General features: G+C 54.0%; 2 protein-coding genes across 5 annotated transcripts; one reads left to right on the forward strand and one right to left on the reverse strand.

Annotated features, from left to right (window-relative positions):
• Nucleotides 1–5,375: 5,375 nt before the first annotated feature.
• Nucleotides 5,376–32,003, forward strand: BCL9L (BCL9 like). Of its 4 annotated transcripts, XM_072729573.1 has the most exons (10): nt 5,400–5,697; nt 12,050–12,107; nt 21,216–21,317; nt 22,588–22,973; nt 23,659–23,778; nt 26,274–26,484; nt 26,657–26,741; nt 26,844–29,133; nt 29,596–29,877; nt 30,299–32,003. In XM_072729573.1, the coding sequence occupies exons 3-10, from the start codon at nt 21,292–21,294 to the stop codon at nt 31,390–31,392; spliced, it is 4,494 nt and encodes a 1,497-aa protein (XP_072585674.1). In that variant the 5' UTR covers nt 5,400–5,697; nt 12,050–12,107; nt 21,216–21,291; the 3' UTR covers nt 31,393–32,003. The 4 variants fall into 4 exon arrangements, with proteins under 4 accessions (XP_072585677.1, XP_072585674.1, XP_072585676.1 ...); XM_072729575.1 differs by lacking the exon at nt 21,216–21,317 and having other exon boundaries at nt 5,447–5,697; XM_072729574.1 differs by lacking the exon at nt 12,050–12,107 and having other exon boundaries at nt 5,570–5,697.
• Nucleotides 32,004–33,573: 1,570 nt separating this feature from the next.
• Nucleotides 33,574–45,218, reverse strand: CXCR5 (C-X-C motif chemokine receptor 5). The gene is made up of 2 exons (XM_025998867.2): nt 45,094–45,218; nt 33,574–36,280 (listed from the first exon to the last, which is right to left on the reverse strand). The coding sequence occupies exons 1-2, from the start codon at nt 45,148–45,150 to the stop codon at nt 35,213–35,215; spliced, it is 1,125 nt and encodes a 374-aa protein (XP_025854652.1). The 5' UTR covers nt 45,151–45,218; the 3' UTR covers nt 33,574–35,212.
• Nucleotides 45,219–69,535: the final 24,317 nt, after the last annotated feature.

The raw sequence follows: 69,535 nt of genomic DNA on the forward strand, positions 1-69,535 counted from the left end.
TGTGAATGAATAAGTAGAGGGGGTTGGTCAGAGAAGGATTCCGGGAGGAAAAGGCAAATGTTGAGTCTGGTATCACAGCCCGAAAGGAAGGAGGACAGAATCTTTTCCCTGTTTGGGTGAACCGCCCCTAGAAGAAGGAAGTCTTAGACCGTAATGGGAAATAGGGAGAGGGAGGGAAATAAGGCAACTGAAAGGAAAACTTAAGAAGGAGGAAGGAAGCTTGCAAGAGCATGACCTCCAATAACCTGGGAGGGCTTCTTGGTGGAGGGGATGAAGGGTCTCAGCCCTGAGCAGGACAAAGCTTCCCTCCCCTCCAGCCAAGCGCCCCCTGGGTTTCTCCCCCTACAGGAACTCCTCTCGAGGGATTCTAGGCGCTCACAAGCACTTCCCTTTCTCCCCCTCCCCGCTCCCCATCTCAGCCTCCTTCCAGGCGCCTTCTCAGAGGCTTCTTTACCTCCGGAAGTGCTATTCCTCCGGGAGGAGCACTCCAGCTGTCTCCGAAGCCCTCCTTCCACCCAACCCCACCTGAGCACAGCCCGTGCCAGCACCTGCTAGGCCACATCTAGCCACCAGGGGGCACACAAAAAGCAGCCCTTAGGTCAGGGTCCCTGCCCCTCCCCACCCACACACACCTGGAGGCCAAGAGGGGCGGTGCCTCACCTGGCTCCCACACGGAGCCGGGGAGCCCCGTTAACCCCTTCCTGCCCAGCCTGGGCGGCTTCCCTCAGGCAGAGTCATTCATAGAATCGGAAGGCCGATCTGATGGCGGAGGGGGTGGTGCCCAAGCAAGGGGCGCCAGGGTGGAGGCGACGTCAGGGTTTCCAGATCCTCGGGCCCTCGTCCCGGCCGGAGCTGTTGGAGGCTGGCACTCCCTCCTCCGTGGGGGACGGTCTCCGCGGAAGGTGAAGGAGCCCCCCGGAGGCGAGGGGCACCGGGGCTGCGGTCACCTGCGCTGGGCCTCGCGGGCGGTACGGAGAAGGTGGGGCAGCCGCGGAAGCCAGGCTTCCGGGTTCTCCGCAGCCTTCGGTCTCTGGCAGAGGCCGTGTAGCGACCAGTGGGGCCGGGCGGCGGGGGCACGGGGATCAAAGAGTGGAGGGAGGGACGCGGGGGACTGCGGTGGCGGGAGGGGAGACAATTAAGATCTGGCAGCAGGATGGACCGGATCACGCAGCTCTCAGGTGCCAGGTTTTGTGGCGTCAGTCCTCCAGCACCCGGCAGCCTCCCGGGGCTCCGAGCAGCCCCGATCCCGAGACTGCGTTCCGGGCCACAAGGTGTTAAACCGTGGTGGGAGTGGGGTCCGGAGTCCCTCCCTCCCTCCCTCCCTCCGTCCCGGCGTCCCCAGCTCAGAGTCTACCCGGCTGGCGCGCAAGGAGTTAAGTCTGCCCGCAATCTGCAAGACTGGAGCCGGGGAGGGGGAGGAGGGGGGAGAGGAGGAGGGGGGGAGAGAAGAAGGGGGAAGCAGACTGCAGGGAGACAGCGCCAGGAACCCCCTCCCCAGGGACCTGGCCCCTGGGCCCCCAGCCCCAAAAGAGGCCCTGCCCTCCCCGGGGTCGTGCTCCCTTCCCCCGCCCAGCCTCCGCCCTCCAGCTTTGTGTCCCCAGGAGGGTGGGCTGCAGGATTTCCAGCCAAGCCTTGGCTGCCTGCTCAGTTTTTCCAAACCCTCCAGTCGGGGAAGGCGGGAGCCCTGTCAGGATAAGAGTCCCTCCCCCACTGCCCCCGCCGGTCCCCTCTCCCAGCCTCCTTGTTCCTGCCCCCCCACCCCCCGCACCTCTCCCAAACTTCTTTCCCTTTCCGATCCTGGCCCCTGCGCCCCCTAGCCCCACCTCTATTGGCTCCCAAGTTCCAAGTTCAGGTTGGAGGGGCCAGGTGGGTCCCCGATTCCCGGCGAGGCGCTGGGAAAGGCAAACTCCGCAGGCCGACACTGAGACCTGCTGGGCGCCCGCCCGACTCCCAGCCTGGCGCCCGCCCCATCGCAAGACGTGGCCCCAGGTCCACCCGGAAAGGTGGCTCAGGGGGCTCTCCCGCCCCGGGAGGGAGCTGGTGCCGGGCGCGCCGGCAGAGCCGGGCAGCCGACTCTGGGCGGCCGGTGCCAGGCCTCGGGGCACGCTTCGAGGAGGGGGCAAAGTGTTCCGAGCGCTGGCACGGTTCTGTCCAGCAGGTCTATTATATAATAATCACCATCTATCAGGAAGCCAGGCAGCTGGAGTGAGTGCAGAAGCCAGGATGCCCGCATCCGCTCCTCCTCCAGGCCCAGGAAGGGGTCTCCACCAAGATGGGGGTGTGGGCGCAGCCCAGGAGTGAAATGATGTGGGGGTCGAGGGGCAAGTGAGGGGCCCTGGGCTGTCCGAAGGCGGCCCCGAAAACCCCGCCCCCAGGACGCTGACTGACGGTGCTCTGAGCCAATGACTGAAGTCACTGTAGGGCTCGAAGTTAACCCTTTCTTGGGTCCTTCGTCGCTTTAGGGGATTAGAGTCCCTTCCTGAACCCCTCCCACCTGCGGGAGTTTAGTGAGGAGTCCCAGCTGGAGGATCCTTTTGTCCCGATCACCTCGCGAAGTAATCTCAGTAATCAGCGGCCCCAGCGCCGCGCCCCTCCACCCCGCACCCCCCTGCCTCCAGCCCCGAAGTAAATTGTATTACATGATGTGGTTGTGTGTGCACACTCTGTGGCTCCAGAGACAGGCCCGCGTGGCGCCGGCACCCTCACACACCCACACCCACGCCGGTACTTCCACTGACACTCGCTGACACACCTGTGACACTCCTCGTGACACAGTGACACACAGATACACGGGAACACCCGGCGATTCCTCGAGTTCGCCAGTAGAGGGAGCCGCTCGATTCCAGCACTGGGCCGCCGGCCCCTCTCCGGCTCTCCTCGCTCGCTCCAGGGTTCCACCCAGAACTCGTGGCTGCCCGGAGCCCAGCTCCGCATCCCAACCTGGAACCTACGCTGGGGGAATGAGTCACAGCCCCACCCAGGGGAGCGCTCTACATGGCTGCTCCACGGGACATGCCAAGTACGCTTGAACTTAACTGCGTTCCACATTTAACAGACCTTTTGCAACACAGCCATCACTCATCTCCTGCAAACGTTGTTTTCTGGATCTCCTGTGAACCGGGGGTTGTGCCAAAGGATCATAACATGCCCATGTGATTTGTCATGTATGTAGCGGGAGACTGATCCACATATATGGGGTGGACCCTTCTCCTAACAAGCATCCTGTTTGAGAAATGGCCCTTTCTGCCTTCTGGCTGGTTGTATTATAGCCGCTGGACCCTGGAGAGAAAGAGAAAATTAAACCCTACTTGCCATGGGTCAGATACTAGGCTCTAGGATCTTTCACACCAGCACTCAGCTTCTCTGGGCTTCAGTTTTCCTTTAAGTGAGAATCCCTACTTCATGAGGTTGTGATGGTTCAACCCCTACCGGGGCTTGGTGTTTGGCACCACAATTAGTAGGCATTGGGGGGAAGTTTTGCTGACTGGATCAAAACATGATCTAGATACAATATATATGAAGATGCTTTGTGAACTGATACTAGACACACACACAGGGGTTATCATGTGATCTTTTTTTCAGGGTTTGTCCTGCATCTCCCCCTGTACCTGCTCAGACCTTGTCCAGTGTCCAGCTGCTGCTGGCATTATTAACCCATCAAGTGAGGGTTTGTTTTGTTTTTGTGTTTTTTGTTGCCGTTGTTGTTTTCCCCCAGCAAGTGAGTATTTACAGAAGCCCTACTATGAACCCAGCACTTGAATGCTGTGGAGAATAGAGAGGCATAGGAAGCATGGGCTGGGCCCTCAGGAACCGTTTGGGACAACCAAATATATATATATATGTATATATATATATGTATATATATATATATATATATATGAAACCAAACATATATATATATATATATGAGAATGTATATATATATGAAACAAAACATACAAGTAGGTCCTCTGTTGGTTGGCAGAGGCATAATAGGTAGTCAGAAGAGAGGGTGAGGACTATCCGGGGACCCAGGAGGGGCAGGGAAGAGGGCAGTGGAACCAAATATCAGGAGCAAACAGGCTTGTTAGTCCTCCGGAAGCCGTCTTGATACTTGTCAGCATTAATTTGGGGTGGAAGCAGTGGATTATAGGGAAAGTGTCCTGGCATAAGGAGTTCCAAATTCTCCTGGGCTTACCACTTTCTAGCCATGTAACCCTGAGGAGGTCCTTCACTACTGTAAGGCTCAGTTTCCCACCAGTGTAATGGGGCCATATCATTTTTCCCACAGGTTTGTGGTAAACACTGAAATAACATTTGTGACACGATTTTTGAAAGTGCTTTACAGTATCTTTTTCGTTGCATCTATCCCCCTATAGGTCTTGGCTGTGTGTGTGTATGTGTGCACGTGTGCGCGTGCAGCACTTTGAGGTTAGGAGTTCTTTTGAGAAGACAAAGGTTTTACTTCTACATTTTCTTAGCATCCAGTTTGTGCTAAGGATTGAGGTGAAAAAATTCAGTGTATGCCCTCAAGGGCCTCCTGGTCCACTAGGAAAGAGAGATGGATAAAGAGATGCTCAGTGCATCATGAATGTGGGTGGGCACAGTGAAAAGGGGACCCAGTAGTGTGTGTGTGTGTGTGTGTGTGTGTGTGTGTGTGTTGGGGGTGGAGGGGAGTCTGGGTTACCCCCACCCCTTCCAATCGGTGTAGACCGGAGGGTGGTTTGAGAAACCTCTCTGTAGCCTGGATGCTGCCGGCGCGCCTCTCGCCCGGCCCTCCCGAGCGGGGAGGAGAGCGGCAGAAGCCCCCTCCCCGCCCGCGGGCCAACCTGCCTCCCGCTAGCCGGCCGGCGCCTTACCGAGTCAGACCACTGGGAGGCTGGGGGAGCCGGGTTGGGCGAGGAGGCGAGCGAGATGGGGGAGCTCTTATTTTGACAGGGGCCTCTCCGGGCTCTGGTATGAAGGCAGAAGGAGGCAGCCAGAGAGCCCCGATGCTTATTCAGGCTGGGGAGCGGAGCCGAGTGGAGGGGCGAGCGAGGCTCCGGCAGCGCAGGGGAGCCCGGGGAGGCGGCGGCGCGCGGCAGAGCCAGTGGCCGGACATGCCCCGGAGCCGGGGCCGCTGCACCACCGCCGCCGCCCGGAGCCAGCCGGCCGGACGCCCGCACGCCTGGGTCCCCCGGCGCCGCGCCGCCCGGGGGCTGCGACCCGGACCCTCGGCGTCCGACCAACAATAAGCGCCCAGACAGCCCCCTCCCCGCCCCGCGCCCGCCGTCCCCGCGGGCCTCGGGGAAAGTGAAAGGAGGAGGCGAAGGAAGGGAGGAAGGAAGGAAGGAAGCGAGGAAGGAAGGAAGGAAGGAAGGGAGGAGGAGCAGGAGCCGGAGCCGTGAGGTGCGGGGCCGAGCCCCCAGCCCCGAGCCCCCAGCCCCGAGCCCCGAGCCCCGGGCCGGGCGGCGTGCACGCTCTCCCGCCGCTGCCGGGCGCCCACGACCATGCTCGGCGGTTGGGAGGCAGGAACCCAGGCGCCCAGCGACCCCCGGATACCCTCTCCCGGGCCGGGCTGGTGTTGAGATCGAGGCGTCCAGGATCAAAAGATCACCGCCTGCCCGCCCCCCTCCGCACCCCCACTGGCAAGCCGGAGGACCCCCATCCAGTCACCGACCCTGACCCGGTCATGGCGTCCAGCTCCGGCCTGGCGTGAGGACCCCCGACCCGCGCGAGGTGAGGGGTGGGCTGGGGCGAGGGCGAAAGTCATGCCAGGCAGGCAGCGGCGCGAGGAGGGAGATCCAGTTGGAACTGGGGAGGGGGGAACCCAGTCTAATTGTCTGTTGCCCCCTGGCACGCGCCCCCAGGCTGTTTGAGGGGTGGGGGACGCCCCCAGGGTGAGTGGTGGCTGCTCTCGGGGCCGCGATCAGGTTGGCAGCCCCAGGGCTCAGGGGGGAGGGCTTAGGGGCAGCCGGGGGACCCTGCCACCCTAGCGCAGAGAACAAGGCCGGCCTTGGGCCAGCTGGAGCAGCAACCTTGCCCTGGGGGCTTCTGGGAGATGTAGTCCCCCTCCCAGGCTCACCAGCCCCTTGGGTCTCAGCACCCTGGCACTCCTCCCCTGGCTACTGGGAGCCTCCAGGAGGAGGTGCATGAGGAGGGGGGCTTGCTGGGGTTACCCTCTGGCCCCAGGCAGTGCCTGGGAGCAGCAGGGGCTGCGACTGGAAGAGTCTCCCCGGGCCAAGGATTCTCAGTGGTGTGGGCTTGGCTGGGGGGTGGGGCAGTCACACAGTTCCTTGAAGGTGTCCCTGCACTGCTAAGGGGAGGCTCCCCCTGCCTCGGTTTGGGGGAGCCCTTGGGGGAGGAATATGGGGAAGAGAAGTGAGGCTTCAGGCTTCTTGCTTGCCTGGGGAATGTCCTGTCCCTGGGCTGCTGGAATTTGGTTTCAGGAGACACTGAAGTCTACTCTCCCCTTCTCCCTCTGGGTTGCGGAGAAGGAGTGTGTCCCTCACAGACTGGGAGTCTGGAGGGTGTCTCTCTGGAGCAGTGAAGCCAGGATCTGCTTCTGTCTGTCTGTCCAGCCTCCTTCCTTCCGGGTTTTTCTGACACCCCCCTCCTCCCTCCTCCTTGAGTCTGTCTGCTGCTTGGGGTGTGTGTCTGTGTCTGGGGTGGGGGGGGTGCGTGCTCTGCAGCAGGGAGGGCAAGTGTCGCTCTGAGAGAGGTGAGCTGGGCTTGTGGCTGAGCCTTGGGATAGGGGCTTGAGGCCAGCTTGATCTTTGGCCTTGGTTTTCTGTTTTACCTAGGAAAGCTGTCTTCACACTGTGTCTGCTGGAATCCTACTGATGCCTCTAGGCAGCTCTCTGAGTACAGGCTCCAGGGTGGTTGGGCTTCCACTCCTCAGTCTCTCCAGAGAGCAGCCACTTCTGGGGGGCCTGGCTTTTCTGCTGCTCCCCAGCAAGGTCTTGCTCTCTCTGGTCAGAGCCACGACTTCATGGCCCCAGGGGAAGAGCATGATCAGGCCCTGTTTTTCTGGTGTCATCCTGTGAGGCGCCTGCAGATAGAAGCCTCAGGACTCAGGAAGCAGTGAGAATGGGCCAGGAAGGTGAGGGGTAAGGAAAGCCTGGTAGGGAGGGAAGGTGCTGCTTCCCCTAGGTGATCAGGCTCCTTGGCCTTGGAGAACCAGGCATGGAAGGCCAGGTTCTAGCCACCTCCTTCTAGAGGTTCTCTGCTTACCTGTGTTGCTCCTGATTAGGGGTGGATCAGGGGTGGGGGGGGCGAGGTTTAATGTTTGAAAGGGTGCTGGTTAGGGGTAGAATGCCTATAATCATCCATCCAGGGCAACTCTTGTGCTTGGGATAGCAGGGGCCCCGTGGCTGGAGATGGGTTCTGGAGGTCCATGTGGAGGTTCAAAATGAGTCTCTAATTACCGGGGTTGAGGGTCAAGGCGGGAAGAGATTATAGAGTCCTGGAGAAGGGATTGGTGGTCCACAGAAATCTGGGACTAGCACAGCAGTGGTAATGAGGGGCCTCGTGAACTTGCTTATTGAACCTGTGCTGGGCACCCCGTGCCTCTGTCTGGGTAGTTCCTGCCCCCAGCTTCTAGGTACCCGGGTTAAACAGGAGCCATGGGCTGGGGACTCAACTTCCTTGAACAAGCAGGGCAGTAGCCTTCTGGGCAGAGGCCTAGTGGGTGGCAGTGTCAACTCAGCAAGGGCTGGAATGCCTGGCACCTGCTTTAGATGAAAGGAGATGCCTGCAAAGGGGGGATGCCTGCCTGCCTGCCTGCGGGGGAGCAGCTGGGATGGAGCTCTGAGTGGCCCGGGAGTGAGGTGGCAGGAAAGGGCCAGGGCTGCAGGTAGCAGCAGCTCTGGCAAGAGTGGAAGGAGCCAGCCCTCCCCCAGCTCTATAGCCCCTCCTCCGGGGAGTCTAAGAACCAGAGCTGGGGGCACCCCCACACTGCCTCTGGCGCCACAGGCTGAACGTCCGCCCCAGTCCCAGGGGACAGGGCAGCTGCGGGGAGCCAGGGTGTCTGAGTGTCCAGTCTTCCCGGGACGGGGAAAAGCCTGCAAGGACATGGGGAGCACTTTGGGGTTATTGTCCTGATGCCATATTTATTCTTCCTGGGGTTCTTTGGTTGCTGGTAGTGAGGCACCCCAAGAGCCTGGGGACCCAAGGGTGATAGGGAAATGACATCCCTTCCTTGTGCCAGAAGCCCTGGGCACTGCCCGGGTGCTGACCCGGGGGGAGGGGGCAGGGGGGGATGGCACCGTGGGAAAGTGGGCAGCCGTGGGAGCCAAGCGGGTACAGGCTGGGTGCCGCGGGCAGGGAGCCTCTGCCAGGCCCGCTCTCCCTGGGGTGGGGCCGGCTGTTCCAGGGACTGGCTCAACCTGTTGAGCGCCTGGCTGCTGGAGCTTGGCATCTGTGCCCCTGCCTGCCAGCCCTGGCAGCTGCCCACCATAGCCACCCTGTTGGGGCTGCCCCCGGGGATCTGGGAGAAGGCAGCTCCCTGTGGCCGTGGCCGAGGGGCCAGGATGGGTCTGGTAGAGGCTCATCCAGAAAGTGCTAAGTTTCCCCAGGTCCTGTCCCCTGACTCCCAGAGCTGGGCTGGGGCCAGCTGGAGGGCTGGGTAGCCAGTGGCTAGGAGCTGAGGGGCATGGTGAGGAGGCCCGTACTAGGGCTCCTGAGGTGCTCAGATGGGCGGCCCTAAAGGCAGCCTGGAGTTACAGCCTGGAATTTCCTCTGCTGGGTGCCAGGGCCTGGCCTCCAGAGCCCCACCCCCAGCCTGGCCTGACCTCCCCTCCCTGGGAGAGAACCGCCGACTTTCCCTGGAGGTCGGGGGAGGGGCAGTAAGGCTGTTCTGCTGCCCTGGGAGCCCTGGGGGGGAGGGGGCGACTTCCTGGGTGTTGGAGTATGCTGCCCTGCCTCAGTCTCCCCAAAGGCCCCCCTCCCCATGAAGAAGAGGGAAGCTCCTGGTTCCCGGGGTGCTGTCTCCCACCCTGCTCGGAGTTTGGCCAGTCTTGAGTCCTATGGAGGATCTCTGAGCCCTGCAGACCCTAGTCTCTTAGCTCTGGGCCCCTGGGGCTCTGCTAGCCGGGGTGCTGCTCTGTAGAGAAGGTGTTGACCACCGCCCACTAATGGGGGAAGCGGGCGCAGGCTGCTTCCTTCTTCCTCTCACTCCTGCGGGGAAGGGCGGCCTCCCCTCCCTTGTCATTTTTTCAGAAGTCTGTGGCCAAAGCCGAGTCTTCTCCTTCTTTGCCTCCTTTCCACCCGGGGCCCTTCCCACTTGGCCCCAGACTACCTGCCCCCTCCTAACCTTGGTGTCCCTTCTAGGCTCCCCTCTCTGGGGGGCTGGGATTCCCACTGGCCAACTCCTCCTCCAAAGGGCTGCTGGCCCGTCTTCCCCTCCCCCTTCCTCTCCACCCCCAGCCTCAACTGGGAATGGCCCTGAATCCAGCATTTCCAGCATTTCGAAACCAAGATTGTTTTGAAATCCCTGAGTTCTTCTCCACCCCACTCAGCCTCCCCTCCTCCCCACCAGCCCAGAACTTAGTCCTCTAATCTGACCTCACGCTGTGCCTTGCCAGGGTCCGTGTGTGAGTTTGAGTGCTAGCGCTTAGCCACGTGCATACTACTCTGTGTATATGTGTGTCTGTGTGTGTGCGCGCGCGTGTGTGCGTGCAAGCGCGGGCGCGCGCGAGCCAGTGTGTGTGCTTATCCCAGTGTGGGTGGATCTGTCTGTCAGCAGTTCTGTGTGACTGGCCGATGTCTTTGTGGATCTTGAGCTCTCTTCCTTCTCTAGGACTATGACAGCCTCTATGTGTCTTGAACCATTTTCAGGGAGTTTGGGGTTATTTGGGGGAGATAGATATCTTGGATGTGTATCTTTAGGAATCGTGTCTGTGTCTCAGGTGCACGGCCCAGGAGTGTCTCTGAGGAGTGTGTATGCCTAGGGTCGTGTCTCTTGGATGAGTTTATGTGGGTGTGTGCGTGTGTGTGTGTATGTGTATGTGTACATGTGTGCGCTCTACTTCTGTTCCTACTTCTCTCTTCCTCCCCTTGAACATGTCTGGGGTGTGTAGTCACAGGTCTCCCCACAGCAACCTGGGACATGGAATCCTCTGTCCCTTGATAGGGAGGTTTCCTGGAGTGGGGCCAAGGCTTCTGGCAGTTCCATGGTCCTTGGAGAGAAAGCAGTGGAGTGGAAAGACTTTGGGATAAACTGTCCCTGGGGCTGGGCTCTCTTCCTCTGCCCCTCATGGACACCCAGCACCTTTGAGGGGTCCTAATACCCTCTTCTTGACCTCCTGATACTGTGGTGGCCAACCACTGGGAGGCCTAGTGCCCTAAGGGAAAGGGCTAGGAGAGGGAGTTCACCCTTCCCCCAGTGACTTGCCTCACTGGGGATGAGGAACAGCTAGCCACATCAGACCAGGGAGCTTGGTGGCTAATTGAAGATTCAGGAAAGTTGACTTCTCTAGCTGGGGGCAGACAGCGAAAGAAGGCAAAACATTCATTTCCAACCTTCACAGAAGACAGAGGGGGCCAGTATCCTAAGGGGGTGATGTCCTACCCCAGAAATATGGGCATTTGGGGTGGGGCCAGCTGCTGTTGTAGCCTGGATCCTGGGAAGTCCTTCATGTTTAATTTCACTCTGCAGTTAGTGTTCTACAGTGGGGGACAATGTCAAGGGTGGGGGCTTTTTTTTTTTTTTGTCAGAGTAAGGGTGGTGATAGAGTTAACATTAGCACGGGACTCTGGCACTGGAACCCCTGATAATCTCACTATGACTCAGTTTCCCATCCTAGGATCTCAGGCTATAGTTGAATGCTTTCCTCTAGAAGCCCTTATGTCAGATCAGTGAGGAGGAAGAGGGCCAGAGCAGGGGCTGTTTGTAGGAGTTGGGGGCCTATGCAGACAGCAGCAGGAGGTAGGCAGAGGATAAGCTGTCCCTTCCCCCCACCCCCAGTCATAGCCTCTGGTCCCAGGACACAGTGGGAGGAGGGGAGGGGTAGAGGCACAGGTTGGTACAGTGCTCAGTGACCCAGCAAGGGGAGGGCTTTGGCAAGGAATTTTCAGTTTGTTTCTCAATCTCTGTCTCTGAGACAGGCACACACACGTCACTGCAGACACCTTCAGGAGATGAGCCCAGAAGTCACCTAGGTGGTGGTAGGGCAGGGCGCTACCAGAGGGGGCTCTGGGGACCAGCTTCATTCTGGCAGACGCCCTGTACTTGCCCCCTTGAACTGGAAGTTAAGCCCAGCTGGAGGTCTCCTACCCAACTCCCCCCCCCCCATCCTGGGCCAGGGAGCAACACAGGCTGGACAGGGTTAAGTCTGGTTGGCAGGGACAGCCCCCCCTGCCCCCAGTGCAGTGAGAGAGAGAGGGAGGGGTGGTTAGCAGCTTGCTCTAGTTGGCGTCTCTCCCAGAATTCTTCGGAAAAGAACTCCCCTTTGACCCCCAGTACAAACTGAGCCCAGCCACCAGACTCCCTCCCGCCTGCTTGTGGGAGCTTCACCCAGCCCCCCTCCTACTGAACTGCTTAGCCAGACTCTCTTGCCCCTGGCCCTCCCAACCAGGCTGGTGGGGACCTTGTGTCTTCAGGGGACAAGGGGTGTAGCCAAAGGGACCACACAGGCACCATTCTTTTCCCTGACGTAGGATAACCCTGGGGTTGGCTGGCCCTGAAAACCAGGGTCCTCAGGTCTCCCCATCCAACCCTTCCCCCAGGACCTCAGGCCAGGTCATGGGAGTCATCGGCCCCGCCTCTCTCAAAGGCATCTTCCAGTGCCTTCTCCTTTCCTGCTTCCAGGAGAGGGAGGGGGAGCTGTGTGGTGCAGCAGCTGGGTCAGGCCTGGCTCCCAGCCAATCCACAGAAGTCCTGGAGTGGTGGTGGTGGTGGTGGGGGGCGGTGGTGTCCGAGTAGCTCAGAGACTTCCTGGAGCTGCAGGCTGTGTGTGTGTGTGTGTGTGTGTGTGTGTGTGTGTGTACACGTGTATGTGGTATACATGTTGGGGGAGGGGCTGGGGTTCTGGGAGGAGCAGGGGCCTAGATTGCTGGCTTGGGGCTTCCAGCTGTGACCCTCTCTCCACAGGGAGCCCCCTTCCCAGACCACACCCTTGAGCCTGAGCCCGGCACACGTTCCTCCTGAGGTGAGAGCTCCGTGTGCTTGTGTGTGCCCCCCACAGCCTCCTTGCTGCTTTCTTGTCTGCCAGTGTCCTGCTTGGCTTTTTGTCCGGGGCGCCCTCCTCCTGGCTTTGTGCCCCCACTTCTCCTTTCATCCTCCTGCCTCCCCCCAGCCCCAGAGGACCAAACACAGCCTCACAACCTGAGGCCTGGGAGGTGGGGGTGGGCAAGAAGGGTTAAAGTGCCACCCCAGTGAAAGCCCCAGGCCTTCTCTTAGCTGGATCCTTTCCTGGTGGGGAGGTGGGGAGTTCCTGCCCAATCACCCCTGGAGGGCAAGGTACGGTTTCCTGGTCATCCCAAGTACTTGCCCTGCTCTGTCCTGGCTTCGGCCTCAGCCTGGCTGAGTCAAAGCCAGGGTGGCTACCAGCCACGGTGATGTGGTTTCGGCCCTGGCCTCTAGACACACACACACACACACACACACACACACACACACACACACGGAGGCTCTCTCCCTCCTGCCACCCCCCTCTTTCCCTCCCTCCCCTCCTTCCTTACTTAGCAACAACTCCCTGAATTCACAACAAACACGCCTGTAGGCTCCTGGGCTGACTAGAAAGGCTGCAGAAGGCTGGGGACAGGGAGGAGGCACGTCTCTTACAGGGTCCTCAGGAGGGAGGGGTTTCTAATCCCCTCCCCACCAACTCCTTCCCTGGCTGGAGGCCACCACCCCTCCGGGACTGGGAGGAAGTGGTCCTGCTTCCAGCACAGGCAATGAAAAAAGTGGGGAGCAGTGACAGGTGTGGCCACACAGGTGTGGGGACAAGGCTTGGACTCCACCCTTGGTGATTGAGTCCCACTTGACCTTTGACCCCCACCTGGAGAGCAAGCGGCGACTCCTCTCCAGCCTACCGGCCTCTCTCAGCAGGGGCCCTCTGTTGTTGTCATGGTAACTTGCTTGGCTCCCTTCTGACTATTAGGGACCAGGATGGGTGAGGACGTAGTGGATTAGGGGTGGGTAGGACTGGGGGCCCTGGAGAACTTTGCTCTCTGGGCACCTGTGCTGAAGGCGTGGGGAATGGTGCCCTCTCTTTAATCTCTTCCCCGGGGCAGGAACTAAGGCCTCGGCCTGGCCAGGACCTGGGGCATGTGGGGCCTGGAGGGAGCGTGTGTAGAATGAATGAGGGGCGCCCATCCTCTCGTCAGAGCACAGAGGGCTGATACAGGGTGAACTGGTCTTGCAAAAATGGTTAAGAACCCGATTGCTGGCATGTCTGGGTTCAAATCCCAATTCTTCTAATTCTGGACTGTGTACCTTAGGCAAGTTCCTTAACTCCCTGTGCCTTAAAGTGGGGATCATAAAAGTACTTCTGGGTAGAGCCATTTGAGGATTAAATTAGATCGTGCGTGTGTAGCATTCAGGACAGCCTGGGGTTCTGGAGTAAATGCTCAGTACGCGTTAGAGATCCTCCTCTTGTTCCTGGTCATCGCTTTCTGCAGGAACTCCTGACCACCCCTCCACTCTCCCCTGCTTCCCCCCCACCCCCACCGCTTTGGCAGGGAAGAACTGATGGTGGGGGGAGGACTATATGGTGGGGGGATAACCTTCCCAGTCCTCTAAACTAGATTCTAAGACCCTTCCAGACTCTCTTTCTTACTGCCTCAGTCTCCCCACTGTTGGAGCTGGCCGACCTCACAGTTGCAAGGTCACCAAATAACCACAGGCCCACAGAGGGGCCTGGGGGCCTTAGGACATGTCCCTCCCAGTTTGCTAGCACTTCTCAGGCTCAGCTCTCCCTCCCCCAGGCTGCTGGCTCAGATCAACTTTAGCACCCCTCCCACCATTCCATCCCTGCTGCTCTGTTCTTTCACCAGGCTGAACGCAACATTCTGTCCTTAAATGGCTTAACTGGCTGCCTCCTCTCCTTCCTGGCCTCAGGGGTCAGGGACCTTCCTTGGGGAGAACAGTGGCAGTATGGAGCTGTGACATGGATGGCAGCTGTTAGGCCTGCCCCAGGGTTCAGGGTCCCCTGGATTCCCTGTATGCCCTGCCTGGACATTTTTCCTGAGTGTGGCAGAGCAGGGCCCAGGCAGGCCTGTGATATGTATAGAAGCCCAGATGGGCATGCCTGGCACCTGCCGCACACAAACGGGCAGGGAGGAGGCATCCTGAGGCCCAGAGGAGGGGTGGGGTCAGATCAGCATCCACAGTGGCCAGAAGACTCTTTTTGTGGGCTGCATGGTAAGTGTGGGCAGCGCTAGGGAGAGTTCTGCGTGCCCTGTGTGCCCTGGGGCAGCATCTGCGTGCCCTGTGTGCCCTGGGGTAGAGTGAATGCAGAGTGACACCCGGTGAGCAGGGCTCCTGAAGGCCCTAGGGGTGGGGGTAGGGGATAGTGGATGGGCTGATGGTTGGGAACTTTTGAATGAGGCACCCAGGAGTGGACAGCAGGGGTAGGGTGCCCACAACTGGGGGAGCTCTACAGACAGGTGGTTTGGATCTTCTGGGGAGTGAGTATCAAAATCTCAGGAGAAAGTGGATTATACAATACGGCAGAGGTGCCTGGGATCTCAGGGCTCCTGGGTCTGAGACCTGGGCTTGGCCAGCAGGTACTTTCTCTGGTCTGCTACCCAGAGGGGTGGGCTAGAGCCCCTGGCTCTATCCCCTCCTTCTGGAACAGAGAAGACACTCCCCTTCCATGGGCCTGAAAGTGAGGGCTCGGAGTTGGCCTGGGCCATGCCTCACTGCTGGGCTGGCCATGCTGCCTATGCCCGGCCCCTGGGGCCTGTTCCTTGGGCAGGCTGGGGCTATTTTTGGGATCGGGCTGGGGCTCTGGGGCTGGTTTCAGATGTTCCAATGTGAACAGGAGAAAATGGGAACAGATGGCTGGAGGGTCCTGCTGGGAGCAGGTTATTTTTAGGGCCTTGTTAACCCTTTTGGGGCTTGCAGAGCCACCCCGAGAGGGATAGCCCTCTGCAGTCGAGAAGAGGACAGGTCTTCTCCCCGGACCCCTGCTTTCTAGAACTTCCTGTGCCAGTTGCTCCTCTTGACCTCTCAGACCCTTCACTCTGGAAGGACGTGCATGGCAAGAAAGTAGACTCCAGCTTCTTCTAGCCCAGGGGTCAGACAGGGAGAGGGCGGCCTGGCTGGGGGGAACCTGCTTTTCCTTGCCTCCTGAGGTTCTGAGACACACACCTGAGGCTAAGAGAGGGGATAACCACTTTCTGGGTTCACACTCTGGGTTCCAGTGTATGTCAGTAAACCTAGTGATGCCCAGGGGAGTGCTAGCTGAGGGAGCTGACCTCTTCCAGGAGCGCAGAGGAAGAGCCAAGCCTTTGTACTTGGTACCACTTACATGACATCTGTGGGCCCCATTCCCTTGGATATTCCTTTTTTAAACATTTTTTTTAAAAATCTTTATTTATTTATGATAGTCACAGAGAGAGAGAGAGAGAGGCAGAGACACAGGCAGAGGGAGAAGCAGGCTCCATGCACCGGGAGCCCGATGTGGGATTCGATCCCGGGTCTCCAGGATTGCGCCCTGGGCCAAAGGCAGGCGCCAAACCGCTGCGCCACCCAGGGATCCCTCCCTTGGATATTCCAAGGGCAAATGCCCACATATCTGTGTGCCTTGCAGGGGGTGAAGAAGGGGACATCATGGCCAGAGATGGTTTCATTCTATTTTTATTTTTATTTTTTTTAAAGATTTTATTTATTTATTCATAGACAGAGAGAGAGAGAGAGAGAGAGAGAGAGAGAGAGAGAGAGGCAGAGACACAGGCAGAGGGAAAAGTAGGCTCCATGCAGGGAACCCGATGTGGGAATTGATCCCAGGCCTCCAGGATCACACCCCAGGCTGCAGGCGGCGCCAAACCGCTGCGCCACCAGGGCTGCCCTCTTTTTTTCTTTTTTTTTAAATAAATTTTTAAAAGATTTATTTATGTGACAGAGAGACAGAATGTGAGCAGCAGGGAGGGGCAGAGGGAGAGAGAGAGAGAATCCTCAAGCAGACTCCCCGCTGAGTGCAGAGCCCCAGGGGGGTAGGGCTCAATGCCAGGACCCTGAGATCATGACCTAAGTTGAAATCAAGAGTCGGCCACTTCACCGACTGAGCCACCCAGGCGTCCCCAGAAGCAGTTTCTTGAGGGCTGATTATGTCATAGGCATTCTGTTTTAGATAGTTTCACTAGTAGTATCTCGCCCTGTACCCTGTACGTTTATCCTCACTTTGAAGATGAGGAGACAGGCTCAGAGGAACAAGTCCCATAGCTCAGACAGGGAGGGATGTGATTGGCACCTTGTCTGCCTGACTGCAAACCCAGCCCTCCTGCACTGCATCACTCACACCGCCCGCCCTGGTGTCCCACCCCCAGAAGGCGAGGCTGCTGGGGCAGGAGCTCCTCAGGGAGCAGGTTTATGGAATGAGCGTGGGAAAGGAGGCCTGGGGGCAGGGGACCCTGCATGTCACTGGTCTCACAATCCCCTAAGCCCTTCTTGCTGGAGGGTGCCAGGACTGACACCAGAAACCCCGTTTGGCCTTCCTGTCTTCCCTGCAGGAGGATCACAGGCATACATCCTGTCTCGGCAGTCCCCACCCCCACCCCCACCCCGTCCTGGCCCACATGCTCCTGCTTCCTGTAGGGTCATGGCAGTCTGGATGTCGACGTGGGCAGAGCTTGAGGGCCCTCCAGGTGCCTCTGGTGCCAGGGTTGGGCTGGGCAGGCGAGAGGAGGGGGCCGGGGGCGATGTCTCTGCCGCTGGCAGTACCTGGGGGAGAGAGCAGAGCGGCAGGCGTTGGGTGAGGTCCCGCCCCGCGGTGGTGCGCTGGCTGGCTGTGCCAGCGGTCTGCCCGCACTCCAGTCCTCCCACAATGGCCCCATTGTTCCCAGCCGCCAGGCAGTTTGGAGGAGGTTCCTAGGCCACCCCTACCCACCCCCCCAAACAGGGGCCAGATTAACCCCTTGGAGGACAGGCCAGGTGAGGGCCCATGGGGAGCTACCCTGTCCATTCCTCTCTTTGGGAAGCCCAGGCTTTGGGAAGTCACCTTCCACCCACGTGAACTCAGGGACAAGGCAACTCCAGAAGTTGGGGTCTCCCACTGGGTAGGGTGTAGCACCTAGACCCTCTCCCACCCCCACCGGGGTGCAGGTGCCAGGGGGCAGGAAGTGCCAGTGGGGTGGCAGGCGGAGACCAGATATATTTGGGCCGGTGGGGCTAATTCCAGCCACCACCGCCTGCCCTACTGGCTCCTGAGCTCCTTTCCTTCCTGTGAAACCAGAGCTGGGTTGGGCCTAGCTCAGGATTTCGGTGGATTTAAAGAGGCAGCACCATCCCTGCCAGCCTGGCTTCCTCTCCCCCTCCCCAGGTAGGGTCGGGGCAGAGAGAGGACTGAAGAACTCCTGGCTCTTGCCTTGCCCTGGGCTAACCCTGGGCCCTTGCCCCAGTTGGGGGTACCAGGCTCTTGGCAGCTCCTCTCTCCCAGAGCTTTGGGCGGGTGGGGTGGGCGGGGGTGGGCTGTGGTTTCCTGTGTTGGCTGTTTGTGCCTGGCCCAGAGTGCCCGCCGCCTGCCTGGGCTTCCTGCCCTGTCTTGTTTCCTTGTGCCCCCCACCCTCTCTTCCCCCCTCCCCCCTGAGGGAGGGAGCAGCCAGGGATTGGGCAGCAGCATTTGGGGGCACCCCACTGCCAAGGCATGACTGCGTCCCAAGGCCTGGCCACATTGGCACTGGCTGAAGGAGCCAAGTGAGGTGACTTCAAGCTTGTCTAGGCAATGGCACTTGTCCTGCAGCCTCCAGGAGGGACAGTGGGCACCATAATGGGCAGAATGCCCCTCCCCCTGAGCACTCTGTTCAGAGACCTCAGACTAGAGTAGTCTGGGATTAGGAGTTCCCACATCCCTATAGGACTGGGTTGCCTGGCTACCCTGGGGCTGCAGGTGGGGTGAGGTGGTTTGTCAACCAGACAAAAGTTGTTGATTTGCGTGGTCTCCTTTGGCAAGAGGTGGGGGGGTGGGGGTGGGGAGAGCTGCTAGGAACCAGGGGGAGGGGGAGGCCTCTGAGCCCTTAAGTCCCAACATAAAGGGTCTCAGAGCAATACCTTGGTCCTTGAGCAAATTTCCTGCTGTGCTATGAATCCTTGACCTCCCCTCTGGGCTGAGTCACCACCTCAGGAAGAGGAAGTGACCCGGGTGGTAGAGGGGAGCTTCTAGGGACCAAGCAGTCCTGACACCCAGGAGAAAAGGGACCTGGGCCTTGTCTTAGGAGCTGCATGTCCCTGAGCCAAGGGACCATAATCCAAGCCCCATGGCTCCAAGAGGGCCCGAGTAACCCATTTCCTCTCCAGAGGTGTCTGCCCACTCTATGGGGGAGCATGGAACCTCCAAACCGTTTTCTCACTGCCTCTCTTGGGTGGTTTTGAGCTGGGCAATGAGACTGGTGGGCTGGCTGGCGAACCAAGCAGGGGCTCCCAGGGTGGGGGCGGCTGGTGTGTGAATACCCGTTACACCTGTGGCAGTTCTGTGTTTAGCATCCGTTGAAGGCTTCCATGGGAGCCTTCCTGATCTCCCTCCCCCAGCCCAGGTCAGGTTCATGGGCTCCCCCCAACCCCCCGGGGAAGCAGCTGATCTCAGGCTCTTTGTCACAACAGCCTCCTGGGCTCTGTTCTCAGGGTGTGCTCCTGGCCATTTGCTCAGGTGACTCTCTGGCCTGTTTGTGAGCACATGTCACCACTTCCCACCTTAGTCTCTAAGAGAGAGCCACAGCACTGTTCCCAGAATCCCATGCCTTTCCTTTCACTCATCCCAGGGACTCCTGCTGCCGTCCTGGGGGAAGCCCTCTTCACTCACTGGTGAAAAACTGCACCCACCAGGAATTAGCACCCCCCCACCCTCAATCCCCAGGTCCTCCAGGTCTCTTTGGGCCCTGAGGGTGCTGAGGAGGAGGGGTCTTTGGGAGCTGGGGCAGACTCCTGAGGGGTAGGGGGAGGTGTGAGATGGGAAAGTCCTGACTCATCTGTGCTTGACTCAGCTCGCCCTGTGGCCTGGTGGGAGCGAGGGGGTGGAGTCCGAGAGGGGAGAGCCACTCCAAGATTGTTCTGGGGAGGAGCCTTGGTCAGACTGAGGACACCGGAGAGGACTAATTTTCTAACAGCCCCTTCCCCAATTATTACAGGTCCCAACATTTGAAGCTGTAAACACAGGAGGTGGTGGGTGGCCCTTGCCCTGCCCGTCTGCCCCACAGGGGGCGGGCCCAGTGGCTGGAAGCCCACCTATCTGCAGGCTCAGAGGAGGAGTCCTGACTCCACGGGGTGGGGGGACGGGACACTGCTGGGCGGGCGGGCGGGGGGGGGGGGGGGGCGGACATCCTAGGAATGGGGTCCGGGCGCTGCCGCGTACTGGTCACGTGATGACCCAGGCGCATGCCCCTTCCTTTTCCCACGCCTCAGTTTCTTCATGGAGAAATGGGGATCATAATACTGTCCCTTTAGGTGGTAGGTGATTTCGTGGATGCGCGCGGCGGTGAAGGTGAGAGCTGGAGACACGTCAGCCGCAGGCCTGTCCCTAAGCCCAGGTCCCTCTCCAGACCCGCGCTTAACTGCTTCTGCTCTAACCTGTTGCAGGAGGTGGGGGCCGGCGGAGGGAGGCTTCCCAGCCGGGCCCTGGACTTTGGAACCTTCCCCTGAGGAGCCTCTCTTCCCAGAGGCAGAGCTGGGGCAGGCAATGCCAGTATCCCTGGGGTTAATTTAGAGTTAGGCTCCCACAGGGTCACGGGTGGGGGGGGCCGCTTCCAGGTCCAGCCCAGCTTCCAGCAGCCCTGCAGGCAGAGTGCGCACCGGTGTCTGGCCCGACCGATCACGAGGGCCAAGCGGGGCCCAAGATTCCTCCCCTCCCCCACCCGGATCGGTTGGGCGGGGGAGGGCAGGGCAGGGGGCGGTGGGGTGAGGCTTGTGTGTTTGTGCGAGTCTGTTTGTTGGTGCATCTACGGCCCCGCGTGTGTGTGCGCGTGTGTGTTTCTCTTGTCACTACCAGGCTCAACTTTCTGCGGCCCCCTTGGGGCCGGGCCTCAGTCTTCTCATCCGTTCAATGAGCCGGCGCGCTCCCTCTGCGCCGGCCGGCAGCCAGGGCGTGTGCGGGTGCCCCGGGCTGGTCGGGTGCTCCTCCTGGGGCCCGCGCCCCCCAGCACCCCTCCGCGGGTCGGCGTGGGCGCGCCTCTAGTTTCCTGGGCTCCGTGCGTGTCTTTGTCTCCCCGTCCACGTGTGAGCTGTGAGTGTGTGTGAGTCAGAGTTCGGGTGCTTGTGGGTCTCGGAGCCCCTGGCAGGCGGCGCCCAGCGCCAGGCCGAGCCCCAGCCCGCCGCCGCCGCCGCCGCCCGCGCCCCGCCCTTCGCCGCACTTGGCCGGTGTCTGTCCGTGCGGCGCGTGCGGGGCCGGCGAGGCGCGCTGCAGCCCTGTCCGCCTCCCGCTCCCTCGCTCGCTCGCTGGCTCCCTCGCTCGCTCTGCCTCTCCGCTCGGGCTCTGCCGAAGGGGGCGGGGTGGGGTGCAAGGGCGGGGGGAGGGGAGGCTCCTGCATTCTTGCGGTCGGGGAGGAATCTGAGCCAGCGTTACTGGTCTCCAGAAGAGCCCAGCTGCAGCCCCGGGGCCCCGCCAGGCCTCTCGCTGCCCGCCCGGGCCTGCTGGAATGGGCACGGGCTAGGCCTCGAGCTGGGGGCGGGGCGGGGCCTGGCCCCTACCCCGGCCCCCTCCTCCGCCGGGGGGCGCCCTGGGGGCGGGGCGTGAGGAGTTCCCCCCCCGGGGTGAGGGGCGTGCCTGGGCGCGGGAGTCCCCCAGGGGGCCAGAGCAGACCTCACGGCCGCCCCACGCGGGCACCTTTGCAACCTATCCTCTTAGTGATTTCTGCCTCTGCGGCCCGGTGCGGGGGGAGGGGCTTGCTAGAGACTGCAAGCCCCCTGAGGGTAAGGTGCGGGAGGGATGGGGATACAGTCGGCCTCTAGGATAGAGATCCCACCCAGTAGTCCTCCCTTTCCGTTCCCACCTGACCCTGTCTAGTTCCCTAGTCCCAGGGCTGTTGGGTCCTCCCTCCTCCCCTCCCCTTCTTACACCCCCTCCCCAAGTCACAAGTTTTCTCTTTGGGGCTTGTTGCTGCAGTCCGTGCTCCAGTACCGAGTACCTGGCTGGGCCCTGGGCACGCACAGGGGCCGTAGCCCCACTGTGTGTGGGAGCCATGAGGATCCTGGCTAACAAGACAAGGTGTGTGGGTGTCGTGGAGGGCGGGAAGTGTGTGTGTGGAGTGCGGGGAAGGGAAGGGCCCAGTGATCGTGGGGCCGGGCTGTGCTGGCTTGGAGAGTGCGCCCTTTGGGCACTTGGCCCCCAGGGCCACCGTGGGCTCAAGGGGGGGTCAGAAAGGGAAGGCCTGCCCCGAGGCAGGAGCCCACAGCCTTACAGCCTGGGCCCAGGGGACAGAGGGCAATGGCAATCAGCTACGCCTGCCTCTCTAGTCCCTTCCAGCCCTGGCCTCCTAAAAACGGTTTGAGCAGCCCCCCGCCCACCCCACTGTCGGGTCCAATGGCGCCCTCTGGCCTCAGTCTAGCTGCGGGTGGGAGCTGGAGGGAGGGGCGGTGCCTGCCTCCCTCCCCTTCCCCAGGAGAAGCCGGCAGACAGGGCCAGGCGGCAGCAGCAGGACAGCAGAGCTGAAATAAATCTGAGCTGGTGTGGAATGAGGGGGGATAAATATCCTCTCCCGTGATGTGATCTTTCCAGCGGCTATTAATAGGTCTCCGGGGAGGGGGAGGCGGTGGGGGGAGCGGGCTGGAGCTTAAAGGGCCCGCAGCCTAGGCTGCAGGAATCCTTGGCTTCCAGCTTCACTCCAGTCTGCTCGGCACACCACTCCCCTCCCCCTTTCCTCCTGCTCCTGCCTGCCTGGCTGCCAGGCCTGCCGGTGGACCCCCTTTAGGCTTCCCCCTCCTGCTCTGGGGAGCTGTCTGGACCAGTGGGTACCCCTCTCCAGTGTGCTTTCCCTGCCCCCCGTGTCCCCAGGGGAATGGGGCTGGGGCATGAGCAGTGACCCTCTGGTCCTGTGCCCCTTACCTGCTGGTGTTGGGGCGTGTGAAAGTTGAGGGTGAGGACTTTGGAAGGAGTCTGAAGACAGCAAACCCTTAAAGAGAGGTTGTTCGAGTGTCCGTCAGGTGCTAGTGGAGGGGAGTTGCCATGGAGGCTGGCAGTCTGATGGATGTCCGGGGTGGGGGTGGCTTCTGCTACCGGAGGCCCTGGTTTCCACTTGAATTGTGGGGTCTGAGAGGTGGAGAGGATTGCCCTCTCTCTTCACTCCCCAAAGTGGAGCAAGGCGTCAGTCCTTGTCTGAGGAGCCATGGAGGGAGACAGGGAATAGCTGGTGGTCTTAAGATGCTGCTCAGCCCCCACCTCCCCTACTATTAGGTGAGGTGGGGTGGGGCAGTTAGAATGAAGGCATGCTAGGGCCCTCACAAGATTAACCTTTCGTGTCTCTCCCACCTTGTCCCAGGTTACCCCACCCCAGGAGGAGAGAAGCTCCAGGGAGCCCGCCGCTGTCCCCGCGCGGCCACTGCCCCCCAGCCCCAGCCAAGCCAATGCACCCAGAAAATAAGTTGACCAATCATGGCAAGACAGGGAATGGCGGGGCCCAGTCCCAGCACCAGAATGTGAACCAAGGACCCACCTGCAATCTGGGCCCCAAGGGCGTGGGGGCGGGGAGCCATGGGGCCAAGGCCAACCAGATCTCACCCAGCAACTCAAGTCTGAAGAACCCCCAGGGAGGGGTGCCCCCTTTCAGCTCGCTCAAGGGCAAAGTGAAGAGGGAGCGGAGCGTGTCTGTGGACTCTGGAGAGCAGCGAGAGGCTGGGACCCCATCCCTGGATTCAGAGGCCAAAGGTACCCTACTTCTTGATCCCCAAGATCCCCAGCATGTTCCAGACCAAGGCCCAAGCTTGTCATCCCCTGTGCCTAAGCCACGTCCCTTGATTTTCTGCAGCATTTATTGGGGGGGGGGGCGGTCACCTTTCTCTTATCCCCATCCTACACACCGACTGGGTCATTCTCATGGGAGTGGGGTTGGCTGGGGCAGGGACTTCTCATCCGTAGGTGCCACCCATGGAGGGGCCACACAGCGTGATGGGGCTTCCGGTCAGCCTCCTTCCTCTCCAGAGGGGAGAGGGAGGTGCTCTGGGGTGAGGAGCAGACCCACACACCTCCTAGGAACCTCCTGGTATCCCAGCTGGTGGGAGCCTTTGAGTAGGCTCTGGGGCCTGGAAGGGTAGCAGAGGCTTCCCCCTCCCTCACTCACCCCAGCCCTAATTAGAACCAGTTGTGGTTGGGGATTATGCTGTGCTTGGTGCTGGTTGGGGGAAGGGAGACAGGCAGTGGGGCTGGAGAGAAAAATCAGAAACAAATGGTGTGGTGGGGGCCAAGGGCTGGCAAGGTGCCCACCATGGCCTGGGCAGTGCCCTCTGAGGAGTGGGGCATCTGGGAGAATGGGCCCGTGGAGACTCTGGGTGTGGGAGGACAGGGCCTCTGGGCACTCACCCTGACCCCTGCCTGCTCTGTCCTGCCTGGGCAGAGGTGGCACCCCGGAGTAAGCGGCGTTGTGTGCTGGAGCGGAAGCAGCCATACAGTGGGGACGAATGGTGCTCAGGACCTGACAGCGAGGAAGACGACAAGCCCATTGGGGCCACCCACAGTGAGTGCCCATTGATGCCATGATTTTGTGGCCCATTGTGCCCTGGCCAGGGGGTGGGGTGGGATGGGGGGGATGGCAGCCCTGAGGGAGCCTCTCTCTCCTCACTTAGGGCTTTAGAGGGCTGAATCTGAGCGAGGGTTCGGGGTCAGGAGCCCAGGCTCCTTTGTACCTGTCTCACCTGTCACTCTGTTCCTCCCTGCTCTGTGACAGCTTAGCCTTACCCTGCATACATGCCTTCCAGGTGCTCAGTGGCCCCCTCTTCCAGGGACAGAGGTAGGGTGGGGTGGCCCCTCCTGGCCACACCACCTACACCTCCTCCCATGAATTCTTGGCCTCTGCTGCCACCTACTGGTCAGTGGAGGGAGGGTGGCGAGGGTCCTGCATCTCTGGGAGCCAGACTGTTGGCTCTGCCTCGCAAAGTCTGGCTTAGCCTGGGTGTGAGCTGACAGTGGCTGTGTCTCTGGCGCCCTTCCCCAACCTCTAATTGACTCCTGGCAAGTGCCTAGAGTATGTCACCAGGACGAGAAGTGGGTGTGGGTGGATGGCCCACTCCTCTCACTCTTTTATGGATCGGTGTGTATCTGGGCCTTGCTCACCCAGTGGCGAGAATCTGACACTCTCCCCTGCCCTTGGGAAGCCCATACACATTTATTTGGTGATTTTCCTCAAAGCTTCCATCTATTTGAGGGGAGAAACAACTTAATGTGGATGAAACTAGCCAGAGAATGTCAAATTGTGAACCGCTTGCTGGCTGGGACCCTAGAAAGAAGAAAGAAAAAACTGTGCTGGCTCCTTTGCTACTTTGTTTTATTTAATCCTTACAACAGCCCTAGGAAATAGATGTTATTATGATGCCTATTGCAGAGGAGGAAACAGACTGAGCAGATGTTTGTGGAATGAGCAGACCAGGGGCTGGGACTTTAAAGGTCATCTGGTCCCAAGTGCCCCCCAGGGGTCTGGCTATCCATGAGCCCTCCGCTGAACTGGTCAGTGGTAGATGGGGGTGATCACTGCCTCCTGGGACCCACAGCTCCCCACTCCCTCCCAGTTACTTTTATAGCATTAGACTGCCAGGATGTAGAAATGTTGGAAGAAACAGAGAAATACAAAGGAGAAATTGCTAACACCATCCCTAGCACTAAGACAACCGTTGCTACTATTTCAATTTACTGCCATTAGATTCTGGAGGAATTCTTTGGGGGAAGTCTGACAGCGTTTCACAGCACAGTCTCTGTAGTCAGACCACTTTGGTTTATATCCTAGATCTCCCATTTATTATTTGTGTGAATTTGGAAAAGGGTCCCAGTTTCCTCATTTATAGAAACATATACCTCACAGGATTGGTGTGAAGAGTAAGCAAATGGATACACATAACACTGAGAACACTGTTAGCCTTTAGTATTGTTGTTGTTGTACTAGAAAGTTCTCTCTTGGAATAAAGCCTGCCTCCCTCCCCTAATTTGTACTTGGGAGTCCTAGCTCTGTGGATGGAGTACGCACCTTCCTCTTCCCCAGGGCAGTCATCACACATGGAGGTGAGCTCTCAGGCCCCCTCAGCCCCCAGGCTTTTGGCTGTTATTCTATTCTGTGTAAGCTCTGTTTATCTTGGCATGGGAATGGGTCCATCGACTCACGTAGTCCCATTAATGACCGCATGTAGATCTTTCTCAGGCTAGGACTTAGAATCCACTTTGTGACAATGTAACAAACTTCATTCTGTGGTCAGGGTCGTCTATCTGCCCTGGGTGGGGGCACCCACTATGCCAGCCCTTTCTAACTCTGTTCTCTAAGTGATTTTTTCACCTGGGGACACAGTTCTGAAGTTGCTGCAAAAATAGATTTCTTTGACCTGCCCCACTGTGCAGAGCAGGAGTTAGTGTTTCCATTTTATAGATGAAGCAATGGAGGCTTAAAGGGATGAGCTGTCTTGTTCATATGGTCACAAAGTCCGTTAGTGGTGAGCTAGAATGCAAAACCATTCATCGTTTGACTCATCAATCTCTGCAGCTTCTTGGCCTCCCCTGGCCTTGTCAGAGCGTTTGTGGGTACACACACACACACACACACACACACACACACAAACATGCTCACCGTGGGATCAGAACAGGACTATGTAGTCCCTGCCTGGGTTCAAACCCCAGCTCTGCACTGATGGGTTATGTCACCTTGGATGAATATTGTCATCCCTGAGAAGTTGTTTCCTCTTCTGTAGAGTATAGGACACCTTCCTCCCAGGAATGTTGTGGTTAGATGGAATCACATCTGTAAGTGTCCTTCGGGATGCCAGGCACACGGGAGCCTGTTTGTAAGGGCAAGTAAGTGTGGAAACCAGACACATGCCACCAGTGTGACAACCGATGACCCCGCGGGCATGAGCTGTCAAGCAGTGAGGCTGTCTGTCCCCGGGCATCTCAGGGATGGGGTGGTGGGGGAGCCAGCTGGCTCTCCTTTCTCAGTCTGGGCCACTTACCCTGTTTCTCTCCTCTCTCGTGCAGACTGTAATGTAGCAGACCCCGCCATGGCGGCCCCGCAGCTGGGTCCTGGCCAAGCCGCCCAGCTGCCCCTCAGCGAGAGCAGCGCACCAGGACCCCCACATGGGCCGCCGCCGGGCCTTCGGCCTGACGCCCCTGGGGGTGGGGGCGGGGGTGTCCCCGGAAAGCCTCCCTCACAGTACGTGTATGTCTTCACCACCCACCTGGCCAACACGTAAGTGCCTCAGGGTGGGCCGAGCCTGCTCCGTTTACCCGCACCCCTCAGCCCCGGGGGCCTGAGTGTAGTAGGCCTGCAGGGAGCCAGGGTTAGGTTGGGCCGGGTAAGGGCAAGGGTTCCCTCCTGCCCTCCTCCCTCTGAGCTGTGTGTGCCTGACCCTTCTGTGCAGGGCTGCCGAGGCAGTGCTGCAGGGCCGGGCTGACTCCATCCTTGCCTACCACCAGCAGAATGTGCCCCGGGCCAAGCTGGACCAGGTGAGTGTGTGTGGCACCTGGACCAGCCACAGTGCCTCTAACAGTAGGATTGGTTGGTGCCTCCCCTCACCTGTCTCATGCTCTGCCTCTGTCCTTCCACAGGCCCCAAAAGTGCCACCTACCCCAGAACCGTTACCCTTAAGCGCGCCATCAGCAGGCACCCCACAGTCCCAGCCGCCTCCACTGCCGCCGCCGCCGCCCCCAGCCCCTGGCAGCGCGCCACCTGCTCTGCCTTCTGAGGGTCCTCCAGAGGATGCCAATCAGGACCTGACGCCCAACTCGGTGGGAGCTGCCAGTACGGGTGGCGGCACTGGGGGTACCCATCCTAACACCCCTACAGCTGCCACCGCCAACAACCCGCTGCCTCCCGGAGGAGACCCCAGCGGTGCCCCCGGCCCTGCCTTGCTGGGGGAGGCCACCCCCACGGGAAATGGGCAGCGGAGCCTGGTGGGCTCTGAAGGCCTGTCCAAGGAGCAGCTGGAGCATCGGGAGCGTTCCCTCCAGACGCTTCGAGACATTGAGCGGCTATTGCTCCGCAGTGGGGAGACCGAACCCTTCCTCAAGGGACCCCCAGGAGGAGCCGGTGAGGGGGGACCACCAGCACAAGCCCCTCCGGCCCCCCAGCAGCCCCCCACGGCCCCTCCCAGTGGGCTGAAGAAGTACGAGGAGCCCTTGCAGTCTATGATTTCACAGACACAGAGCCTAGGGGGCCCCCCGCTGGAGCACGAAGTGCCTGGGCACCCCCCAGGTGGGGACATGGGGCAGCAGATGAACATGATGATGCAGAGGCTGGGCCAGGACAGCCTGACGCCGGAGCAGGTGGCCTGGCGCAAGCTGCAGGAAGAATACTATGAGGAGAAGCGGCGGAAGGAGGAGCAGATAGGGCTGCATGGGGGCCGCCCTCTGCAGGACATGATGGGCATGGGGGGCATGATGGTGAGGGGACCGCCGCCTCCCTACCACAGCAAGCCTGGGGACCAGTGGCCACCTGGGATGGGTGCACAGCTGCGGGGACCCATGGATGTTCAGGATCCCATGCAGCTCCGGGGCGGGCCTCCTTTTCCTGGCCCCCGTTTCCCAGGCAACCAGATGCAGCGGGTACCTGGATTTGGAGGCATGCAGGGTATGCCCATGGAGGTGCCCATGAACGCCATGCAGAGGCCTGTGAGGCCAGGTATGGGCTGGACCGAAGACCTGCCCCCCATGGGGGGACCTGGCAATTTTGCCCAGAATGCCGTGCCCTACCCAGGCGGGCAGGGTGAAGCAGAGCGATTCATGACCCCCCGGGTCCGGGAGGAGCTGCTGCGTCACCAGCTGCTGGAGAAGCGGTCGATGGGCATGCAGCGTCCCCTGAGCATGGCGGGCAGTGCCATGGGGCAGGGCATGGAGATGGAGCGAATGATGCAGGCACACCGGCAGATGGACCCAGCCATATTCCCTGGGCAGATGGCTGGCAGCGAGGGCCTGGCGGGCACTCCCATGGGCATGGAGTTTGGTGGAGGTCGGGGCCTCCTGAGTCCTCCCATGGGGCAGTCGGGGCTGAGAGAGGTGGACCCGCCCATGGGGCCTGGCAACCTCAACATGAACATGAATGTGAACATGAACATGAACATGAACTTGAACGTCCAGATGACCCCACAGCAGCAGATGCTGATGTCACAGAAGATGCGGGGCCCGGGGGACATGATGGGGCCACAGGGCCTCAGTCCCGAGGAGATGGCCCGGGTGCGGGCCCAGAACAGCAGCAGCATGATGGGCGGCCCACAGAAGATGCTTATGCCCTCGCAGTTTCCCAACCAGGGCCAGCAGGGATTCTCTGGGGGCCAGGGGCCCTACCAAGCCATGCCCCAGGACATGGGCAATACTCAAGACATGTTCAGTCCCGACCAGAGCTCAATGCCCATGGGCAGTGTGGGCACCACCCGGCTCAGCCACATGCCCCTGCCCCCCGCGTCCAATCCTCCTGGGTCTGTGCATTCAGCTCCCACGCGGGGGCTGGGAAGACGGCCTTCAGACCTCACCATCAGTATTAATCAGATGGGCTCACCGGGCATGGGGCACCTGAAGTCGCCCACCCTTAGCCAGGTGCATTCGCCCCTGGTCACCTCGCCCTCCGCCAACCTCAAGTCACCCCAGACTCCCTCACAGATGGTGCCCTTGCCTTCGGCCAACCCGCCGGGACCTCTCAAGTCGCCACAGGTCCTCAGCTCCTCCCTTAGCGTCCGTTCGCCCACTGGCTCTCCCAGCAGGCTCAAGTCCCCCTCCATGGCGGTGCCTTCTCCTGGCTGGGTCGCCTCGCCCAAGACAGCCATGCCCAGCCCCGGGGTCCCCCAGAACAAGCAGCCGCCTCTCAACATGAACTCTTCCACCACCCTGGGCAACATGGAACAGGGTAAGTCATCTGGACCGGGCCAGTGGGGGAGCTGGGCTCTGACATGGGGAACCTCCCCAGGGTGCAGTGGGGAGAGGTTGGGGTGCTCTTGCTGGGGCAGGCGAGCCCATGGAGGCATCTGCACCTGGGCACAGCAGTTGTTGGCTCTGCTTGAGGGGCACATGTCAGCAACCGAGTGAGAGCTTCCATGGGGAGTGCCACGTGGCTCTCCCAGGCTTTTGGAGGGCTTCACACTTGGGCTTTCTCCACTACCTGGGCACTCCCCCCTCCCCGAGGCTGCAGAAACTGCTCGAAGCTGGGTGGGCTATAGTGATAATGGGTTGAGCAGAGCATTGCAGAGATGTGCCTGGAGGAATCAGGAGATTTGGGAGCTGGCCTCTTCCTAGCCCACGATGTGAGCAGCCAAATTCGTCTTCCCCCTCCCCAGTCACCCCCACTCTTTCTGTCTCCCCACTTCTGTAGGTGCTCTCCCGCCTAGCGGCCCCCGGAGCAGCTCCTCAGCGCCTCCCGCCAACCCTCCCAGCGGCCTCATGAACCCCAGCCTGCCATTCACTTCCTCCCCAGACCCCACGCCTTCCCAGAACCCCCTGTCATTGATGATGTCCCAGATGTCCAAGTACGCCATGCCCAGCTCCACCCCGCTCTACCACAATGCCATCAAGACCATCGCCACCTCCGACGACGAGCTGCTGCCCGACCGGCCCCTGCTCCCCCCTCCACCACCGCCGCAGGGCTCTGGGCCAGGTGCGAGGCAGGAAGGGGGCTGCAGGGAGAGGAGCTGGTGTGGGCACCGGGCATGGGAAGAGATGCCGGGCCAGCACTCGCCCCCGTGGTTATGTTGGCTCTCACGTGCTTCCAGCGGGCCCCGGGAGTGGGGGGTGTGATGTCCTGGGTCAGGTTGCCACTTGTCATTTAGGGAAACCAAGCCCAGAGCACCCGAGTGGCTTTTCTGACATCCACTGATGCGCCTCTGGCAAACTGGGCCAGAACTCAGGTCTCTTGGCTTCTAACCTAAATGCCTCAAGTCCTTGCCCTTGCAGCCAGCACGGACCCATGACAGTGGCCCTTGTCCCTCCTGGCATGAGCCTGTCTGGGGCGTGGGGAAGATCTGAGTTCTGCATCCTCTCCCAGCTCCTGACCCCCCCCCCCTTCTCTCTCCCCACAGGGATCAGCAATAACCAGCCCAACCAGATGCACCTGAATTCAGCTGCTGCCCAGAGCCCCATGGGCATGAACCTGCCAGGCCAGCAGCCCCTGTCCCATGAACCCCCGCCTACTATGTTGCCCTCCCCTACCCCTCTGGGGTCCAACATTCCACTGCACCCCAATGCACAGGGGACAGGAGGGCCCCCTCAAAACTCGATGATGCTGCCTCCAGGGGGCCCAGACTCCCTGAATGCCCCCTGTGGCCCTGTGCCCAGCTCCTCACAGATGATGCCCTTCCCCCCTCGGCTGCAACAGCCCCATGGTGCCATGGCCCCCAGTGGGAGTGGGGGCGGGGGACCCGGCCTGCAGCAGCACTACCCTTCGGGCATGCCCCTGCCCCCAGAGGACCTGCCCAGCCAGCCGCCGGGTCCCATGCCCCCTCAGCAGCACCTGATGGGCAAAGGCATGGCTGGGCGCATGGGTGACGCCTACCCACCGGGCGTGCTCCCTGGGGTGGCATCTGTGCTGAACGACCCCGAGCTGAGCGAGGTGATCCGGCCCACCCCGACGGGGATCCCTGAGTTCGACTTATCGAGGATCATCCCCTCTGAGAAGCCAAGCAGCACCCTCCAATACTTCCCCAAGAGCGAGAACCAGCCCCCCAAGGCCCAACCCCCCAATCTGCATCTCATGAACCTGCAGAACATGATGGCGGAGCAGACCCCCTCACGGCCCCCCAACCTCCCGGGCCAGCAGGGCGTCCAGCGGGGTCTCAACATGTCCATGTGCCACCCCGGACAGATGTCCTTGCTGGGCAGGACAGGTGTGCCCCCACAGCAGGGCATGGTGCCCCACGGCCTGCACCAGGGGGTCATGTCCCCTCCACAAGGTCTCATGACCCAGCAGAATTTCATGTTGATGAAGCAACGGGGTGTGGGGGGTGAGGTCTACAGCCAGCCCCCCCACATGCTCTCCCCACAGGGCTCCCTCATGGGCCCCCCGCCCCAGCAGAACCTCATGGTGTCCCACCCGCTGCGGCAGCGCAGCGTGTCTCTGGACAGCCAGATGGGCTACCTCCCGGCGCCGGGCAGCATGGCCAACCTGCCCTTCTAGCAGTCCCCTGGAGCGGGGGGGCGGGGGGGTTGGCTGGAGCTGGGGCAATATTGCAAATATGATAACCTTAAAAGAGTTTCTTCCCCTCCAGTGTTGGGATGCCCTGGGTCAAGGGGTGGGGTGGAGGGGGCGGGAGGGGCTTGTGTGGGGAGTGGCATTTGTGGAAACTGAGATGTGCTGGCAGCTTAGGGGGAAGTGGCAGAGTGGGGTGGGGGGTTTGGGATGGGGGTTCCATTTTGGCCACCAGGACGGCCCCTCCCCTACCCCTCCCTCCGTCCTATGGAGCCTCTCTCTTCCCTCTTTCCCTGCACCTTCCCGCCCCTCTTCAGCTGTGCTTTCAGAGTCCTGTATCCTGTATCGAATCCTGGGGGGAGAGCCGGAGGAGAGGTGGTCTCCCCACTGTCTCGTCCCTTCCTGCGGCCCATCTCCCCCGAGCTTCACTCTCCTCTTGGTTTCTCTGCTCCCGCCCAGTTTCTCCTTCTGTCTTTTCCTGCCTCATTTCCTCTCCCTGCTGATGTGGCTGACCCCCTCTCCCACCCCTCCCTGCGGGCGGCTGGCCAGGTGGGCAGGTGCCAGCCGCAGCTGTAAATAGAGCGCTGCGCTTTTGTGCCGGTTTGTGTGTGTGCTGTATTTCTGTGTTTTGATAGAAGTCACAAAAAAGAAAAAAAGGTTAAAAGAATCCCCCCCCCCCTTCTTCAAATTATTGCCCCTTTCCATTTCCCTGGACTCAGGACCACGGCAGTCTGACACATGTCCTGGTTTGCCATGTTTCTGGGTCCGTAAGGATACCATTCCGGTCCCTTCCCTGATATGAAACGACAGATACCCCATGCCTAAACTGAGGTCAGACCACCTAGGCTTCATGGAGAGCCCCATCCAGGCTGAGACACCCCCCCCCCCCCCCCCCAGAGCGGCAGCCTGTCTGCTGCTGAATGATTCAGGAGAATGTGTGCTTGGGCACGGATGTTTGCCCCACACAGGTGACCCGGGGGCCCTGGCTTCCCAGCTGTGGATGTCTGGCGTCCCCTGCTGCTACACCTTAGCCAGAACTTGAAGTCCTTCGTGCCCAGCCTGGGATGAAGGAAAGGAGGAAGAGGTGGAGGCTGTGTGGCCCCTTGAGTGGAGCCACAGAGGAGCGGCATGGCGGTCCAGACCGTCCTGTGCCTGTTGCAGCACCCCCTGGCCAGGTAACCCCCGGGCCCTGCCTTTTCCAGCAGCTGCCACCCACTTCTCACCAAAGGTGGGAGCAAAAGGGTTCAGCTGAGTAGCTCTGTCTCCCTTCAGCCTCCACCCTTTGAGGATGGATTAGAGAAAGTGATAGAGAAGCAGGGGGCATCCTAAGGCCTCCTCTCCGCCTGCCCGCTCACCCGCAAGGTCCCTCTGCCCCAGGGCTCAGGGCTTGGTGCCCGCCCAGGCACAGCCACTGCCTCCCCCTCAGTCCCGTGCTCTTTCCCAGAACTCCCCACCTGCCTCTGGTCAGAGCTGAAGCCATACAGACTCAGTGTTTTGCCCCCTTGGCCCCAGGAGTAAAACACTTCTCCTTTTCTCACTTCCTTTCCTGCCTTGTGAGTTGGCAGTTCCCTGGCCTTTGGTCCCCTGCCTCCAGGGCCAAAGGCCATCCTTAGATAAGGTGTCTTTGCCATGGCCCCATCCCCAGCCTTCCTGATCTGCAGGGTCTGGCCTTGCATTGGCAGCTGTGATACAAAGGGAATTTGCCCCACTTTTCCCGGTCTGGTGCTGTCCTCAGAATCCGCCGGCAGCCAGGTCAAGCGCTTCCTCTGGGGCTGACTGGCTGCAGGCTCCCGCCTCTCCGGCACCTCCCTGGGGCCTGGGGCCAGGGCCCCGTACCTGTGTTTGGGGGCCACCTGCCTTCCATCCTGCCAGGCGCTTTGCCCACCCTGCCTGAACCTGGGCCCCGGGCCCGTGAGCCCCCCCTACCCCTGACCCAAGACTCCCCAATCTGATTCTAAGTGTTTCCTGCCCAGAGGAGAGAGGGGTCAGACCGCAAAGGGCCCAGTGCCCTCCTCATCCTCCTCTTGTCCCAACTCCGCCACCAGACTAGCTTTCCAAGGTGAACTCCACAGGCCAGCCTAATTCCCTCCATCCATGGCCATACCCCCAGCCATTTTGTACCATTATATAAATATATATATATAAATATAAATATATAAATACAATATGTGAAGACATCTTCTTGGTTTTTATTTTGAAACGATTTTTAGGCTTGTTTCGGGGGTCTCTGTGCTGCCTGTACTGTATTGACCTGTTTTATAGGTGCCTTTTTATTAAAAAGAGAAAATTTAAAATCCAATGTCTTGCCTTTTTGCTTCGGTGTCTGGCTTCTCCACTGCCCAGCTCACCATTGGGCGCTGGGAGGACAAGGCGGGGGTGGGGGCAGCAGGGCTCTCCCGGTGTTCCACGGTGAAGACAGTCCCCCCGGATCACAGCTCTGATTTCCACCATGGGGGTCTCCCGGGGGGCTTGGCTGGCCTCCCTGAGTGGGACGGGGCATCCCAGATGTGCCCTCAGCAAGTGCAGGGGTCCCGGACATCCCACCCTCGCCAGAGCAGGGGCTGCGGAGGAGGGGGTGAGCCCTCTGGGGCAGGCAGGCAGGCAGGCACGGAGCGGCTTCCTCTGGTTCCATCTGAGCAGTATCCTCTCAGGGGCAGGGCTCGGCTTCCTGGGGCTCGGGGACTTCCCTGCTTCTCACCCTGCCTGGCCTGTGGGGATGTCTCGTGGCTCCTGCGGAGGCCCGGACGGCAGGTGGGGGCGGGGGGGCTGAATGAGATAACTCCCAGAGGCCCTTTCCAGTCTGCCATTCTCTGGGGTCTCCAGCTCTGCTCTGACTCTCGGCAAAGTGCTCCCTTTGTGTGATCAGGGTCCCTCTGCTGCCCAAGTTTCTCCCAGTTGTGTGGCTTGCAGAGGGGGGGTGAGAAGGAACAGTCTGCCTCCTTCCACATCAGTGCCCAGATCTACCAGAACCCGACTGCCCCTGGCCCATACTGGGACCGCTCCACCCTCGGCAGAGAACGCAGCTGGGTTTGATCTCTACCTGCCCCTCCTTGGGGCCGAGGAAGCAGAATCTTTTCTTTCGGTGGCTTCTCTCTGCTGGCTTGACCTTAGTCCTTCCCTAGGATGCTGGCTGGTCTCTGAAGGGACCTGGAGTCTGCCCTCTGTCTGCAGACCTCCCAGGGCTCAGTGACCTGAGGCTGGCGTGGTGCCACTTTGGTTGGAGCCAGGAGCAGCTTCCTGGATCGGGTCAGTTGAAGCTTCCTGCTTAGTCAAGATGCTGCAGGGCCGGTAGCCTGGCAGGATGTCTGTGTTTGTTAGGGACTGGACGTTAAGGCCGCATTCTTTTGCCATCTGGCCTCTGCTCAGCCTCGACCTCCATCTTAAACCCTGGAGCTCAGCCTCTAGCTTCTTTCAGCAGGTGGGGTGAGAGGAAAGGTGGGTAGTTGTGGAGATCCGTGGTCCTTAAGATGATGGAGCGTGTTCTGGGAGGCAACTGACTTTCCCAATTGGCAAGAGCAGAAGTGAAAGTTGTCTCTTGAGCTTCGGAAAGTTAAGACGAAGGAAGGGGATACAGATGGGCATAGGCATCCTTTGCTTTGCCTTTCGGCTGCTTCCCCTCCGTGGAGTACAGCTTAGCCCTGGGGCTGGAAGAAGAGCCAGCAGGGATGTCCTGGAAAGAAGGCTTGGCTCCAGCTGCCCCAGATGAGGACACCGGCAAAGGTGAACTCTTAGGATCCCAGCTCCTGTTGCAAGGGGTTCCAGCAACTCCGCATCCCCCAAGGGAAGCAGAAACAAAGGGAGCTGCAACCTAGAAGGTGGTGAGGGAGGTGGCATTCTCTGACTCGGAGAGACTGCTCTTGCGCCAACTAGGGAGTAACTGGCAAAGGGACGCAGGGCCAGCACAGCCCAGCTTGGTCAGAAGGCGAGACAGGTCACTACGGAACTTCACGCCTGCGAAGGTGTAGAGCATGGGATTGAGACAGCAGTGGGCCAGGCCCAGGAACTCACTCATGGTGATGGCCACAGAGAGGTAGCCATTCAGCTCACAGCCATAGCCCACGGTCTTCAGCCTCACCAGAGTGTCCAGGAAGATGACAACGTGGTAGGGTGACCAACACAGAAAGAAGACGCTCGTCACCAGGATGGCCACCCTGACTGCCTTCTGCCTCTGAGGGCGCCGCTGGGCCTGGCACAGCCTGTGCACCACCCCTATGTAGCACCAACCCATCACCAGCATCGGCAGCAGGAATCCTCCCAGATGGTAGAGGAAGCGGGAGGTGAACCAGGCATTGGTTTCAGCCCGGTTCTCCTGGGAGAAGGTGCAGCGCGGCAGAGAGTCGTTGTGATGGGGTTGGCTGACTTTGGCGAAGAGGATCTCCGGCAAGGCAAAGAGGCAGCTCACCAGCCAGATGGTGGCACAGGTGATGTGGATGGAGAGGAGGCGGCGGTGGCGGTAGGCGTGGACGGCGTGGACGATGGCCAGGTAGCGGTCCACGGCGATGCAGGCCAGGAGTAGGCTGCTGCAGTAGAAGTTGACCTTGTGCAGAGCGATCACAGTTTTGCAGAGGAAAGTGCCCAGGAGCCAGCCCAAGGAACCCTCGACCACAGCAAAAGGCAGGATGAAGACCAGTAGGAGGTCGGCCACCGCCAGGTGGAACAGGAAGGTCTCCGTGGAGCTGCGTGTCTGCCGATGCCGCTCCAGGATCACCAGCACCAGGATGTTGCCCATCATACCCAGGAGGAAGATGAAGCCATAGGCCACTGGCATGAACACAGCCTTGAAGGAGGCCAGGAGGGGCCCCTCCACCATGGAGCAGAGGTGATTTTCCACCACAGGGCTCTCGGTGCTGTCGCTGTAGTTGCCTAGTTCCTTGTACTGCAGGGGCGAGGAGACAGCAGGGTGGGGGGCTGAGGACCCGCCTCTCCCTCACCAGGGACCCTGACTCCCCCTGTAGATTTCTCTGATCCCCCCCCCCCACCACCCCACATGCTGCTCTTGCCCCTGTACTCCCAACACCTCCTGCCTACCAAGTCCCCATCTGCTCTTGCATGTCCATGAACAAATCACTTTGCCTTTTCCAACTTTCAGTTTTTGTCTGTGAAAGGGACTAATGCCTCACAGGGTAGTGACAAAGATGGAAGAGAGACATGGTGTGTAGGGTAGGGAGGGGCTCCTCTGAAGGGCTGTGCACCTGTAAGTTACCTTGTGTCCCCCGATATGGAAGGCTGTGGGCTCATGGGTGGGAACCAGAGCTTCAGTTTTGGGAACGGATCTGGTGGGGGCAAGGAGCCATCTGTTCTAGTTCTGAACAGAGCAGTGGGCACTAAAACCTAAGCTCCTGCTGAGGGGGGAGCTGCCGGTGGATGGCCTCCTGGCTTCCTCTTGAGGTGTCTCTCCATTCCTGAATGTCTTGGTTATCGCTGCAGACCTTAATAGCCTTAATAGTTTGGTTTAATCTGAGCAATGAGCTCGGATCTGCAATATTTCTATCTGACCAATGTGTCTTGCTAAATTTCAAGTGTGTTTGAACCCACGTTGCTCTACCTCCAGAGCATACTCCCACCACTACTACGCAGCACTGCCTGGGCTTCCCTCCCTGCTCCTTCTCATCGCGAGCCAACTCCCTCTTCTGCTTCCTTCTCAGCTTCAGAAGCAAGTGAGGAAGGGGTGGTGCTCTTCCACGAGAAGGTGCTGTGCCCACTTGTCTCCGGAAGCTCCTCCTCCCCAGCCTCCTCCTCCTCCTCCTCCTCCTCCTCCTCCCCTCCGTGCCCCACCTCTCCCCACCAGCGCTCAGGTTGTTTACCCAGCTAACCGCAAAGGAAGATATGGTGTCTGTTTTCATACCTTTCACTCACAGCTGTCATGCACCTGCTCCTCCTCACTTCCCAGCCCTGTTCTCCCCCACCCCAACCAGACCCCTCCCCATGGTTTCAAAACCAATTATAACCAACTTCTGTGGGCTGAAAAAAATTGTTCTATAAATGATGAGCTCCAGGGAGGGAGAGGCTAGGAGAGGGTACTCTGCACAGAAGCTCTAGTTGGTCTCACGCTGCCCTTCTTCCAGGAGGATGAGTGGTCTTGCACAAATAGGCGGTGGTTGCACAGCCATCCAGGGGCCCCAGTTGTGGGTTACACGCTCACTCTCGGTGGGCAGACCCATTCCCTAACCTGTGCCTTTCTTTCTGGACCCTGGTGTGAGAGGGTCTGGAAAAAGGGGGTGGAGGATACATTTGTGCGATGGCAGAGCCATCTGCCTCCCTCCACCCCAGCGACCCTCCACCACGGCCTCAGTCCAGCCTCCTTCGCTCTATTGCCCAGGACTACTGTCTCTGCATGGACCCATTCCAGAAACTTCTCTCCCTTTGTCCGTGCCCCTCACATGGATTTTACAACCCACAGATCCCATCAGTGTCCTGCGTGAAGTCCTTCACTGGTTCCCCATCACCTGTAAGCATCTTTATCTCCACCGCCCTCATTTCACACTTTTTTTTTTTTAAATTTTTATTTATTTATGATAGGCACACAGTGAGTGAGAGAGAGAGAGAGAGAGAGAGAGAGGCAGAGACACAGGCAGAGGGAGAAGCAGGCTCCATGCACCGGGAGCCCGATGTGGGATTCGATCCCGGGTCTCCAGGATCGCGCCCTGGGCCAAAGACAGGCGCTAAACCGCTGCGCCACCCAGGGATCCCATTTTTTTTCTTTTTTTTTTTTTTTTTTTTAACCTCATTTCACACTTAATAGCAAAGCCAATTTACAAGAGGAGGCAAGTGATAAAATTAATCAACAGAAGATTGGAGTAAGCCAACCCCAGTGCATTCACACAATGGAATACAATGTGGTGCTCGGAAAGAAAGGTTCACCCACGTGTTCTCTTAGAGAAAGATGGCTAACACACGCTGCCACATTTCAGACCTGATTGCGGGGCACTCCACACAGCACGATCCCCTGGACTCTCTTCGCAGGGTTTCCTGAGGCCTCAGCTCCTCTCCTTGCCTTCAAACGAGACTTCTCCACTCTTGCCACATGTGGTATTTTGCACATAAGCTCTTGTTTAAGATAAACAACTCTGCTTTCATTCGAAAACCATAAACTTGCAGGGTGAGATCTGCGCTCCCCTGTGGGGGCTTGAAATGCCTATGAGATATTCCTCCTAACTTTTCAAACTTCATCTTCTATCATATTGCTGTAGGCACCCTGTGTTCGAGGTTCATCATTCCACTGGCTGCCTGCTCCCAACACCCCGATGCATCCCCATCTCTGAATACTTGCTCTCACTGCCTGTGCAGAGCACCCCTTTCTCCCCGTGATTGCCTAGCTAATGCCCATGCTTCCTTCGGGGTTCCAGTCCACCCCACCTCCCTGCCGCTGTCCTAAGCTTGGGAGGGGATTAGATTCTCTTCTTATGTTCTGTGTGTCTTTATTACAGCGCTGGGCATTGGCATGTGCATCTCCTCACTAGATGGCGAGCTCCTGAAGGCAAACCTTCTGTGTCCCCCTTATGAGCCCATGTGTTTCATACATGATAGACATTTGACAGATGTGTGCCCAACTGCTCTGAGGGCAGTTTCCCAGAGATGGCCACGTGCCCCTGTATTCTGACACTGTAGACAAGTCCCTCTGTGCTACTGTGGGGACTCAACTCAGACACTCCTTTTCTCCTTCTTTGGTTCGGGTCTTCTCCCAATGCCCTTGACAGCCTAGAGCATGTCTTAGGTTCCCTCTCCATATTGGGAGGTATTTTCAATCTTGTCATTGACTACAATCATTTGACTCATGTTGGAATTCAGCAGGAGGCAAATGGGGAAACGGTGTGTAGTCTCCATGCAGAGCAAAGCAATTCAGAGCCAAGGCAAAGTGATGTGGGGCCTGGGGTCATCAGTGAGGCCGGACTCCTGCCTCTGGGGGAGCCTGGCTGCCCCTTGGAGGGCTTGGGTACAGCCAGCCTATCTGGGTCTATGAGAACTACTCAAGTCCTTACCCTCTAAAGCACCCAGGCTGATTGGTCTACTGCGCATGTAAAGTCAGCACAGTGGGATGTGCCCCTAGGACCCTTGAAGCTCTATCTCCCAAGAACCCAGGTTTAGAAGACAATTGAGGGAAAACTCTCTTTTCCTCCCCACCAAGGAGTATTTGTTTGGCAAAATGCTCAGGTAGGGAGGGGAACACGGAAGAAGCTGGTTTGAAGGGTGCTGGGAGTTGTTAGTATGTCTCAGTAGGAGGTGTCAAACAGACATTTTGGAGGCTCAGGAGTGTTACATGTTAAAGCCACTTCCCACACCTGGGGAGTCAGACACCCTCTCCCCTCCCCAAACCGTGGAGAGAGACAGTGAAGCAAGATTGGTTCTGGTCTGGTGAGAAGTTGAGGGATCATGAATCCTACATAGTGGGGAGTAGGGCGCAAAAGGGAAGGCTCACACCTGGAGGGAGCTCACTGCAGACAACCTGGCCGAGTGCTTACTCATTCTTTCACATCAAAAGCTGCAGGAACCCAGGGTCCCTCACGTACACACATGCTCTGACAGCAGTGTGCACCATGTATAGGCACAGCCACATGCCCAGGTCAGACCATGACAGCATGATGCCTAGGCAGGTACCCAGCAGACAACAGCATGCACAGAAGCCAGGGGTTCGTACCCCAAAGAAGGCAAGCAAACATTATGAGCGAGATGAAGCTGAGCCCTGAACCAGGAATTGGGGTAGAAGATTGCTGTGAGCACTGGGGATACGGCAGGAGAAGGAGTTAGAACTTTCTGGGTCCTGATATTGAGGAGGAAAGAGGATGGGGAGGTGGCAGGGTGCAAATGCCTTACGGCCCTGCACTGGCCAGTGTGAAGGTCAGCAAACATTAGCTGATCGGGGTCTGTGTGAGCAGGTGGGACAGCGGCTGACAGGGGCATTCCTCAGGGGTCTCTCCTGGACCCTCTCCTCCTTGATCCTTTCCACCCTGTCTTGGGTGACATGGCTGGGGGACACTTACGGACAATGCAGAGTTCTCCACAGCCAGAAACTCAAGGCCCAAACTGACCAGATGGAATTGATCGGGAACTATGTAGAGATCTAGCCTCGCGTTCAAAATTTCAACTGTCTGGGGACACGTTAAGGAAGACCTGGCTTACCGACCCCGACAGTTGATGAGAAAAAGACCTGAGAATCTGTTGATTGCAAGCTTCAGATGAGTCAACAGGGTGACGTGGCTGCCAGGATGGATACTGTCACCTTTTTCTAGGTGAACAGAAAGGTGTAGGTGGGCAGCTGACACCACCCTAGTTTGTTTGGTCTGGACAAGGGTGACCAGTTTGCTGAGGGGTCTGGAAATCCCCACCCTGAGAGGAAGTTCTCAGGTACTTCTCTGTCTAGGCAGAAGAAGACCCGAGTCCAGGAGAACTGCCTTCCTCGAGGACTAGAAGAGTGCCGTGGGCAAGAGCGCAGGACGGGCTTCTAGTGTGAAGCTCTAGAGGGCAGACTGGGAGGAATGTGCAGAAGTCGGGGTCTCAGTCAAAGGAGAAAGAACCTTCTCTCAGAACCACTCTCCAACAGTGGGTTGGGGCCCCTGGGAGGAAAAGGACTGTGTGAGCTCAAGTGTGCGGGAAGGGACTCCTGCCCTGGACAGGAGGCTGGGCCCTGCCCTCAAATGCCCCTCGCACAGCGCTCGCAGATGCTTGGATTGTCTGGCTGTCATGCTCTGCCCAGGGCTGAGCTGATTCTCAGCATGATCTTCATGGAGCTCAGCACCTGCGTGGGAGCTTTGTTCCCTTAGCTTGTCTGTCCTGTAGCCAGAGAATGCCCCAGATTGACCTTGGGGCTCAGCCCCCAGGAGAAGGCAGGGCTGCTGAGCCTGTGGCTCATCCAGGCAGAAGCCTGGGACTCCAGGGGCCTGAATCCTAATGGCTGTGGAAGGCGCCTGCATACAGATACAGGTCACTGCTCTGGCCTTGGGGAGCACACACGGGTTCCATCTCCTTTCATGTCCCTGTCTGGATAGTCCCAGCCAAGGGTCAGGAGCTGTGGGTGGGACCAGCCCTGGTGTCTCTCCTTCCATCCTTCAGTGGCTTGAGGAGGGAGGAGATCTGGAAGATTGAGACTGGGCTAACGGCACAAAAGGGGTCTGTGTCCCTAATCCCGCTCTTCCTTTTGAGGGTCCACACTCCCAAAAGACCATCTGAGACCCTGGTTTGCCACTTGTCACATCATCCCTTTGCCCCTTCTCTACCCTTCAGGAGTGAACCTGCCAGGCTCCTCTTTCCTCTACCTGGAGTTTGGGCCATTAGGAACATGGTGCTGCTCCGGATGTGGTTTTGGGGGGACTTTAAGCTACTCCTACTTTTGCACTGAGTCTTTAGGTGTAAGGGAGTCCTCTCCTGGCACCCCAAAGTCAGCACTTTGGGGACAGTCATACAGTCTGAGGGATGGCAGACATGTACCCTAGATATGTACAGCAAACTCTTGAAACTGTCGCCTGGGTCAGCACCTATTTGAAATATTTTGTCCCATCATTTCTGGAAGACTACTCATTCTTGTCTCTTGATTCTCAGTGCCTAATCTGTGGCCACTTTTATAACGTTCTGCCGGGGGGGGGGGTGGGGTGGGATATGTGTCCTTAAGGAAGGCAAGAATTCCTGATGGAGACTGGGGTCTGTATGCCTGAGCCCAGATTCACCTCAACACTGACCTCTCCCCGGGCTGGTCCTGGATCTCTACCTCATCTCTCAACCCTCAGATCACCCCCAGTTGGGGCCTCCTCCCCTGGGATTCCTCTGGGACTTTTTACCTATTTGATGGGGGCTCCTCCCCTCCCCCAAGGCAGAGCCCAGAAACAGCCCGGTTTTGGTTCCTCTTCCTTGCCTCTTCTTGAAGAAATGAGATGGTACATGTGGACAGGTTTTATAGCCTGCGATGCTCTGATCACAGTGAAATGGTTTTGGGGGGATCATTACTGAAGGAGAGGGGTTGGAGGAGCCAGGTCCTGGGACTGGACCAGATTTGCCCTGTCTAGTAGCTTCCCCTCCTGGCTGGTGCTCAGGATGGAGCTAGAGGCTGAGTTTATGCCTAGCTCCTGTAGGTATCCCAGCCCAGGCCCCTTTGCTGTCAAAAGGAGGCTCTGCACTTCCAGATCCAGGTTCCTGTGGACAGAGACTTTTCTAGGTCTCTCTAGATCTGCCTTCCTAGCAGAATGGGTCCCTGGCATGCCCACGCCAGGGACCCAGCTCCTTATGCTGGTGTGCTTAGCTTTGTGCATTTTTTTGCTTGGGTCCTTCATTCTTGGGAATTAGCAGCTCATCTTTTAAAAATGGACATTTTAAGTGGCTAGAGTTGACCTTGGAATCCAAGAGGTGGAAGACAGGATGGCCTGTCTTCCTGGAACACTGGGCTGTGGCCTCAATACTTAACCTTAGAGTGTAGAACCCAGTCTTCTAGGAAAGTGAACTAGTACTTGGTTTGGACAAGGACAGGAAAGGGAATAGGAAGTAAAAGGCACAGAAGCCAGACTAACTTCAGAGACAAATGGTAGCTGGGACTTTCAATGCATCGTAAGTCCAAAAATACTTATTAAGAAGCTACTATGTGCAAGACCATTCTGCTACTCCGCCATCATGGGGCCTCTGTGCTGTGAGACACTGTCTAGGTGGCTGTCAAAACCGTCCATAGCCCTATTGTGAGTGGGTAGGGTGGAGGGTGAGGGTCTGTGTTCCTGAGGGGGCAATGGCCCTAGAGAGTGTACAGGGAGGAAGTGAAGGCAGGATGAGGTACTGGGAGCTGGTTGAAGAAGAGCTCCAGAGCCTAGATGGTTCCAGTACTCCTGGGCTCCTGACTAGACTCTGATCGAGGGGGTCAGATGTGCTGGGTTGCCTGGCCCAAGGACCACTTATTTGAGTTGTGACACGTAGCAAGTAGCCAGGTCTCTCTCTCCTTGGACTATAGGTTTTCTTTCATATATGGGACATGCCCTATTGTCCCCTGCCCTCTGCCACCACCTGTCTCTAGTAGGTCACGCAGTGGAGTGAGGCGTGCAGTTAGGGGAAACTTTTGAGGTTTCTCAGAAGCCGGGATGGGCCAGATCTTGGGTTGGTTACTATGTTATCCAACTGGGTCAGGGTTCGTGGTCAGCTTGAAGCTGTGGGCAGAGGAAAACACCCACTAACCTAATCAGGTGAGGCCAGGGGCCAGGATTGGGGGCCAGGGTGGGAGCACGGTGCCTTGTCAGGATGGTGGAGTCTTAACCTGGTCAGAGTATTGTCCAGACTGTGATTACTCTTAGGGCACGCAACCCTGCACTTAGAAGAGCCCCATGCTTGGTTTAGTGTTATGCTGTTGCTATCTTGAAATTCTTAATAATTTTTGAACAAGGGTTCCGGCATTTTCATTTTGCATTAGGTCTCGCAGGGAAGGCAGGTCTGATTAGACTGATGATTCTGACTCTGCTTTTATCTGGAGTTTGGCTCTGAGAGGCCAGACTTTGTATATTTAGCTCTTCCCTCCACCTTCTCCCTATGTTCCACTTAGAGTTCCAAGCTTTGGGATCTGGGAAAGTGAGAAGCAGGCTTTTCCAAGCAAGTCTGGGAAAATGGTTGGTAGAGTTCTAGTATAGACTCAATTTGGTGGAGCTAGAAGATGTTAGGGGAGCATCTCAGGGTGAGTTTAGGGTCAGGAGAGCTAGTGGGTATAGGAGAAGCATTTGGATCCTTTATGATCCAGGCCAGAGTACAGCTCAAAGATAAGTCCCTTCCCTAGAAGACCATTGGCCATGCAGGAAAAGGAAGAAAGAAGAAAGAACTTCCCCCAAAGATCCTCATAAACAGTCCCTCCTCCCTGTACACAGGAGCCCCAGGGTCTCTGCTTGAGCTGTTCCCTACACACATCCTTTGGGAGCCCAGTGACAACCAAGTCACTGCTTCATAGGAGGGACTTGGGTGGATGGCAGTGTGATGCTGGGGACCATTTTCTTAGCCCACCCAAGAATACCTTATTTCTAGAGATTCCAGTTTTTTGAGAGCAACCACAACATGCTTTGAAACATTTCTAGGATTAACACAGAGTTCTCCCACAAACTTGGCATCCCCGTGCCCTGTGACTCTGACCCAAAGTGGTCTTCTCCCTTGCTGACCACCTGTCCTCACACTTCCTTGGTTTAGCACATAGTCATTGTCTAAGAGCTTCTAGCAAGAGGAGTTTTTTTCCTTCATGGGTAGACCGTAAGCTACTTGAGGGCCAGGAGCAAATCCTCACCTTCTCCATCCAGCATAGAATGTAGTGCTCTGATGATATAATCATACAGCAAGAGATGAATAAAAAACTGGAGCAGGTTCCCAATAGTAAGAAAATCTCCAACGCACTTTCCCACCCACGCCTTTATTCCAGCCCTAAGAGATAAGCAGAGGATCTTCTTTTGAAGGCTGGAGAGGCAGAGTGACTGTTCCAGGTCACACAGCAAGTCAGAGAGGATACAGGAACGGAACCCATACTTCCAATCCCCCCCAAAAAGATGTCTGTTTCAAGCAACAGCTCTACTTATCTGCTTCCTCCATGGAATGGGAAAATACAGTCCTAAAAGGCAAGAATCATTGGGCCTGCCTGGATTCTTCTAATCCACAGCGGGAGGATACTCCACAGCTATCCCCTCTTCCCTGGACCCTGGGCACAAAATATTTAGAATTCCAGGAGGGCCTGAGTGACCATCTGTCTCTACTCACCATGTCCTCCAGATTGTAGTTCATAAGGTCCATGTCCAAGGTTAGGGGGTAGTTCATGCTTGTAGCCGTACGTCACCAGACTGGTCACTGACTGATGTTGAGAGGCTCTCTGCCTGGTGCCTATAGAGAGGTGGCAGCCGTCAGCTGCAAATTTAAACAAATGAGTTGTGCACTGTCTCCTGGGGCTGCGTAGGACCCGCAGTCTGCCTCACAGCTCATCACTTTTTTTTCCACTGGGTCTTTTCTGTTTTTTTTTTTTTTTTTTTTTTTTTTTTTTTTTTAAATAAGAAAAAGGGAAAATCCCCACAGCATCAGTGCTAGTCAAGCATATCAGCCTTTTTCCTGGCAATGGTTGTCTCAATGGGGCTTGTGACTGATGTGAAGGCTGTCCCTCACCTCTCTTCCCTGGGCCTCCCAATAAGGAGTTGTATCTTATAATGAAAACCACCACACGAGTCAGCAGGGCAACAAGGGAAACTCCATGTAGAAAAGGAACAGGAGCAGAGCCCTTCCAGGACCTCTTCTCCAAGCCACCTTCAATCCTTCACCTTTCTTGCCACTAGGGCGACCAATCATCCTGTTGGCCCCAGACCGAAAGTCCCTTGTCCTGGGAAACCCCTCACTCCGAGGCAAATGGGGACACTTGGTCACCCTACTTGCTACCATACTTTTGGCCAGGCAGGGGCAAAACCCCTTCCCCTTCCAGTTCAAGTTCAGGAGAGAAAGGTTAGAAATTTTCAAAGGGAACAACATTAACACATTACTGGAAGTCAAAAATGAAATTACCCAAATTACCAGCACAAAAATACAAGCAGTCACAGAGTCATCCTCTGACTCAAAAAGAATGATGTTCTGGCTACAAATGAACTTGGTTGGCATCTAATTATTAACATCAGAGACAACCCAACTGGAGTAGATTCTTACATGGGAGGATGCCGAGGCTCAGAACGGGAGGGGAACATCCCAGGGCCCGCGGCTGATCAGCGGCGAAGCTAGCTTCCCTGGCTGTACAGTCAGTGTTTTCCCCACTACACCAGGCTGCCACTCCTGCGGGCACAGGCAGCCCTCTCCTTCCCCTCAACTCTGTCCTATCGGAGGACTCCTTCCTTAAGGCATCAATCGGTGTCCCCTCCACATTGTGTCTTTGGGTCTTTTCTCTTTATGTCTTTTCTCCCAGGACAGAGCATCGCCTCTCTTGGTCCACAACAATTTAAAAATGATGACAGCACCCCGGCACCCACATAGAAGATGCCATTTCTTTGCTCATGTCATCATCCTCCCTTCCAGCCAAATTACCATTTGCTGGGTTTCTCCCCTTTTGAGAGCTTTCCTTGGTCTTTTCCTCCATATTCATCCCTCCTCTTTCCATCCTAGACACTTTGCTTATAACCCCCACTGTGTCCCCTCCAGACACAGCTTTCTTGGGTTCCAACAACTTGAGGATTGTGTTGTCAGGGCCCTTCTTTCCCCTCTTCATTCACTCACTGGCTTCAGCAGCAGCTTTCAAGGAGGAAGAACCCCAAGACAAGAGGTAGGAGTTCCTCTTCTGTACTTCAGTCCTGAAATGTTCAGGAGGAAACTGCCCCAATGTTTCTTGTCTCCTATGTTTGCCAAGCACTCCCCATTCTTTCAGCCCCATATCCCAATATCCCTGCCCCTTCAAACCATTGATACATTCAACTTAGTCTTTGCTGCTCTAAGGACATTGATTAGGAAGGAATATAGGGGAGCTTGGGGGATCAGTCAAAAAAAGTGTCTGACTCTTGATTTCAGCTTACGTCATGATCTCAGGGTTGTGAGATCAACCCCACGTCCATTGGGCTCCTCTCTGGGTGTGGATCCTGCTTAAGATTTTCTCTCTCCCTCTGCCCCCGCCCCCCAAGAAAAGAAAGGAATATAGCATACAGAATCATATAGGAATTGGAAGGGAATTTGGAAGATAAACCAGTCCCTCCTCATTCTCCCTCCCCTGCCCCCAGGAAATGCAAGAATCTTGTCACTACATCCTCATCAGATGGTCAGCCAGCATTGGACAAAATCACTAAGAGTGAGAAACTTGCTTCTTCCAAGAGATTGTGTTTAAGGTAGGATGATTTAATCATTAGAAACTTACTCCTCATGCTGAGTCCAAGTATGTCTCCTTGTAACTCATCCCAGAGGGCCTGGCCCTGCTTTCTGTCCAGATTGTCTACTAAGCACCTTCTAAAGACAGAACTCCCATCCCCAGTAGCCTTTTCCTCCTCAAAATATACATTCTGGGTGCCTTCAGTCATTCTTCAAAGGGTGTAATTTCTGGGTCCTTCAATAACCTCTGGGTTATTTCTGGTTAATGGTCCATATAGTTTCTGACTAGTACAAAATTATACAAAGATAGGAATTTCTGGGGTGCCTGGGTGGCTCAGTCAGCTAAGTGTCTGCCTTCAGCTCAGGTCATGATCTCAGGGTTCTGGGATCCAGCCCCACGTTGGGTTCCCTGCTCAGCTGGGAGTTTGCTTCTCCCTCTACCCCTCCCCTGGTTCATGCTCACTCTCTCACACACAAATAAATGGATACAATTGTAAAAAGAAAATATTTTTTAAAAGATAGGAATTTCTTTGTTCAAGACTCCGTATGTACATAACTGTGATTAAAGTGGTCTTTCCTGGGCAGCCCGGGTGGCTCAGCGGTTTAGTGCTGCCTTCAGCCCAGGGTCTGATCCTGGAGACCTGGGATGGAGTCCCATGTCAGGTTCCCTGCTTCTCCCTCTGCCTGTGTCTCTGCCCCCACCCTCTATCTCTCATGAATAAATAAATAAAATCATTTCTTTTTAAAAAAAGGTCTTTCCTGTGGGCACTCATTCACCTTGACAACATGACTAACAAACTTCATTCTGATGGTTCTAGTGCATCATCTCAACCCATGCAGAACTTCTGAAATCCTGATTCAGTCATCTGTAATGTGTTAACAACTTAGATAAGCATGCCATTCTTCTCTCTAACCCAGTCCTGATGGAAAATATTCGCAGGGCCAAAAACAGAGCTCTGCTTTCTGCCATTAGAGGCCCACTATTCTCAAAGGCCAGGGAAGACTTCAGGAAAGAAGTAGGACATGAGCTGGGCATTAAAGATTTGGATAGACCCAAGATCTGATGTACCTGGAGGGGAGGGTGCAGGGTTAGGGGGTATGGGACATTATGAGGATTGCATGAAAGAATATGTGGAAAGAATTACTCAAGATGTGGGCGTGTGACTATGGTAGTGATGATGATGATGATGATGATGATGATGGGGTGCAGCAGGAGGCAGGAAGAGGTGGCAGTGAGCATTGGACGAAAGAAGAATTGCTCTTGCAGCCTTCTCTCACAGTTGCCCATTTCCCTTGATGCATTGTGGGCCCAGAAGAGCGGTCCAGGAGGAGGCTCAGGACTACTTCTTAGGTGCGGAAGCAGGCTATAGTTTCAGCTCTGATGGTGTAGTGAGGTATCTACGAGCTTTTCAATGGCTGACCTGGGTTTTATGGAACAGAGGAACCTGTTACTGACACTCAAACTCCTTTCTGGGCCCTTGACTTCCTGATGCTTCTTGCACCATGGACCCACTTAGATATTTCTTCCTATTTCTCCAGATGCTGAGCCATACCGTTGGTCCCCAGGGCCCACTTGTCCCAGCTACTGACCTTTGATGGACAACTCGATTTGCCTTAAATGGATAAATGGTTCCTGACCATGAATTCTAACGTAGCCTTAGAAGGTTCAGGGAGTAACTGCCTCTGGTAGAGAAGATGATCTTATAACTTTCAAACCTATAAAGCCAACTACCCTCCCTTCCCCCACAATAGAGAGATCGGTGCCTAGGCTGTGATCCCTTGACTTTAAAGATGAGATAGCAGGGTTTCCACCTGTGTGTGATATCAGCTCATGCAGCCCAAATTTTATTTCAGTGTGCAACTGGTTTATATTTACTATGTAGTTTCCAAATCCCCACACCACAGGCAGCCCACCCGAGGCTGAATTGTTTTCCAGGCTCCTCATCAAAATGACTGCTGGTGGTTCTGCCAAGAGTGGGCTGGTGTCTGCCTTCGGGAGTAGCTGCTCAGCATCAATTAGCTCAGGTGAATTTTCTCAGTAATTTCACTTCACAGCTCACAGATTAGATTAAATTTCTATTTATTCCAGATATCAATACAATCACTTGTCTTGGAGTTCATTTCCCACATCCCACAGAAAAATTAAGCTATTCTGTAGAGTGTTGGGTGTAGGAAATGGGTTGAGGGTTTTCCCTGTTTTTCCACTAACCTGAGATGCTCTCTTCTGATCTGGGCGAAGATCTTGTCTTCTTTCTCTGAGTCTTTCCAAACTGTTCAGAACAGAGCTGCATAGGCCCTCACCCTAGTGAGTCGGGCTAGGGGGAGTGTGGGACATCTCTCTAGGCCCCAAAGGTGAACAACAATAAGATTTGCATGGCATTTACGGATGTACAAAGCTCTGTGATTTTGACACTTAATTTTACTTTGTATTTAACTTAATTTCACATTTAATCATATTTAATCCCCAAAACACCTTCCATGGGAAACATTGGCATCATCCTTGACCATGTTTTGGGGAGAGAGTGGGGGAATAAAGAAATAGAGGCTCACTTTCTTGTTCATGATTACAAGGAGAGTAATTGGCAGAGGGTTGGGAGCCAACCCTGTGGACACCAAGCCTGAGGATCTCTCCACCACACCACATAACCTTCTCTCAAGGATCATTTTGCAAAGGACAGGCACTTAACCTGGCTCTCCAAGGGGAAAGCTCTGCTTATGCTCTTTATGGTCTGCACATCAGGTAGGTATTCACTATGTGCCATGAAGTGTGTAAATCCACACACATTATTTCCTTCCTTCCTCTGGAGAGTCTTATAAGTGTTATGTATTTTTATCACATTATCACACGTATGGAAACTGAACTTCAGGCAGTAGTAGGAAGTAGTTGTGTTAATAGCTCACACAGACACCAGGGACCCAAAAGCACAATACAAATCAACACAGGAAGTGGGGTGGTAAAGGTTCTCATTGCCGGGAGCTAGCACCCACGCATAGCTCCTCTCTTGTTAGGTAACAGGTAGGAGTCCTGCGGGGAGGAAATGGGCTGCAGGTGCTGGTAGGCACATCAAGGTTACCTCAAGGTTATAGGGGCCATGAATGTGCTTGGGAATGTGAGCCCAGGGGTGGGCTGTATGGCCACCGTTAGAGAGTTAGATGCTCCATCAGGTGTTTTCACGCTGAATATGAACTGAACCTTAGCCAGAGGGGAAATGTGAAGGTCAAGGTTGGCAGGATTCAGGCTCTGTCCTGGGAGCATGCTGTCTAACAGAGAGGGCAGGCCAGATGCACGTACACGGGTTTGCACACTCCTATACACACGCAACTTGAGAATATTTTCAAAGAGGTATGTATGTATGTACTGTATCAGTGAACCCAGCGTGGGCCGAGGCCAGCAGGGTGGAAGGCAACCGAGTAAGGATAAGCCCAGCATTCCTCACACATACGTGCTGTGCATGAATGTGCCACATAACTGTAAAAAAAACTGTATTTTCCATCAAAAGGCCCAAATTGGGGAGACTTGGCGCTTCTGTTTTCCGACAAGGTTTTAGACGAGACCTTACCTAGCTCTTCTAAGACACACCAAACACAGAATGCCAGATAGCATCCCTAGGAACGTGGTTCTCAGATGTAATGCCTCAAAATCATCTGGAGGGCTTGTTAAACACAGATTGCTGGGCCTTCCTTCATAATATCTAATTCTGGAGATCTGGGGTGGGACTGAGAATTCTCAGTTCTAACAAGTGTCCAGGCGACACTAATGCTACCGGCCTGGGAACACACCCTGAGAACCTCTCCCTAGGATGCACAGGGTTGGCACACAGGGATCTTGCCCTGACACAGCTGGAGCTCCCAACCCACCCCTGGGCTGCTCTCAGCCTCTTCACGTAAATGCTACATAGCTGAAGCCTCTCTGGGGCAACTGATAACACAGCCAGCACAGCCCACAGCTGGCTTCTCCTGGAGCACCTGTCCTCCCTGGGCCCAAGCTGGCACTGCTGAGATTTAAATGGGGCTGCTCGGCTGGCTCTCACCTCTGGCGCCTCTCTGCCTGGTTTCGGCCTCTGCACTAACTGGTGGTGCTTATGCTCTGCTACATAACCCCCAGCATGCCCTGTGACCCAGTCACTTAGACTGTGGCCCCAGGTAAGAAATATGTTTTACATCACAACCTTGTTGGCATGTGTACATACACGTTTCACAAATAATACTTATTCTTAGTATGTGTGATATATTCATCTTATGTACTTTCTTTTTTTGTATACTCATTTACCTTTCTCTCTGTTTTTTTCTTTTTAGATTTTATTTATTTATTCATGAGAGACACAGAGAGAGAAAGGCAGAGACACAGACAGAGGGAGAAGCAGGCTCCATGCGGGACTCCAGGATCACACCCTAGGCCTAAGGCAGGTGCTAAACCGCTGAGCCACCTGGGGATCTCCCTGTTTCTTTTTTTAATGGAGGTTGCTTAACCGAATTGTTTTCACAGATCCACAGATAAGTCACAATCCCAGGTATATAAATTACAAATAAAACTTCTCTGAGGGGGTGCCTGGGTGGCTCAGTCAGTTGAGTGTCCAACTCTTGATTTCAGCTCAGGTCACAATCTCAGGGTCATGGAATCGAGCCTGGCATTGGACTCCATGCTTCTTTCCCTCTGCCTCTGCCCCTCCTCCACCAAAAAATAAAAAATAAATAAAAAACAAAAAACCTCTGAGCCTTAGTCTCCTAATCTATACACTTGTAAGATGCCTATACTGCCAATCTTTTTTTTTTTCTAAGATTTTATTTATGTATTCATGAGAAACACACACACACAGAGGCAGAGACACAGGCAGAGGGAGAAGCAGGCTCCATGCAGAAGCCTGATGTGGGACTTGATCCCGGGACTCCAGGATCACACCCTGGGCCGAAGGCAGGCACTAAACCACTGAGCCACGCAGGGATCCCCTGTTTGTCTTGAATAATACCATGTATGCAAAAGTCTTCTCCAGATAGAAATCCTCTATGGGTACAAAGTGCTATTAACACACACGCTTTTTATTTTATTTATTTATTTATTTATTTATTTATTTATTTATTTATTTATTTAAAGATTTTATTTATTTATGCATGAGAGACATAGACAGGCAGAGACACAGGCAGAGGGAGAAGCAGGGCCCTTTGGGGAACCCGATGTGGGACTCAATCCCAGGACTCTGGGCTCATGCCCTGAGCTGAAGGCAGATGCTCAACCACTGAGCCACCCAGGTGCCCCACACATGCTTTTTAAAGGGGACTTGGAAAGGAAGGACATTTAGGCAGAACTTTTTGAGGGAAGGGGATGGAGAAGGCCTCAGGCCCAGCAGAGATCTGCAGGTGGTACAGGCATATATATGCTGGGGAGAGGATGGTGGGCACTTGGTCTAGACTGGAGCAGAGGAGGACATGGGAGAAGGACAAGAGGCAAGGACAGCCAGTGCCAAGAGGCACAGGGATCCCATCTGGGCATTTGGATTGTGGACAGAACAGTTGGGAAACACAGCAGAGTCTTCAAAGCAACAGAACTCCCCCAATGAAATGGGTATTTAAGAAGGTTTGTTCATTTCAGACTCCCCAAAACATTTGTCAGTTGCCTACTCTGGGCAAGGGTCTAGCCACGAACAAGACAGGCCTGCCTAGTAGATGTCTCTGGTGAGAATGGGGGTGCTTAGTGGATGTCTCTGGTGAGGATGGAGTGGGGGGATCCTCAGGTAAGCTATCAGCGGATTATTCTTTAAGAGTCCACTCTGTGCCAGGCCCTGAAGCAGACGCTGGGAAAGCAACGAGAAATAAGCTAAGCATGACTCCTGGCCTCTTGCAGTTGACACCCTGGAGGGGAGGCAGGCATTAGACAAGCTTCCATGCTTAGTGGTAATGATAACTTACAATTCTAAAAATCTGAAAGTGCTACGAAGAAAAAGAACAGGGTGCCTTGAGAGAGTATAATAACGTGAACTCAATCTTTATAGACTAATAACCATGATTGCAATACTCCCAGATTAATTTATACTTTATGAAGTCCTTCCTCATTCTTTGTCTCAGGAAGTCTTCATCTTGAGCCCATGGAGAAAGCCAACCAGGATTTCTTAGCTTCTTCTATTTCTAAGGAAACCAAGGCTCGGCAGGTCTCATGAGCTACCTGAGTCTATCCAGTTGGAAAGGAGGCTCAGCCGGTTCTTCTGAATCCAGATTCTCCTCCGTTCTGCCCTCTGAGGACAAGAGATGAACTGGCCTCCAGTGGGCCACTCAGCCTGTTCGTGTTGTAGACAGGATGTCAAGTAAAATGGAAAAAACTTCATCTCTCCCGTGTCCGAGTCCTCAGAGCCTCTTGGAGGGAGGAGCTGTGGTCAGCAGGGGATGGGGAGTAGGTCAGATGCCCGGCACTGGATGACCCAGAGTGGGGCGTCCGGGACGGAGCGGTCTTGACAGGCGAAGGCAGGAAACGGCTGAAGCAGGATGGTGACATTTGTCAAAGGCATCCACACCCATCGGCGGCAGTGAAAGTGTACCAGGCCCAAGGCGGAGGTGCTGGGCCAACGAAACTCACCACCGCATTCACCTCTGCGATTGGGGACATGGTGAGGCTGGCCCACCTGCCATATCAGCACCTTGATCACAGAGCTCATCAGAGAGAGGTTTCCAAATGACTTGGCCCCGCTGCCCCAGGAAGGAAGCTTCCTGGCTGCAGTGTGGGGGCTGCTGGGTGTGGGCCAGGCGCTTGAAAGAGAGTAAATGATGACACAGCACTGGGGGACAGAGTTGCTGACACTGTGGGACCAGCTCTGGAGAGGAGGCCAGGAGAGGCTGATGTGGAGCAGCCACCTGCCCTTACCTGCCAACGGGGGGCATTGGAAAGTCACGTCAGTGGCTCCCCATAAGCAAGGCAACAAGTGCCAGACTCTGTGGATTGGCATTGTAGGCCTCTGTGATCTGGCCCAGATGTGCTGTTTTGGTTTTTCAGGTGGATAAATATTCATCGAATGTTCCCTGTGTTTCCAAATTTAACTTCCTGCTGCTGTCTTTCAAGCAGGAAACCTGCCTCCAAGCCCAGGAACTCCTCTGGTCTTCCCTAACCAAACCGCCCACCCCCTCGCCCCCGCCCCCACTCCAACACCTTTTCTGAATCTCAACAGCCCTTCCCTCACACGGTGTCCAGACCCAAACCTCAACATTCTCAAGGCCTATCTTGGTGCCCCTCCATCTTCCAGATTTTCCTGAATCAAAGTCATGGTTTCTTCCCTTGAATGAATCTAGCACTTTCCCTGTATTTCTTATTTTCACCTAGCATCGTAGCTACTTGCGTACATACTCTATTAGGCCAAGAGCTTTCTGCGACGTCAGTCATAATTCATCATTTCCCCAAGAGCTTTGCACCAGGAAGTGCTCAATAATTGCCTTTGATTGACTGGCTGAAGAGGGCGTGAGGGTAGGGGTCAGTGAAGAAGTTGTGGGAAGTCTGGGGTAGGGCCCTGGGGAACTAGCTGTCTCCGGTGGCTGTGGCCTGAGCACATGTGGCATTACTCCCGGGCCTGCCCGTAAGGTCAGGAGAAAGGACACAGGCTTTGAAGCTCAAATTTGGTACTCAGTAGCCGTGTGACCTTGGGCAAGTCTCTGTTTTCTTCCTCGTGTATAAATTATCTCAAAAGATTATTGTGAGAATCAATATGTGATCAATACATGAAGTCACTGGGTACCTAGTAAATGCTCAATTAAGCTTGTTGATCAGTTTTCCAAGTGAGAGTAAATTTTTAGGCCCCCCGCTTTTTTTTAGAAGGGAGTGGGGGTCAGGTGACATTTGCCTTATTCTTTGCAGTAGAGACACCTGTGTGCTTGTAGATTCCTTCCTACTAGATTATGACCTCGAGCGTGTCAGGCATGTAGGGCAGAGCCAGCAGCCCACAGAGGTCTGGCAGATGGGCAGGTGAACACATACCTGATCGTTGAGTCAATGGTCTCTGGAGTTGAAAATTCTACTTGGAAGTAAGCAAGGTGCTCTGAAAACTAAATGAACATAAGCTGTTGCTGTTACTAATACTCTGCCTCTGGCAGAAGAATTCTAGTCCTCTGGACAGGTGATCTAGCCCCGTGCTGCTCCAGGTCCCCCAGCTAGGAGCTGACGGGTTGCTGCTGAGCAAGAGTTAAGAGAGAGGCAATCATCGTTTGCTGGATGGCTGCCCCAGAAACAAACTGGGGCTTTTTGCCCTTGCAGGCCTGGGGTAGGACGGAAAAAGCCACAATACTCTGAGCCCGACAAACCAGCCCAGTGTGTGGAAATTGGACACTGGCCCAGGCTTGATGGCTGTGGAACTCACTGTCCTGAAGATTGGTCTGGGGGGCTGAGCCCTGGTCAGCTGCAAAGACAGGACTCTTAGGGCTGGGTGGTAGAGCGGGAGAGAGATGGCTGGGGAGGTGCCTGGAGCTGGCAAAGAAGGTGCCCCAGACCAGCCCACACATATTTCTGTGCATCTAATTTTGCCTCTGAGATGAACAGAGTGAGGAGCTGTCTATCAGGCAGTTGGATATTCATATGTAGGGCTCAGAGGAGAGGCAGGAGCTCAAGGTGCACACTTGGGACCAGTCGGATGGTATTTACAGCCCAGGAGGGGAGTGGGCCGAGAAGAGACAGACTGTGGCCTAAAGCACTAAGGCATGCCAGGGTTTGGAGGTTAGGGACCTCTACTCATTCATTAATGCTTACAACAACCTCCTGTGGAGATTCCTTTTACTGTCATCATCTTCCAAGTCATGAAATTGAGGCCTAAAGAGGTTCTCTTGCCAAAAGCCACATAGCCAGCAAGCAGCAGAACTGGGATTCGAACCAGCCAGTCTGGCCCCAAATGTCTTGTGCTTCACTTCTAGGTTATAGGGGTGGGTCCTGTTGATGCCCACATTTTACAGGTGGGGAAACTGAGGCACAGGTGAAGTAATTTGTTAATACTGGCGGCAGAGCTGGGATAAGAACTCTCTTGGCAGCCCAGGTGGCTAAGTGGTTTAGCGCCGCCTTCAGCCCAGGGCCTGATCCTGGAGACTGGGGATCGAGTCCTGTGTCAGGCTCCCGGCATGGAGCCTGCTTCTCCCTCTGCCTGTGTCTCTGCCTCTCTCTCTGTGTGTGTCTCTCATAAATAAATAAAATCTTAAAAAAAACAAAACAAAACTCTTTCTGACTCTCTGAGAGATCTCTGCTTTGTTAATCACTCTGCCATGTGACCTGCACAACATTTTTAAAGATGGGGAGAAAGCCTGCTATGTCTCTCAAATTACAGCCCTTAACTGCCTTTCCTACTCACACACAAGACTTTTCTGGCCCGTCACTATGCTTGGAGAAATGGGATGCCAGGTCTAGCTGCCAAGTCAAACTCAGCCTCTGCCACCCTCCCCTTCCCCCTCTCTTGGTCAGGAAGCCCGTGACTAGACATGATTCCTGACTTCTAGAAACACGAGTCTTAAGGTAGAACCATGGAATGGCTCTGTGTGGCCATCAGCAGACTGCTACCCTTCCCAGCTTCACTTCTGTCTTCAGTAAACCAAGGAGACTGGTTCAGGACAATGGTTCTCAAAGCTGGCTGCGTGTCTGAATCACCCTCTGGATGGTTTGGATCCTTTTATGCCCACAACAGACCTGTTGAATACGACTCTTCTGGGGTGAAGCTCAGGGTGCGTATGGTGGTTCTGACACACACCTTGGTTAAGCAATCCTGGATAAGACGGTCTTAAGGCCTCCTCCTGGGTCTAATGCTCTAGTTCTGGAGCCTCCCTCATCTTGGACTCTGTTCCTTTGATGTCTCTCTAAAGGCATAGCACCAGGTGGGCATATGAGTAGAAGCAGGAAACCTGAGATCTCATTCCAGTCAGGCCCATAACTCAGCTCCAACAGAGAGGCTTCCTCTCTCTGGGCCTCAGTTTCCCCATCTGCCAGAATAATTTGTTGGGAGGAGTTGCTCTAGATTCATTTATCCAGCAAGTATTTGTTGAGCATCTACTCTAGGCTAAGATGTGCAAAGCACTGGGTCTGAATCTAAATGGTGTGGGACCGTATCATCGTAAGAGTGAGGGTGGGAAGGGCACTACTGCCTGGTTGCCCGGACTTCCAGGCATGGATGTCAGAGTACTTTGTTAGCACCTGAATGATGGTCCCCTCTCCCCAGACTCTGACCCTGGCCCTGGCAGTGCCACCTGGTCTCCAAGACAACTAGCAAACCTGCTAGGTTCAGGAAGGAAATGGTATGCAAAATTGGTCAAATAAAAATTAGTAGCTTTTCTAGGTAATCACAATTCTGAAATATTCGACTAAACCATCTCATTCAGACCAGCACGATCTACTTACTTTTCTACAAGCAGCTCCTGAAAGCTGGTTAGAAATGCCAGATCCAGGGATCCTTGGGTGGCTCAGCGGCTTAGCACCTGCCTTTGGCCCAGGATGTGATCCCAGAGTCCCGGGATCGAGTCCCACACGGGGCTTCCTGCAATGGAGACTGCTTCTCCCTCTGCCTGTGTCTCTGTGTCTCTCACAAATAAATAAATAAGAAATGCGGGATCCCAGCTTCTGCCCTGGGTTGCTGAGCCTGCCTTTTAAAAAGATCCCCAGGTAACTGGGAAAATTTGAGAAGCACTAAACTAGAAGAAACCATCTCAGAAAACCCTTAATAAGGAATGTATGTGAGACCCGGATGAGGAGAAGAAGGTGACTTCCCTCATGTGTGTTGTGACAGCATGCAGCGTGTTCCAGGTTGGAGCAATCTGGTGATGTGAACATATTGCTTCTCACCCACGTGAAACATGTCAAGGTGATTTGATAGGAACTGTGTGGACAGTTCACCTGAAAGAATTAACAGATAAGAATGTCGTTTTTAAAGAAAGTAAACACAGACAGATGGGATTTTCCCTATTAGACAGAAATAGTGTTAAATGAGAATTCAGGTCTGGAGGAAGCTTGACTGTGGCTCTGTGACTTCCTGGACATGTCACTGTTATACACTGAATTGTGTCCGTCCCCCCCCCCCCCGGCCCCCCTCCAAATTTACATGCTGAAGCCTTCTCGATGTGACTGTTTGGAAATGGATTCCCTCCACTTGCCACATGACCACAAAGGAAAGGCTGCGTGAGAACAGAGACAGAAGACAGCCATCTACAAGCCAAGGAAAGAGCTCTCACCAGAAACCAAACCCTTCTGGAACATTGGGACCTTGATCTTGGACTTTCCAACCTCCAGAACTGTGAGAGAATAATTTCTACTGTGTAAGCCACACGGTCTATGGTACTTGGTCATGGCAGCCCGAGTGGATGAAGAGGGTCGCCCTGGAAGAGATCCTCAGATTCCACATTCAGTAGTGGGAAGATAGCACCGTTCTGAGTGTTATCATGGAATAGTGTGTGCAAAGTGCCTCCACAGTGCCTAGCCCTTACCAGCTGACCGGCAACTACAATGATAACTACTATGTTCCTGGGACAGAAAGTCGTAGAAACAACAGTGGCACCAAAGAGACCACCCAGAAACATACCTCAGCATTTGTAATAAGCTCCAGGAGTCAGGAGAGGGACCATGCTTTTTTATTCACCATGTGTCATTTCCCCCATGCCTACCATAAGTATGGCACATAGTAGATGCTTAAAAATATTTGTTGAGGGACACCTGGATGGCTTGGTGTTTGAGTGTCTGCATTTGGCTCAAGTCATGATCCCAGGGTCCTGGGATCGAGCTCCATGTCAGGCTCCTTGCTCCGCAGAAAGTCTGCTTCTCCCTCCCCCTCTACTGCTCCCCCGCTTGTGCTCTCTCTCAAACAAATAAATAAATAATCTTAAAAATTTTTTTGTTGAATGAGGCGCTTGAATGCCTCAGTTGGTTGAGCAACCAACTCTTGATTTCAGCTCAGGTCATGGTCTCAGGGTCCTGTGATTAGGCTCCACCCTCAGCACAGAGTCAGCCTAAGCATCTCTCCCTCTACCCTTCCCCCACTCCCCCTTAAGATAAATAAATGAGTCTTTAAGAAAATGTTTGTTGGGGATCCCTGGGTGGCTCAGCGGTTTGGTGCCTGCCTTTGGCCCAAGGCACAATCCTGGAGTCCCTGGATCAAGTCCCACGTCTGGCTCCCAGCATGGAGCCTGCTTCTCCCTCTGCTTGTGTCTCTGCCTCTCTCTCCCTCTATGTCTATCATGAATAAATAAATAAATAAAATCTTTAAAAAAATATTTGTTGACTGCCTGAATTAGAATTTAATACATGCTAAAGAAGGACTCATAAATCAGTGGTGAAGGAAAAGACCCTTCTCTGAAGGATGCTGGAAAAATTGCTGACTTGGAATAAAACAATTAGATTTTATCATTTCATTCCATAAAGGGGCTTTCAAGAGCTTTGTGATCATGACCACAGTAAGAATGATGTGTGTCCAGGTTGTTCTAAAAGAGTATTTGTCAAGGTCAGAGAATAGACTATGCTTTCTCTAAGCCTCTTAGCTTGACTTATAACTTTTAAATATTGGATCTCTGGTCTCGGGACTTCCCTTTGCACTCTTGCCCTGGGTATGGTTCTGTCAGGGGCCAGGCCTGGCTGAATGGATGGATAGTGAGCCTCCTGGGGTTCACTTTCTACAGACAAGGTAGGGCATGAGGACACCCACAGACCCATGGAGCTGCAGCTCCCATTGACTCTTGACCCTAAAATCTTTGAAGCTTTGATAGAAATGGTGAGGAAATGAAAAACTGTCATTTCAAAGCAAACATTAATCCATCTTCATTCTAGAAAAGCCTCTTGAGGGGACTTTAAGTTATGCAAATGTAGAGCAGAACACGGCTTCTGAAATGGAGCCGCCTGTGACCCGTGGCCCAGGAGCAACCCTCCTCTGATGGAAGGAGGCTGTAGCTAATAAGGCTGTAGCCTATGTTGGAGGCAGAAAATTGTCTTCAGATGCTGTTTCCCTTTAAAAAAAAAATCTGATATAAAATACACTTTATATAACAATATTTAATAAACAATTACAACGTGCCAGATACTAAGCTACGGACTTTTCAGGGATTATCTCATTTGATCTTCATAATATAAAATATTATAATTTTTATTCTTTTTTTAAAAAATAGTTATTTATTTGAGAGAGAGAGAGCGTGAACATGAGTGGGGGCCGGGGCAGATGAGGAGCAGAGAGAGAAGAAGCAGACTCCCCACTGAGCAGGGAGGCCGACATGGGACTTGATCTCAGGATCCTCGGATTGTGACCTGAGCTGAAGGTAGGTACTGACTGAGCTGCCCCTCTAATTTTTGTTCTATAACTGGGGAAACTGAGTTTAAGAATTTAACTTGTACAGAGGTAGTGCAATTAGCAAGTGACAGAGCTGGGATTTGAACTTATGACTGACTCCAGGGCCTGTATTTACCTCTATCATCCTCTGGAATTCTTTAAATCATTAAGGATCCCTAAGATGGAGAGTCCTGACTAGAAGGCCATCCTCAAGACTGACTCAGACCAGAGCAGAGCAGAAGAAGCCATCCGCTTCTATGAAGTGTGTGCCAACTGGGGCCATCCTTGCTGACTTTTGGAGGGACTTGTTTCTCTACCCGGGCAGGAAAGAGGGGAACCACTCACTTCACAATGAGGGCATGAAGATGCAACAGATAGGAAGGAACCAAAGCCCTTTCTCCCTCTGGGTCAGGCCAAGGAGAGTTGAGCTCCAGGTGACCAAATCAAGTTTAGAGGGTGATGTTCGGGGAAGGCTTCAGGCGATGCTGAGATAGCCAGACCACTGGACAGATGCCTCGGGCCAGAGCAAACTGCTGAGAAAAGCCATGTTTGGAGAGCTAATGGAAATTGGAGAAGAGCCCCGCCTGGCAGCCTATGCCGCCCCATTTTGCCCCTTGGTGCAGACTGGGGCTGGACCCTGGTAGTGAAGACCTGCAGATTCCACATGGAAGGATGTCCTTGTTCTTTTGGCCGTGAAAGCCTGTAGGACTCAAGAGAATTTTTTGTTTCTGGCTTTAGCTTGCTTTGTTGCCTTGGAAGTATAGTTGATGCACAACGTTACACTAGTTTCAGGCGTGCAACATAGCATAGCCTTCTATTATTTAAACTTTTCTTTTCTTTTTTTTTTTTTTTAAGATTTTATTTATTTATTCACGATAGAGAGAGAGAGAGAGAGGCAGAGACACAGGCAGAGGGAGAAGCAGGCTCCATGCACCGGGAGCCTGAAGTGGGATTCGATCCCGGGTCTCCAGGATTGCGCCCTGGGCCAAAGGCAGGCGCCAAACCGCTGCGCCACCCAGGGATCCCTTATTTAAACTTTTCGAACCACAGTTGAGAGCAGAGCACGAATGCGGCATGCCTCCTATGCTCTCCTGGTGCACTTTCTGAGAATCCAGGTGGAGGGCTTTCCTACCCCTTCTCCAAGTCAGTAACCCTGCCTGGCGGCCCCAGCTCACCAGTTAGTTCCGTTTCTCCTGATGCTCCTTCACCTTATGTTTAGGCTACCAGTTCATATTTAGCTTGTGGTAGATCTTTTTCTTTCTTTCTTCTTATCTTTTTATTTTCCTTCTTCCTTCTTATTTTTCTCTTTCTTTCTTCTCCACACCCAGTGTGGGGCCCGGTGTGTGGCCTGAACTCACAACCCTGAGATCAAGACCTGAGCTGAGGGATGCCTGGGTGGCTCCGTGGTTGAGGGTCTGCCTCCAGCTCAGGATGTGATCCCAGAGTTCCAGCATCGAGTCCCACATCGGGCTCCCTGCATGGGGCCTGCTTCTCCCTCTGCCTATGTCTCTGCCTCTCTTCTCTGTGTCTCTCATGAATAAATAAAATCTTAAAAAAAAAAAAAAAAAAAAAAGACCTGAGCTGAGATCAAGAGTCAGATGCTTAACTGACTGAGCCACCCGGTGCCCCATGTCAGATCTTTTTCATACAAACACTGCTGTTGGGATAGTTTTTCCCAGCCTGTGTTTCTAGTACTCATGCAACCCATTAAAAATAAAGCAAAATGTTAGTGCAGGTTGTTCCACCTTTAATTTTGTTTGATTTCAGTCTGCTAAAATAATGTCAATTTTTTATTTTGTCACCCTTTGTAATAGTCTCCTTCCCTTTCATCTTTATATGATTTGCAAAACTGATGAGCATTAATTACTTTGTAGTTAATGAAAAGTACAGAAATTCATTAGTACTTAAAGAAAATGTGAAATAGGGCAAAACAGAGCCTGGTGGCATAATGCTGTAACAGGTTCTCAAAGTATGGCCTGGGAATCCTAGAGTTCCCTGAGACCCTTTCAGAGGATCTCTGAGATGAAAACTATTTTCAAAAGCATGCTAAAATGTCTTTTTCACTCTCATTTTATCACAAATGAACTACAGGCTTATCCGGAGGCTACATAATATATGACATGGCAATAGGTTATGCAGAAGCAGTTATGAGAATTAGCTGTCTTCTATGAGTCAGACATTAAAGGGATTTGCAAAAGTATAAACCAGAGCCACGCTTTCCCCTACTTTTTTTTTCCTTTTTAAAAAAGATTTTATATATTTATTCATGAGAGACAGAGAGAGGCAGAGACAAAGGCAGAGGGAGAAGCAGGCTCCCTGCAGAGAGCCCAATGTGGGACTCGATCCCAGGAACTTGGGATCATGACCTGAGCCAAAGGTAGATGCTCAACCACTGAGCCAGCAATCCCACCTTTTTTTTCCCTTTGGAAAATAGTTATTTTTCATTAAAAAGGTTATGTTCACATGCAAAAGGTTTATTACTGATATTTTAAAAGCAATTAATAAATAACATAACATTTTTATTAGTTTTAATTTCCAATACGATAAATATTAATAAAAATGACCTACATAAATAAAAGTTCTTGAGGATCCTCAACAATTTTTAAGAATGTAAAGCGATCCTGAGACTACAAAGGTTAAGAATAACATTAGAGTTATTCCTCCGGATTGATACCCAGCCCTTATACTATGAGTTGTCATAAATAATGTGAAAATGCTTTTCAGAGTTTTACAAGCACTTTTCTTCTAAGGCAGAGGTGACATGACAGGGCAGACACTAGAGATTGAATAGACCAGGGCTCTAATTCTGGCTCTGTCACTAACTAGATGTGTGATCCTGGTTAAACCTCTCCACTTCTCTAGAGACCAGTTTCCACTGGTCTTTTCTATTTAAAAAAAATGAGCTTTATAGGATTGACCTCTAAAGTAAATATTCAATTTTTTAACAACTAAAAGCACTTTTATAAACCTCTTTGGGGGAGGGAGGAAGGGGATGAATTTGTTTTGTATTTTACCAACAGAGAAGTTAAGATCCAAAGATGTGAAGAGAAAAAAAAAATACTCAAGGACTTGCCCTGATGCAGTATCAGATGCAGGATCTGAAGCCAGGGTCCTTGTCTTCTGCCTACGACTTGATCCACTCAGTGAATAATATGAATAATAATAGTATTTGTATGGACAGAACATATAAAAAATAAATTCACATTTGAAACAATTCAAAACTTTGAAAGTTGGACAGATAGAACAAAGAACTTTCATAGTTTTCATGACTATGGAATCCAGCCTCCAGGACAGCCCCCAATAATCTTTGCCTCTTGATATTCATGGCCTTGGAAGAGTCCCTACCCCCTTTCAACAGTGCTGACCTGTGGGACCAATAGGATATTAGGTCAGTTGTTGAAGTGATAGTGTGGGACTTTGAGACTAGATCATAGAAAACATTGCCCATATTGCTCTTAGATTGCTCTGGAGAATGCCCCCCACAATGTTTCAAGGACATGCAAGCAACCCTGTAGAGAGTCATATGTGTTGTGGAATTGAGGCATCCTGCCAATAAGCAGCACCAACTTGCATTCAGGTGGAATGCAAAGGAGATCAAAGGGTTTTGCAGGCTAGATTATGACAGAGGCTGGGGAGATGATAGAGCCCTGGGGTAAATCAGTGAAGGTATATTGCTGGCTTGGCCAACTAAAAGAAAACCTCATCTAGTGGTCTTTTCTAAAAGACAGAGTAAAAAGCACTAGCCAGGTCAGTAGGAAACCAAGTGCCATGAGATTAGCAGAGAAATATAATACAGCAGCTATAACTGGAATCACCAAGTTTTGGATAACCCGTGTCATTCCCCAAGGCCCTTTAGACCTCTGACAGACAAATAGGTGATTTGAATGGGGTTTGGTAGGAATCACCACCTCTGAATCACCTTTCAAGACTTGGTGGCATTAACCTTTTAAATGCTTCCCAAAAAAAAAAAAAAAAAAAATTTTTAAAAGGGATCCCTGGGTGGCGCAGCGGTTTGGCGCCTGCCTTTGGCCCAGGGCGCGATCCTGGAGACCCGGGATCGAATCCCACTTCAGGCTCCCGGTGCATGGAGCCTGCTTCTCCCTCTGCCTATGTCTCTGCCTCTCTCTCTCTCTCTCTGTATGACTCTCATAAAAAAAATAATAATAAATAAATAAATAAATAAATGCTTCCAAAAATGTGATACTGGTTTTTGTTTACTATTTTAGTATGTGGACACCATTCTAGCGACTTCCACTTGGCTTTTTCTGTCATTGTAATCTTTGCTCCATGTCAAAGGAACAATGTGGGGACTCTACCAGTTGTCCACTATATATATATATACGGACATATATATATGTATATACACTCAGATACCTACTGAGTCTGAGCTGCAATGTATACCCACCTATACATTCTGGAGCTGAGGAAATAAAAAGGGAATGGTTCTGGGAACCAATGGGCTTGCTGTGAGATGGAGCCAAGCCAAAACTTGCAAAGATCACCTGACTTTCATAAGCCCCTACTCTGTGGACAATAGTGGTATCTTGAGTCTTCAGGGATTAGGATCAGTTAAGAGCCATGATTCAGTAATCTTCCCAAAATCTGGTTATGTCCAGTTTCTAACAGTCATCGGTAAGTGGCTGTAGGGCACAGGGTGGGAGGAAGATTGGTAGTATAACTTCTTGGCGGTAAAGTCCTTCTTCAAATGATCCCAGTCTTCCCTTTATTCCACAGGGTTGGGGTTTATGAACTGGCTCCAGTCTAAGACTGGTTGAAGGACGCTTACTCTATTGTCAGAAGTCAGACTTCTGTTCACCTCAACAGCAGTTTTTCCACTTACGCAAACCAAGTAAGACTTCAGTCGACTGCGTAGGCATTTCTATCCTGGGGACATCATGGGCACCTAGCCAATGCCAAAGCTTGGCAGGCTGAACCACTTTGATGCCTGCTTTGGCCCTGCAGCCCATTACAGTTGCTACACAGACTTTGTCTCAGTTACTAAATGCCTGCACTTGACTCCCAACACCCTGACATCCCATCATCCCCATTGCATCAAGGAGTCCATTTTGATGACTGCATTTCCCATTATTATGCTTTGCTTTTAGAGCCCTTCAATGACGCTGGTGTTCCTCCCACTAAAGCATTTCCCTGGTGGAGGGAGTGGCCTCTGGATCCTACCAAGGAATATCATTAGGCGGTTTTACATTATAAATCCACTCTCGTGTTCTGGATACCTTCCTCTTCTGTATTGGAAATTCTGACATCTCAGCCTCATTCAGGGCAAACCATCTGCAATTTAAGAGAAAACTATTTAGAGCCATTCCCAGCCAACCTGAAAACAAATACTTTACATTCAGAATCTCTGCTTAGAGGTCACCTAGGGGACTCAGATGGTTAAGCATCTGCTTTGGGCTCAGGTCATGATCCCTGGGTCCTGGGATGGAGCCCCGAGTTCAATGGGGAGTCTGTCTCTCCCTTTGCCTTTCCACCTCACTCATGTTCTCTCTCTCAAATGAATAAATAAAATCTTAAAGAAAAAAGAATCTCTACTTAGTGCAGCCATATTAATACATTCAGCTCAATCCAAAACTGTATTCCTTCCAGCCTGATCCAACACCTTTAGGATCCACTCTCATACATATTCCCTGGGTTTCCGTCAACATAAGTGGGCATTTGAGGGGTCTTGATTAAAGGAAAAGAGAATTGTTTGTGCCACTTGTGTAGCTTCTCAGTAAGGCTAAAATTTTGTCAAAACAAAAAGCGAAACAACAAATAAACCGACAGTCTCAATATTCTTGTGGTGTGTGTGGTATTTTCTCCTGGGTCACATCGTGGCCTGCTGTTCCTTGAATCTGGCTGCAGATCTAAAAAAAATAAAAAATTAAAAAATTAATTAAATAAATAAAAGAAGCGGTAGGATTACGTTCCTAGGAGAATTGGCAGCCCCCTCCAAGGCAACACCTTGGGGAGGCCATTAGACTTCTTCAGATAAGGAAGGATTGACTGCACTTTTCCTGCTGAGGGAGGTCAGCAGTACTTAGTTTGAGGTCAACCGCTTCATCAGAATCTGTCCTTATATGTCCCCTGAGATTTAGGGTCTTATTCCTTCCCCATCAATGTCTTATTTTTCACATGAGATCCTACAAGTTGATTAATTCAGTATTTATTGGAATTCAGTTCCCTGCAAGTAGAAATTTAGGGTTTAGATATGAGAAATCTTGGCCCTAAGGCTACAAGAGATAAGAGTTTCTTTTAGGGCAAAGATGTTTTTAGGTCTCTTTCCCCGATTTTAAGCAGAAAATTTAAAGCCCTAAGCTCATCATTTTCTGTCTCCAAACTCTCTAGCATACTTAGAAGCAACCAGCCAGGCTCATTATGCTACTATTTCTACCAAAATGTTCTATGGCAGCAAATATTTTGTTACTCAAAGGCTTGCCTTCTGTAAGCATTTATAATAGCTGACTGTAGGTGAGAATTTAAGTGACTTTTCCCACTGAATGCCATGGAATACCAATGTCCCCTTTACCACTGGCAATAATCATTAATGCACTTATTTTTTTTTTCAATATTTTATTTTTAAGTAATCTCTACAGCCATTGTGGGGCTTGAATTCATGACCATGAGATCAAGAGTCACATGCTTTTCTGATTGAGCCAGCCAGGGGCCCTGATGATGAGTGCATTTCAAGTGATTTCTCTAATCAGATCAGAGAACCAATTCCAGATTCCAACCTTTAAAATTCTTTTTCCCTGGGATCCCTGGGTGGCGCAGCGGTTTGGCGCCTGCCTTTGGCCCAGGGCGCGATCCCGGAGACCCGGGATCGAGTCCCACGTCGGGCTTCCGGTGCATGGAGCCTGCTTCTCCCTCTGCCTATGTCTCTCCCTCTCTCTGTGTGACTATCATAAATAAATAAAAATTAAAAAAAAAAAAGATTTAAAAAAAAAAATAAAATTCTTTTTCCCTGAGACCACAGCCAGTACGAAAAAGCATATCAGACAGGGAAGCAGAATCACTGAATTATGAGAGAAGGAGTTCCTCTCTCTCTCTCTCATTTTTAAAGATTTTATTTATTTACTTCTTTATTTCAGAGAGAGAGAAAGAGAAGAGAGAAAACACATGAGCTGAGGGGAGGGGCAGAGGGAGAAGCAGACTCCCCTCTGAGCAGGGAGCCCAATGCAGGACTCGATCCCAGGACCCTGGGATCATATCCTGAGCCAAAGGCAGACACTTAATTGACTGAGCCACCCCAGCATCCTGAGAGAAGGAGTTTTATCAGAATCAGACCTTAGACAGTTGTGGTAGATGCTGGGGAAGGGAAGGACTAGCAGAGAAGTCAGAGGATCAGAACAGGAGTCAGCTAGCTGAGAAATCAAGCCCATCTAGCTGGCAGGGGACCATGATGACAAAGCTCATGGAGCCGCCACCTCTGTGGGCCCACCACCCTGGGGCCACTGTTGGTCAACTGGGTCAATAATTGGGTAGAATTTTTGCACTCTTATCAGAGCAAAGCAAGGACAAGCTTGAGCTCACTGACACTTATGTTTGCAACTGTCACCACATCTGACCACAATGATCTTCAGAGAATAATACTTGCTGCTTCATTTCTGCCTTGCCAAACTCATGCACGTTCCCCTTCTGACTTACTCTAACCTGAAACCATCCAGAGGAGGGGTTTCTGGCAAGAGGAATTCCAGCTTAACCAAGTTCTCATAGTACAAACCACTGTTGCCACGTGCAATGTGTGAATCTGGCCTAGGTCCTGGTTTGGAAGTAAAACAACCCATGAAAGATGTGTTGGGGGAAATTGGGGTGATTTTTATATGGACTAGCTGTTAGGTAATTAAAAGGGATTACGTTTCATTTTGATGCTTGAAAATGGCATTATGATTATGCAAGAGAATGTCATTTTTAGGAGTTAGGCACTTAAATGTTTAGGGAAGAAGTTTCAAATGGCTTGGCATTTATTTATCTAGGGTTTTAAATTTTTTTTCTTTTTTTTACTTAGTAAGTTGAATCTACGTGGTGCATCTGCAGATGTGTCAACTTCTCTGTTTGAAATTTTTAGTAATGAAGTAATAGGGGAAATGAAAGATTGCTCTTGATTATGACCTGCTCTGGAAGCCTGACTCTTCTCTCCAGGTATGCTTACACTATTGCTCCACAAGCTTCCTCAGGTGTAGCTCTGAGGCATTTATCACACTGCACTTCAATGTCTTGTTTTCTGGTCACTCTCCCCCCTCCTAACTTTGAAGTCTTTAAAGGGCACAGAAGTTTGAACTCACCAGTGCTCATTTCTGTACCTGGCACAGTGTAGGTGCTCCTTGAATCCCTGTTCAGTCAAGAAAAGAAGTCTAACTGAGGAACTTTCTTCAGAGATACCACCAAGCTAGGGTTTAAGTGAGTCTAAGGAGAGCAAGGCTTCGGGTTTTTGAAAATTTTGTTTCAAACTACAAAAGTAGTACATGCAAATGAATGTAGAATCAAAGTGAAAAACAAAATTGGTGTTTCATTCCTGTCATATACGTATTCCATCCCCTGGAGTCAAGAGCTTAGAATGTATCTTTCCAGAACTATTTTTATTTATTTATTTATTTATTTATTTATTTATTTGTTTGTTTGTTTATTTATTTATTTATTTACTTCTTCTTCTTCTTCTCTTCTTCTTCTTCTTTCTTCTTTCTTCTTCTTCTTCTTTCTTCTCCTCTTCCTTTTCCTCTTCCTCTTTCCCCCCCCCTTCTTCTTCTTTCTCTTTTTAATTAAGTAGGCTCCATGCCCAGCATGTAGTCCAAGGCGGGGCTCAAACTTGTGACCCTGAGATTGAGACCTGAGTCAAGATCAAGAGTCACACAGTCAATCAACTGAGCCACCCAGCGCCCCCAGAACTATTTCCATGCAATTATAAACACACACACATACTACAAATGTTGTTTGGTGATTTTCTTTTTTTAAGATTTTATTTATTTATGAGAGACACACAGAGAGAGGCAGAGGTGGAGGGAGAAGCAGGATCCTTGCAGTGAGCCTGATGTGGGACTCAATCCCAGGACCCCGGAATCATGACCTGAGCCACAGGCAGACGCTCAACCACTAAGCTACCCACCCAGGCAACCCTGGTGATTTTTTTTTTTTTT

The sequence above is a fragment of the Vulpes vulpes genome, chromosome 12 (assembly GCF_048418805.1).
Source record: "Vulpes vulpes isolate BD-2025 chromosome 12, VulVul3, whole genome shotgun sequence".
Classification (NCBI taxonomy): Eukaryota; Metazoa; Chordata; class Mammalia; order Carnivora; family Canidae; genus Vulpes; species Vulpes vulpes.

Coding starts and splice junctions, on each gene's coding strand:
- BCL9L (XM_072729573.1), top strand. CDS start 21,292: ATGAGGATCCTGGCTAACAAGACAAG. Junction 22,974..23,658: donor CCTGGATTCAGAGGCCAAAG/GTACCCTACTTC, acceptor CTGCCTGGGCAG/AGGTGGCACCCCGGAGTAAG. Junction 29,878..30,298: donor GCCGCAGGGCTCTGGGCCAG/GTGCGAGGCAGG, acceptor CTCTCCCCACAG/GGATCAGCAATAACCAGCCC.
- CXCR5 (XM_025998867.2), bottom strand. CDS start 45,150: ATGAACTACCCCCTAACCTTGGACATGGACCTTATGAACTACAATCTG. Junction 36,281..45,093: donor ACTACAATCTGGAGGACATG/GTGAGTAGAGAC, acceptor TCGCCCCTGCAG/TACAAGGAACTAGGCAACTA.